Source organism: Photinus pyralis, unplaced genomic scaffold (genome assembly GCF_008802855.1).
Source record: "Photinus pyralis isolate 1611_PpyrPB1 unplaced genomic scaffold, Ppyr1.3 Ppyr1.4_LG2, whole genome shotgun sequence".
NCBI lineage: Eukaryota > Metazoa > Arthropoda > Insecta > Coleoptera > Lampyridae > Photinus > Photinus pyralis.
This window is the reverse complement of record NW_022170403.1, coordinates 39,381,752-39,453,840: the sequence shown is the minus strand read 5'-3', so window position 1 is coordinate 39,453,840 and position 72,089 is coordinate 39,381,752.

Below are 72,089 nucleotides of genomic sequence, written 5' to 3'. Positions count from 1 at the left end.
ACGCATGTCGTTCAATTTTTGGGAAAATAATAAACAAAACCAGACAAAACCATTTATAAATCATGCAAAAAATTCGACTAGATGTGTACGTATTACTTTTAGACCTTAGTTAAACTGAACGATTTACAAAAGCGATAAAATTAAAATTACACATCTACACAATTTTCTAAAAGGGAAAATAAATACTGAAATACATATTCAAACGAAACGAGCATTCTTTACGTTTATTCGTAAAAACCTCACCAGATTAACATTAAAAATTGGAATATCTCACATACAGGATGTTCCAACCTTAATGAAGGTGCTGAAACCACAATAGCTTCTGCGTGACACAGTTTACACAAAAGTATAATCACGTGGTAGTAAAAATGTCTTCAAGGTTCATACTTGACCATTAGAAGTCTAAGGGTTTACAAGGACTGGATAACTACTTCATTTATGTGATGCCTAAATCTAAGGTGTAGTAATAATACCGTAATCGAATTCAATATCTGTACGCTTACGAGTTGCATTTGGTTATGTTCAAGCGTAGTTTATTGTTTTCACACCAATGATGTAAACATCTAGATGAAGTCGACAACAGTCATTCAAATAGGATACCTTGGTGTTTTTTTAAGCTAGTCGTCAAGTAAAAGGTTATGTCATCAAGAAAGACACAGTTTTGAATCTTGTTTTGAAACCAAACGCTTTCGAAAAGTCAAACTCACCTATCAAAGTCACAAAAACAATCGCTGACAGTTTCAGGAAACTTCAATTCTTTTTTAACTCAAATGACTCGAACTGGTTTGATAAATAAAATGAACAATCTTTGATGGTTAGTAGAAACGTGACGACTTGAGGACTCGATGACTTGATGACCATCTTTTATTAAGAATGCTTAACTTCTTCTGCACATCAAACAAATAAGGCAGACTACCCGCAATTTAGCGTAAACAAATTTATACGCTTTTGAACCGTCGCGAAAACTAACGAAAGTAACCGTTTACTTGTTGTCGCCCGTATTTAACGAAACGCCACTTCCACTATAAAATTCCTTTCTTCAGGATTTTCAAATCCAATCACAACGGAACGCCTCAAGCATTCGAACCTGTTCAATATCAAACGCGTCTATTCGAAACAACACACAATAAAATATGTGCGTTAATTAATTTTCGCCCGATAAAACTCCTTATCGCAACCGACCAGATGTGATTTACTCCTAACACATTATCTAAATTGAATAAATTACGAAATAGTTAAAATTTAAACGAACAATTACGCATCTAACAGATTTCTAAGAGAAAAACAAATACGGAAATACAAATTGAAGTACAATAAACCGACTTTGTGTATATTTCGTAAATAATTCACCAGATTTACTTAATAAATTGGAATATTCTTATAGACAAGGTGTCCCGTCATTATTTTTGTCCAAATGACGTTGTTAACACAATAGTGTGAAAGTGGGATGGAATAATGGGAACATAAAACAACGAATCCAGCGAAGACGATGACATGACCGAGACGGCCTCTTGTCACAACGCCAGTGAAGACGATTGCGCGTGAATAGATAAGCCTATAACGTGAAGAGGGAGGGGTAAAGTTTGAGTTGGTTAGATTTCGTTGAAACTAAATTGTACAAAGTTATTAACAAAAGCAACAGGGGTGAGAAGTAGGGATGACTTTAGTGGAAACAAAGATCACACTACACTGATCTTTGGTGGAACTACAGTGTGACATAAGATAAAGTGATAATTTATTACCAAAGTAATCACTTTTGTGGCATATGACATATTTTAAATTTTTTGATTGATTTTGTTATTTTTTGGTATTTTATGTTGCGTACCTTACCACTGTCATTCCCCTGTAAAACAATAAATCTAGTTCACATTATTTCGTTACTAGTACTACAATAGAAAACATAAAATCCTTCATAAGTAATATAAATTAAAAAAATAATAATGAATATGTAAAGTCACTGCTGACCCTGACTAGGGGTCGGGTAGATCTATAAGTGCTAGAAGTACCTACCTACTTTTTAATAGAACTGTGGTAATTTTTTTTAAATAAGTAAATTTATGTCAATCCTATTCTGCACTCTCAATAAAGAGAAAATGCTAAAAAAAGTAGATAGACAGACATTTCTAACTTCGCACTGTAAAAAAAAGGTATATTATTTTTAAAAGTGTTCATATTGAATCCACAAACTGATAATAGGTGTTTAGTCACATCGTAAAAACAATTCATTTTCAAAAGCTTTGTTTTAAAGGTACTCATTTTTGGAGACTATTGGGGTTTTGTTGTCTTGTTTTCTATGTTTTACAATCACCCTTCTTATTTCTTCTATGCTTTCGTAAATCGTATCAACTTTCACCGACGTAATATTACCATGTTAGCTTGCGAGGTCAGGTAAAAAGTCCAATACTTAGTAGAGAAATGTATAATTCGTTGAAATCATTTATTTAGTTTGAAACATTTACCAAGGAAATGCAATGCATAAAAATGAACCCACCACAATGGTAAATTACGAAAAAATTATTACCCAACGGGATACAATTCAATATATCAATTTTTAGTAGGTAGGTATACAACCATTTTGGCTACATAATTTATTACGTTAAAGGAAGAGAAAGAGAGTATGTCTTGATATAAAGCAGTTGTTCTAATTAAGCAGTTATTTTGAGGCTAAAATTCGTTTCATATAATTGATGATTAAAACAGTGACACGATTATGTTAAATAATTCTGGAAAAGTAAATCACACAGCATGTTTATGGCCCCCTGATATGCTTTGTCTCGTGCGTAATAGCCCTTACATAAAAAACACTGTGAAAGCAATTTTTTCAATAAAATTAATATATTGAGAACAATCTTTAGACTCATACCTTCAAAATATTCAAAGCAACCATTTTCGGATAAATTTACGCAACTTTATGTGACGAAGATTTAAACCACACCTAATCAGAAATATTTGCTTATACTGTTCTAATTGTATACACGAACGTTAAGTTAAATTAATCGTTGTTTAATAACTCATTGATCTTTAGTGTCTGTTTCCTACGCTTATTATATCCAGCATTGAATAAATGCGTGGTAAATCCGTTTTCTTCAAAATATTTCAGTTGCTGTTCGACATTTGGATGTTTTCTGTTTTTTACAAAAGGCACATTTCAGGGGATATTGTATGGACCTGAAAAGTTACTTTCTATAGCGTCGTTTCAGCTTTCTCAATATATAGGGTCATCCGGTTTCAACAAAGCGTACATTTACTTTACAACGGAGACTGGACTGAATTACATCGTTCTTTTATTTCTTTTCATTTCATTCTCTTTTTTTATTCTAAAAGAGTAGATTTTGTCGTACTTTATTTACTTATATGAGATCATAATGCTCGATGCAGAGTTCATAACAATTGGTTTCAGAAGCCAACCATTCAGGATTATACTAATGCATGACGTACAGTTGATTGTCTAATTCGATACTCTAGACCTAGAGGGAATGTGGAACAATTTGTCGATGCTTCGGGAGAGTGAAGAGGGGGGGGGGGGGCTCACTCAATCAGCTCCTCATTTCCAAATATAATATTGCAGTGATGTGTGCGACAGTTTCAAGACAAAATCTTATCACACATAGATATTTTTTAAACTAAAAAGGCGGAAAGTCCGGAGAATTTACATTTTATCCGAAATTAGAGAACATGCTGTTTGCCACACAAATCAGGCTGACGGCACAACCAACCTATAACATTTTTCCACTTTTTGAAAAATGAGAATGAGGTTTGTCCGTCCGCTCGTTTGTGTGAGGGGCGGTATCTCAGGGCTGTAAAGTCGTGGGTTTATACGTTTTTTTGTTCAGTGGGATTTTATATAAACAAGTGTTCCTGCGTAGAAAATTTAACGATTCTTTTTAAATACTTAAAACAAAACGTAATAGCAATTCAATAATAGGGTTAGGTGACAAGATATTGGTACCATCTAACAGCTAAAATAAAATATTATTATAATTATACAAAAATGATGATTTATTGCGACAAATCAACAATAAAAACAACTGAATTAATTAATCAACAAATACGTCAACACGGACTGACCGAATGCTGGCCAGCGGTGAGGAAGATCACTCTGGAAGGTAATGTTCACAAAGAAAAATGTCTGTAGCTCACAGAAAAAGATGAAATTATACATTACATTCATGAATCAATACTATTTTTTTAAATATAAAGGAAGGTGGGTTTAGAATGGTAACTAGCAGTGTTCGCTGAAAAATTAAATGGGCACGATTGAAAAGCTATTGAAATAGAGCCTGCTTTTTTAACCCTTTTTTCCTAAATTGTCAAAACAGGTGCTATTTTTGGTAACGTTGATGCTATTAATATTTTTTGAAAAAATGTAACATCCTAAAATGTTGCTAACGAGGCGGTAGTAGAAGAAGTGCGTGCTCGACTTGAACAAAGCCCGCAAAAGCCACTGCGAAAATAACTAGGAAAATGTTGCATTTCTGCCTGTACAAAGTAACCGTGCTACAGGAACTTCATCGAACCGATGCAATTGATTTAATGATGAGGATTGTCTTCGCAATAGTGGATAAGTTAATTCCCAAAACTATCTAACTTGGAGAGCTGAAAAACCGCACGTTTATCAGAAAGCTCTGCTTCATTCTTTGAAGGTAGGCATGTGGTTAGCAATGTCGAGAAGGAGAATTGTGGGGCCGATATTCTTTGACAATACTGTTAATGCCGAACGTTACTGGGCAATATTACAAGTTGTACATTTTTGGATTCTACACACAATTTTACGCTGTTAATCCAAGAAATCCAGTTGGATATTTTTGCATTTCTTTCCACCGTAGAACCAAATTTAATTTTTTTGTTTTCCATCGTAGCCACTTTATGTATTCACAATTTTGAGGTAGGGGTTTTCAACAAAAAGGGGGTGAAACACACAGGAGAAATCGTAACTTAAAATAGTTACAGCAGTCAATCAAATGCTGTAACACTTGGAGGTGTGGCTTTCACACACTGAACATTTGCAGTTATGTGTGTGTTCCTAAAAAATTGATTTATTATTTTATCCCCTTTATCAACCTATTTTTAATACAAAGTTACCTGTTGCACTCTGTGTACTTTATTTCAATTAACACGTCGACATCGTCGGTCGAATACTTTTGAATGTTTCGTATTTAGTTGGTAACATTGGTAACAATATACGAAGAACCGCGTACGAGGTGACCGGGCATTAGGCCGCTGTCATTGGGCCGCAAGACAATAGACTCCAAAGGAAGTAGGACGTGGACATAAGGACGCAGATATTAGGACGCAGACATTGGGACGCGGATATTAGGACGCAGAAGTTAGGATGGAGACATTATGACGGGGAAATTAGGAAGCGGACATTAGAAATCAAGTTAGAAATCGATTGGCATCTCTGCCTCTTTTCGTTCTCGAGTTAGACAAGGAACAGACGGACAAAACCATCACAAAAGGAAAATTTTTTTTCTTTGCAAAAATTCCCCTAAAAAGAAGGTTGTAATAGATCGTGGTAGGTTTGGAAAGTATCGAAATATGATTCATATGGTTGTACTATGCGATCAAAAATGAGTTGCCGTCGAGTTGCTTGTGAAATTTTTGTTTACATGGAAAATCGTATTTAACTTGTCGGCGCGGTTCCCACTGGAGCGATACGATAAGCGATGCAACATGAGCAATCTTTTATCGCCCGATGCAACTTTTATCCTCGCAACACTCCAGTGCACACTGGAGCGATACGATAGCCTCTAGGATATGCAACGGAGCAGTTGTTTTCATCAGTCGTCATGAGTTCCTCAGAGCGCTACTGCGAACTGTGGAATCTGCCCAATTGTATTGGATTCATCCATGAAAAACATATCCCTCCGTAAGGTGCTTTAAGTTTTTCAGATATTTGTTTCCACGCAACACCTGTCAAATCAGTCCTGCTATAACTTTTCAATGTATAATTCCATAAGCTCGCGTTCTGCTCCACCAATTTCACGAAGGAAATAGAGGATTGCACGTCTTCTTGCTGACCCGACATGATTAATCGGACGTGTTGAACGATACTGCGCTCAAAGCGACCCGGTAGCTATGTCAGGCGCGGTTCCCACTGGAGCGATGCGATAAGCGATGCAACATGAGCAATCTTTTATCGCCCGATGCAACTTTTATCCTCGCAACACTCCAGTGCACACTGGAGCGATAATATAGCCTCTAGGATAAGCAAAAGAGCAGTTGTTTTGATCAGTCGTCATGAGTTCCTCAGAGCGCTACTGCGAACTATGGAATCTGCCCAATTGTATTGGCCCCATCGATGGGAAGCATATTCGCGTAAGGTGCTTTAAGCTTTTCAGCTATTTGTTTCCACGTAAGACCTGTCAAATCAGTCCTGCTATAACTTTTCAATGCATAGTTCCATAAACACGCTTTCTGCTCCACCAATTTCACGAAGGAAATAGAGGATTGCACGTCTTCTTGCTGACCCGGCATGATTAATCGGACGTGTCGAACGATATGCGCTCAAAGCGACCCGGCAGCTATGTCTCTCGCCCCGACGCGACTCCGATAATTATCGGTGTAGTATCGCGATCGCTCCAGTGTGTACCAGATAAGTTGCTTCCATTACGTTTGCACGATTATGAGTGATCGGTGTCGAAGTAGGATCGGGTTGCTTATCGAATCGCCTGTTGCATCGCTTATCGTATCGCTCCAGTGGGAACCGCGCCGAACTTCCAAAGGCGATTCGACAGCAACTCATTTTTGATCGCCCGTTATTATACATATACTACTACTTTATTAGATTGAAAATGCGTTAAAAATATTATTGTATGGGCCTAATTCCTACGGATAATTTTTGTTGTTAAAATAGTCATATTTGAAAATAATTGACAAGCTTGTTGAATGTAGGTTCACATATTGAACAGAAAAATGTAGATATTGTATTAAAGACGTATGGTAAGACCATTTAATAATTAATTTTTCACTCAACGATAAGACATACACTCGAATCTGACTATTAAACGACTATTAAATCTGTACCATTTTCTATTTAAAGCATACACTCCGTATACTTTTCATCAGCATTTAGCATAATTGTTCTATAAATCTGGAAAATTAATCTTTGACATCAAATTATAGGAAAACTATCCGAAAGAATCGCCTTGCATCGTTCCTAATACGAGTATAACTTAAGTATAAAAGATAGTAATCAAAAGTGAATACTGTCAATGATCTTATTTATCTTCCACAGGAACTTTATGGGCCAATGGGAGTTTAACAGCAACCAATTTTTACAGATAAGGTTATTAATAGTTATGTTTGTATTTTCGTCTGATCATGAGAGATGAATGAATTATCGATGAATAGTGTTTATACGAGATATATCTAACTATACCAACCAGAACAAATTGCTGTAACATTTCAAATGGTAGAGAGGTATTAGTTACCAGACAACATGAGTAATTGCTACAACTCATTTATGATGTTTGCATTCATAACAATGCCAAGACGGATATGTAACTGAATACCACTAATTAATTATCTGATAGTAATATTACAATTTATTCGACGAACTAAAACGAAGCTATCTATTTTAAACTTAGTAGCGGAAATAATTTAATTATACTTCAGCTTTTATTGCTGTTTTACAAGTAAGCCGGGAAAACTTTTTTCTTATTGATTTCACAAAGCAATTTGTTCTCCTGAAAGTTTTTCCTTGAAAATTTTATTAACATAAACTGAACTAAATTATAGGATGTTTGAAACGTTTTTTAACAGTCGGCAGTGCTGGAAAGCGAAGGAGGTTATTTTTTCAACGATGCTTTTCATCGTAGCCGAATAACTAGTTTATTAAGTTTTTGTCGTTTCACAATTTTCGTCTGTGCTATTTTATTGCTTTAAAAATGGCACCAAGATTTCTAGCTTGAAATATTCATCTAAAGTTAAATAAATTTTCATCTTTCATTATTTCATTCGAGCCGTTAGCGTTTAAACGCCCAACATGATATAATTATGTCAGGAGTTCATTAAATTATTCACAATGCTTTTGTATTATCGACTTTACTACCACAATATCATTGTTACAACTGATCTAACTTTCTAGAAATGGCACCAATAACATACTTATAAGCGAGAGCACCCCAACTCCTTGGCAGATAAAGTTCGTGGTTAAAAGAGGCAATTAGTCAATGGATTCCTATTCCATTACTGAAACGACTGAAACTTCCCTTTATTTATAAATTTGAGTACCAAACTTGAAACTTTTCCAGGGCCTGTGAGTGAATATCTTTTGTATGCGAGTGGATTTTAAGAACTAGAATTTAAAAAAATAATTTTTTTATAAGACTGATCCTTTAGCACCATAAATACATGGTGAAAAACAATGCACAGTGCATACTTATAGCAGAGTAACTATGGGTGCTCTTTGCTTATAGCGCTTAAAAATTGACTCAAGAATATCGTTAGTGAAGGTATGTGCAATTGCGCACGTAAGGATTTTGTTGGAACACGTGCAATTTCTTAGACATGATTAAAAAACGTTGGGTGGGATTTTTGTGGGACCCAAGCCCATTTAGCCCCGGTAATAAACTATGGCAAGTAACAAGCACACTCGCTTCTCGCCTAGAGGTCTGTGACGACTTTCCAAGACAATACTGCGTACGTAACACAGAGGTTGATGTAGGAAAACGAAATTCTATTTCAATCTTAAAAAAAGCTGTAATGACCGATACTTCAAGCTAATGTTCAAGTTAATTTTATAGACAAAGTCAACTAACAAGTCAAACAACCCCTGGTCGTTACTTCTGAAAACGGTGACTATACAGGGTGTTAATTAATTGAGTGCCGATAATAAAGGCTGTGAATCCTCGGGTGGTTTTAAGGAGAAACATGTATATCAAAATATATTTTAAACCTTAAAATAAAATTGTCAGTTCAAACCCCGAACGGACATCACTGGTGGAAATGAAAACGCCAAAAAATGCTCTTTAATGATGAAAAGGTGTCTACAAAATTTCATAAAAATATCTAAGAGTGATAAAAAATTATGATAAAAGACTCACTTTTATCTTACAATTTTAACACCCTGTAGCTCAAAAACGGTTTAAGACATATGTTGGTGTAAACTTTTTTCCTTAAAATCACCCGAGCTGTATTATCGGCACTCAATTAATTAACACCCTGTATTTAATGGGAACACAATTCCCTTATAATTTGTGTGTATATGGGTTTTATTTAGGCGGCAGTTAAAAAAATGTGATGAACGTTTGCAACCGATTCACCGCAAGTTTGAGGACCAACACTTGAATCTTGGGGATATCTTCCGTGACCAAACTTGAATCTGGCTATTATGACCTAATATCTGCAAGTTACAATGCTGTTTGCATTACACCACGGACGAAATAACTTCCGGGATAATTATAGGTATTTTTTCAATGTAACGTCCATTGGATTTTTATAATATTGGGTTTTACCCCACCTATTAAGTCAGATTTAGCTTTTTTTTTCGAAATATATATGGGAATTGGCGGCTTTCTTTGTCATCATGTCTACCTAGGGGCGGTAAAAAAACTTCCGACTTTCTGACTGTATTTGCCTCTGATTCCTTTATTTTCAACCACACGCAAAAAGTGTTTGAGACTTTTGTACAGCTCGTCAAAGTACATCTTTTTGTATTTAACATTTTTCGCTATGGTGCTTACTTTTCGAGAAGTGCAAATTTAATGATAATCATTTCAACTTAAAATTTCGTAAAGACTATATGAAACTCGCCAAATAGTTAGTAATAACGGACGCGTTTGAATTTTGTAAACCGAGCCGTCGTAGTTTTTATAATACCTATACGAAAAGAACCCAACTTCAAATTTAGAAAATAAAATTCCAAATAAAAATGTACATGTAGATCAAATTGTTGTCGTTTCCCGTTACGATAGAAACATTGTTTATAAACGTTATTAAATTTAACAGGCCAAAGCTTTTTTTCAAGCCGTGGTAATGTTTTCGTATGATGAAATGAAATATGATTACCGTATATATCCAAAAATGTTTGTATATTATAAAGACACTTGTATACGACAACAATAATCTTGACAAAACGAAACATTTAAAATTAAAAAAAAATTGCACCCAAAATATGGTCAAGGACATCGGCTGGGGTATGAGTTTCAGGGTAAAACGAGTTTGACCGCAGTTGTCCGGTGAGACATGATTTGAGACTGTCAACTGAGCTGCCAATATTTAAGGCCAATTAATACTATAGCTCAGGTAACGCTCTGCTCACGCTCCGTTCAAAATGTTTTTTTTTTATTAAAGCATCCAGCCTAACTGGCCATACAGCTTGCTGTGGTTATTAGAACAATTTGAATTAAATTTTGAGATCACAACTTAACATGAATTTCAGGATGTATGACATTATTAAGACGTTCGGTTCAAGGTTGGTATATTACAGGTTGCCTCGTAACTATCGACCAATAGCAATCGAGGCGCGAATACGTCACTGGTATCCCACGATTTAAACGAAATAATAAATGCATGCAGCCATACAGCTGGAAAATTTGATGCGTAGCTATTGTTTACAGTTCTTTGATGATGTTTGAATCGTTTAACTACTGAAACACAAATATTCATTTTATATTTTAAAATTTAGTAATTATAAATCGTTATATAATACAGTCAATCTTCGTCTGATGTACCAGTGTTTACCGTGAAAGATAAACAGCTTCATCTAACAATCAATTGCGTAGTCACAGTTTATATTGTCTCTACACTTAAGTCTTCGATTTGTAGATGAGATAGGCGGTATCAACGAGACCATATGATCCTCCTGCTTCGGTCAGTTTTAAACACGTTCATCTTCTGCCGACCCGCTTTTCCCTAAAGCATCATTTTCTTTCATTTTCCGTAAATATCGTGACCGCCAATCAACAATGTTGCTACGTTCCATCAATAATTGAAATTGAAATTAACATTACCTAATTTAGTTATGAGTTTTATTGATTTGCCGTCACAGCAGCAGCTAGCTCTGTAGCCTTTTCCAAAGGAAATGCCCACATACGGCAGCTTTCTGTTTGTCAAAGAATTCCACGACCCTTTTAATAATATTTCTAGGTTCTGAATGCACAGGTTCAATATTTATAACCTTACGCGTATGTCACATGACAAGTAATGACAAGGTAACGAAATTTGAGTGGCTACCAGTGACGTCACGAGCAGACGACTTGATCCCCATTATTGCAGTTACGAGGCAACCTGTAATATACCAACCTTGCGTTCGGTTTACCTATAAATGAATTTATATGGAGGGGGAAGGTGATTTTTTTTATCATGTGCTCGAAGAAGTTTAATAAGTTGTTCTCGCTGTTCATCAAATCTAGGACATTGCCACAAGACATCGTACCCATCAGCATGGAAACAAATATATATTCACTTTGCTAGTAAACCGTACGGAGAGGGCGTAAGACCACTTGCTTTGACTTCTTGCTGCTCCAAGCTGTTTGAGCGTCCACAAATAAGAACAGGTTTACTTTTTTGTCATGCGATTAATTAATTGACGTTTCTTATTTAAAGGGCGACAGTTTCGAATCGTGTCTCATCGTACAACTTCGAACAGAACAGTTTACTCCCTGGTTTACTCTGAAACTCACGTATCCAGGCGATCTCCTTGACCATATTTTGAAATAAATCTACAATTCCTTAAACTGTGTTCGGCTATTTTTGAATTGAATAGGTGCCTTAGACTACAACAAACAATGTAACAAAACATAAGCAAGATAAAACTGCTATATCAAACAATATAAACAAAAAAGTTCAAGCTGGGGTGAGAATTCACCCCACCGGGAGCCAGGAAGGTTAATCATACATTGGTGAACTCCTTTTAGCATTTCATATGAGAACGGTACTTCATCGATAAGAGTGGTTAGTGCTCGTTACATACAAAAAATACAATGCCAAAGTCAGACCCAATTCCAATTAATTCAAACTTACGTACTCCATTAATAAATGGGTTTCGGATTGCGACATAGGTAATATAAAGAGGCAGTGAAATTAAAACACATGGCACAAAAAGAAACGTGGTAACAAATAAGAAATCCTATGAAAATAAATTTACCTCCAAAGGCTACAACCATGCCCTAGTAACGTATATTAGCGTAGTCGTTCAGCTGATTTGCTCCGTGATAAAGTTAGCTTACTTAGCCACTGCTGTCAACGGACCGTACCCATTTTCTCAATACCAATGGTACCAACTACTAACATACTAAGAGCGCATTCAGTAAATCACCCAGACCAAAGTACATTCAATGAAACGACAGGACGTTACATCCTAAAATACAATTTTTAATAATAAATATAAGGTACTATACCCGATTATATGGACAATAAAAGTCACCTGCTTCAAATAAAATTTACATTTCGTTTACGAATTATGCAAAAAAAATTTGGAAGACACTTTAACTTAATTGTTGGAATGAATTATATTCAATCTTATAAAAATACTTGTACGTATCCAACCCAATCAGAAAAGAGATGAAAAGTTAAAATACTTTGATCTTGATTCCGAAATGTCCACTGAGTCGTACGATCTTTACACCTCTCGAAAATCAATGGTGGATGTCTAGGACTCGGAGGCAAGAGATTAAATCATGCGATGGGACGCTTTCTAAATGTTCAATAATAATCAACTCCTTCAAATGCGACAATTTTTATCATGGAATTTCCGAAAATTGTTCGACATTGACAACAAACTGTATCACTCGAGTATTTTTAATTCTTTTGACCTGCGCGAAATAAGGCTAGTGTTTGTAAACGCGCTTTAAATTTTGCGTCCAGCGATTTACAATTTCCATTTTTCTTAAACAACACAGACTAACAGCTCCCTTATATAATTTTGCGACTAAAGATCGTCGAGAAAACTATACACTCGTATACTGATTTCGAATAGGTATTTTAGCGTTATTATGTAACCAATCTTAGAGTCGATTTTTCTGACTACCTTATTTCACACAGTAGCACATAAAGGCGTCCCAATGATTTACATCTTATTACAATTTTCTCACGGCTATTTAACCCAATTTAACGCCACCCCGCACTTAAATGAAAAAAAAAATCGACCTACTGCCGCGCGTTACAAGCGACATATTTGCTTGTTAAGAAATGCGTTAATAAAAGTTACAAAAGAGATTCCTAGACTAACCCTGTGGCACATAACAAATCAAGAAGAAGGAATTGATAGCAACGGGATTTCAAACAAGGGATATGTCGAACCATCTGAAATATACAGTGTGTCCCAGATCGGGTGGGATTGCATGGGTAACTTTCTTATTATTAAAGATAGAGAATTGGTTAAATGGACAATGTTTTGCAGTTTTAGATGCTTATTTAAAATTTCATTGTGGAAATTCAAAATGTCGAATAGGTGCGACGTAAATTCAAAAAATCTAAAATTGGTCAATTCCTTTAATGTCTTATATCATCGAAAGTACAAGAGATATAAAAAAAAGTTTTATATAAAAGTTACTGTCTTTAAAACGCCTAATTTAGAATTGATGTCAAAACAAAATTCAAGATGGCTACCTTTGAGGAACATTTACCAACTTCCTAAAGTTAAATAGGCGCCATATTGGATTTTTAGATTATTTGATACATTTTTTAATTCTCTTTTCAGCGAGCTATCATAGCATAAGATTGAAAATAAAATACCATAAAATACGGTTTTTATATTTTAATCAAGTTGGCTATGATGAATTAAAAAAAAACAAAACAAAATCTATTCGAGGCAACAAAACGATGAAAATAATTACATCAGATGTTTAAAATATCAGGGGCGCATTCATGGGAGGGGGGATTGGGCGTTAAAACTCCCTCTAAAATTTTGTATAAGTAGGCGTAGAAAAATTTCGACTTTTATGACGTCACTTATTGACTATCATATTATCCATACTTACATACCTACAAAATGCTGGTATAACTACAAACTATCCCCTCGATAAAATGCCATGCCAGTATCCAGTTAAACACATTTCAAGACTCTTCGATTTACTTTACACAAACCTTACCATTGATGCATTGTCCCAGGTTACATTTTGTAGGTGGTTTATCCGTAAGAATATCGAAACTAACAGTTTTACCAGTTCGAGTATATGGACAGATGAATCTGATTTTTCTGCGGAGTGTTCAAATCGACATAATGAACACTACTCGTCACAGGAAAGCCTAGATGAGTTTCACGCCGAAATCAATTAAGATTTTAAATTAATGTATTATGTTAATGGGAAGGTCATGTAATTGGACCGGTAATCTTGGATATAACTTTGATTGCTCACCATTATTTACAAATTCTCCAATAAACTTCCTTAAAGGACAACGTATGTTTCGCAGAACGGGTTGGTTTATGGTACCTACCAACAATTGAGCTGGCTACCCAGATCACATTTCACGAATTGTGTACATTGTACATTAAAGAATAAAGTACATGGAAGTAACTACTATACTAATAAGTTATACTAATAAATAATAACACAACTGTGCGAAGCCGTTCTAAAGGCGTGTTATAGTATCAATGGCAACACGTTGCCTAAAGTAAACTGTCTTGAAGTGTGTTCCACTAATAATGGCCAGTATTTTACACATGTGATGTAATTATTTTCATTGTTGTGTTGCCTCGAATAGATTTTGTTTTGTTTTTTTTAATTCATCATAGCCTACTTGATTAAAATATAAAAACCGTTGATATAACTGGTATCTTATTTTCAATCCTATGCTATGATAGCTCGTTGAAAAGAGAATCTATCAAATAATCCAAAAATTCAATATGGCGCCTATTTAACTTTAGGAAGTTGGTAAATGTTCCTCAAAGGTAGCCATCTTGAATTTTGTTTTGACATCAATTCTAAATTAGGCGTTAAAGACAGTAACTTTTATATAAAACTTTTTTTTATATCTCTTGTACTTTCGATGATATAAGACATTAAAGGAATTGACCAATTTTAGATTTTTTGAATTTACGTCGCACCTATTCGACATTTTGAATTTCCACAATGAAATTTTAAATAAGCATCTAAAACTGCAAAACATTGTCCATTTAACCAATTCTCTATCTTTAATAATAAGAAAGTTACCCATGCAATCCCACCCGATCTGGGACACACTGTGACTGTATATTCCAAGAATAATCGAAAAGTTACATGGAAATTCTCGTTACCAATCTCATGTTGTACGAACAAAAACGATATTTAAGCAGTATTTTTGAGAAACAAATGACGGATAACGTAGACCAGGTCACCATTAAATGAAAATAATTGTTAAATACGAATTATTAGGATTAGAAAAAACACGCAATAGAATATATGATTGCCAAAGGACAATAAACAAAAAAAAGCTTGGATGAACCCACATTTCAAGTCCATGATTTTTAGACCTGCCAAGATTACGTGCGATCAGGAACGAGAAATCTAAGATACCAGCATTTCTTGATACTATACCTACATCCAGTCAGTAGTCAGAAGCAATAGTTCATAAACAGAATCATGCAATCCTACAGATGTTGCAGCGACACTGTTATACATTATTTTTAATTCCCGCACCTACTCTTTGCAAGTTTACGTCTCCGAATTAGTCACGCATGCTTACCATTCTCATTTATTTGCGTGATCTAGCACTAGTGCCCAACATTCAAAATGGTTTTCTTTTATTTTAAAACTTCCTTCCAACTAAGATGACAAATATTCAGCTCAAAGCTACAACGTGTAGTTCGAGTACATTCATAGGTTCAGATAAACGCTTTCTAATTTCAAAATACGAAATTATATCTTCTCGACAGGAGACATAATACTTGAGAACAATACACCTGTCAACGAGATATTTAACGAAACGATATTGTCGTGTTTACTACTATAAATTAGGTACAGCCTGAAATTGAGAACGGCTGTACCTATTCGCGAATTAACAGCACAAGGTGATACCTAAGTTTGAGAAAGATATGTTTCATTTCCTTGAAAAGGTAAAGTTATGTAATTGTCCATACCTGATCCTCAACGCATGTATTTCTTTTTCGTATTCACAATTTGTGTAATTTTACGTTGCAGATCTGGGCGATAACTGTACAGTTCCGAGAATAGATCTAAATTGTAATGTTACAACCTAGTTATACACGTACGAGTACACGTACCAAAATGAAACCTTATATAATTCATTAATCTTCACCATACACAGCTATTTAAACTACCTGTAACATTTTCATTGTTGATGTAACAGTAAGTAGGGCACTGAAAACTTTCCCGGATCCTATTTTGGTTAACTCATTAAGATATACGAGTTCATTCTAGTAGCGGCTTTCTAAACTGTCATGCTAATTTTCAGTTTAAGAACTACTGTCAACATTATCAACTAGGAACTTGTATATTTCTTTTTAATATTATATATCCTGTTCTTCATACATCATAAGTTGTAGCTAAGAAAATCCATTATCATTTGGCTGGTGTCTGATTGTGTGGTGCAAAACGTGCAGAGCCAAAGGTGAAGATTCTGTTTCTGGCTTGGAAGGATGCGGTTCGTGTAAAAAGTATACGACACAACACAAATCATATAAAGCTAAGGGAAATAAGCCTAAATATTCTGCTAAGGGCGATAACTTGATAATAAATAGTTTTTGTCAGTCAAGTGTTCTTTCTTATACACCGGAAGCCGTAGTGGCAGTCGTTATATTTCATGTGCTTTGCATATTATTACATTTGACAAGCCACTTAAATTGATTTATTTGTGCTGTATTCCCTTGTGTTACACTTATTGAGGGCCCAGTTTGATAGCGTAGACGCTGAAAATTGCGTGCTTAATGATGACTCTCTGTCAGGTAGTTATTTCTAACTTATTTTATTTTAAATTTTTACTGTTCCAATGCTGCCTCTCGTGCAAGGTGTACTTCATGTATTGTTAACAGTTTCGGTAGATGGTAATCTTTCTAACTGCAGGGGCAACATATAGTAAATACGCACAGTAATTAAAACTTACAACCTTATATGCGATCGATACTGTTACGGATCTTATAACTTTAGAATCATGACTGAAACTCCTTTGTTTCAGAATCAACTAAACTAAACGACTATGTATACCTTTTGAATTAAGGACTGCAGTAATTCCGGAGTATCCGATAGTTTTACATCTTCAATTTCTAGTCTTAAGCCTTTTGTTCGAATCCACAAACCGGCGATATCCAACAGACTAAAGTAATTAGTGGGAGCTAGAGTTGCCAGTAAAAAACTAATAGAGGTTTGCAACAATGAAGTATACTTCAATCAATCGTTTTTGTCAAACACACAACAAAAAGTATCAGGTTATAAATTCCCCAACATAAATCTATACTTTTGTGCACAACTTTTGCTACTGATTACGGGCAAAAAATTAATAAGAATTAAATTAAAGAATTAAATGAGTTGGGGTTACGAACAAATAAATTTCCGGAAAATTGTATGTCAAATAAAAATGCCTATATGGCATGTTTACATTGAGGTACATACATAACTTGTACCTATATTTGCACACTATTCCTAATACGACACGGGGAACTAAGGAATGCGTCCCTGCTCCTGGTCAAGGTCGGCGATAGGAATGGTTGCCGCGGATACATCCACGCAGAGAAAAGGAAAGCCCCAGAATTCGGCCGGTGGTTACGTCCAGGGAAGCAAGTAAAACAGAATTACGGTACATAGACTCGGTAGTGATTGCCCTAACGGGAACGCGGGTAGCTACGGGAAATCAAATGAAGGAAAAAGCAAAGCAATACCTCCCTTAGAATTAATGGGAGAAAGATAACAAATGCATACCTTTAACGTTAGCGACCGGCAAAATAGCGATGATTGAAGATCATAATTTTCAAAGATGCAAAAGGTAAAAAAAGATCCCCACTAAACAACGGCGTTACCTTTTTACAAAATTCTCATGGAATGTTCGGCGGTTTTTCCAGCAGACTGAGCGTAGGTTTCGGTTGTTTCCATAAAAAAATTAAAACCTCTTTAATTAATTGTGCGGCCTGCTGACGTCCTAAAAATTTATAATTAGTCTTAAAATTCAAATTAATTAAGACCGCTTCTTTTGAGACCAGTCACGACTTAATTGGATGCTGTTCTGCAGCTCAGTTCATTAGCAACTGTTAATTATACTCACTTAAATGGCCGAAATGAATAGCCTTTCAGCTTTCATGCTCGTTCTTATATACCATTGGAAACTAAAACCTGCTAATAATTACTTAACGGAGCTTCTAAGTCTAAAATATTAATTCGCCATTATCTTCAACATGCCAGAAGCTTTCGTACACTACAAACTACCATGGGAACAGTGAGAAACGGAACAATTAAATACGGCGGCTCTAAAAATTGAACCACTAGTTTCTACCTTCTATTTCTAACTCCTAAATATTTGTGGAGCGACAGTCTTCGTAACGAAGCGCTTCCAACTTTAATCGCATCCTAGATCGCATCCAGATACCGGGTGTTCAATAAAGCTGATAGCGGTTATCTATGTACTGTATGTCCCGTCGGTAATATTCTTTTAATCCAAGGAATATATTACATCCCTCTGTACGATCATGACGTCTATGAAAAGGTATTTCACATTCGTTGTCGAAAGAGAGCAAGAGTGAAATTTCGCATAATTATTAGGTAATTAAGGGATTATAAAGAATTTTCAGTAGTGTTCCAATAAAGGAAGGGGAGGAGGGTAGTATATCAAACAAATAGGATAGATTTCCAATTAGGAAAGTAGAAAAACTGTCAGTCATGGTTTACAAAAAAGTTGGGCTAGCTCGGTATATTTATTTTTGTTTTCTTGGAGTTAAAATAATTTAATGTACCAATGGTGTAACATAAAACATATCAGCCGAATCCTAAAGAAAGGTACACCTCAATACAAGAAATGCAAACGATACTTTCGATAAGAAAGGAAGAACGAAAATTAGATCCTTACTATAGGAGTTATATAGGTGAAAGCCGTCCAACAATACTTCTGAAACCCCAAAATATGAATCAAATCAATCAATCAAAGAGATCAATATATAGTGTGTCCCAGATCGCGTGGGATTGCATGGGTAAGTTTCTTATTATTAAAGATAGAGAATTGGTTAAATGGACAATGTTTTGCAGTTTTAGATGCTTATTTAAAATTTGTTTGTGGGATTTCAAAATATCGAATAGGTTCGACGTAAATTCAAAAACTAAAGTTGGTCATTTCCTTAAATGTCAATTCATCGAAAGTATAAAAGATATAAAAAAAGTTTTATACAAAAGTTACTCTCTTTGATACGCTTAATTTAGAATGAATAAAAATTCAAGATGGCTACTTTTGAGGAACATTTTCCAACTTCCTAAAGTTAAATAGGCGCCATATTGGATTTTTAGATTACTTAATAGATTTTTTAATTCTCTTTTCAACGAGCTATCACAGCATAAGATTGAAAATAAGATACCAGCTATATCAACGGTTTTTATATTTTAATCAAGTAGTCCAGGATAAATTAAAAAAAAAACAAAACAAAATCTATTCGAGGCAAAAAACCGATGACAAAAATCCGATACAACTGAATATCGAACGATCCTCGAGAGTTCACACATACATCATTTTTACAATATACCTTAAGAGGTTGATTCTATCCCACCAGAGCAGCTTAGCTTATAAAACCGGCTTTATGGTTCAGTGGTAGAGCGTTGGACTATAAACCCGGAGGTCGGGTGTTCGAACTTGGGTTGAGGTGAATTTTTCATCTGTGGCAGAGATGCGGATTACCTTAGATCAGTTTTGAGCATTCTGCCGGCTACTCCGAATTAGGTTTTCCTGCAGTTTTCCTAATTCGCAAGGTAAAATACCGGAGTAGTATAAAATAACTTAAGACCGTCTGCAGGGACACCTCTAGAAAAGCGTTATGCGAATCACTCTGTAATTGGGCGCAAGCCTGTTAAGGGCCCAGAACAAGAGAGAGATAATAAATAAATAAATAAATATATAAATCAATAAATAAAACAAATTTTTTGAATCGGCATTAGTTTTAGCTTTATTTGAGGTGCCTACATACAAAATTTCATTTAAATAGTTTAACAAATAAAATAATTAGAAAACCGGACATTCATATGTTCTTTGTAACAAGAAACCCTTTTTGGAGGTTTGGGCAGTTTGTGGGCTGTCACTTTTTGACCCGTTGGCCTACGTAGCCAAAAAACAATAGCGAGCTTTTTATATCTAGAAGCACATTGTTACGTTGCTTCTTGTGGATTCCGAATTAGATGACGAAATAAACTGCGCTTTTTGTGATAAATTTAATATTGAAAAAACCTAAAATGTATTGGGATAACGGAAAGTAACAAAAACTACTCTCTCACCTAACACCAGCTTATCTACTTCAAATTAACAACTTAATTCTTATTGACAATGCCTATTGGCTGTTAAGCTTTCAACGTTAAACTTAACCTAAACCTTTAACGCAAGGACACTATTCGCAAAGTCGAACAATCTAACAACAATAATATTAAATGTCCCAACTGGAGTACTTACTCTCAAACTAAAATTTAATTCTTTATTTTTAAATTCATCGTTCTGTCACAACATGTGTATCAATTTTCAAAGCGATCGGACGATTCTACACAAAGTTATTGTGCACACGGACAGACGGACAGACAGACAGCAAATCAAAATTATAAACGATCTCGAGGATCGTTAATAATTATATCAGATGTTTTAAATACTGGTCATTATTTGTGAAACACACTTCAAGACAGTTTACTTTAGGCAACGCGTTGTGTATGGTATTATTACTATTATAGTTGTAGCTACTTCCATATATTTTATTCTTTAATGTACAATGTACACAATTCGTGAATTGTGACCTGGGTAGCCAGCTTGTTGGTAGCTAAGTTACCATAAACCAACCCTTTCTGCGAAACATACGTTGTCTAGCTAGAAAATCCTCTAAAGAAGTTTATTGGAGAAGTTATAAATAATAGTGAGCAGTCCAGAGACTTGTTATAACTAGACCGCGCGTAACGTAGATTTTACTATAAACGCCTGTTGTCAAGATAGGATAGGCAACCAACTGTTCATCGCGGGGCAGACGTACGTTCTGCAGCTTGCTTTAGCCATGTTTATTCTAAATTTTAGTACCAAAAAAAGATAACATATAGCTGTTAACTGTTTTAATCGAATTTACTGGTATTTTATTTGAACTAAATGGGTATATAACTGCCTTACTCTAGTCCTAATTTGATTTATATGTGTATTTTGGTGGTGAACATGTATGGGAAAATATACTCTTAAAACTAAAGATGTAAGTAGTAAGATATGATTATTTAGCGGATTTTGATTCAATATATGCCTATCCAAAAACCCAAATGGGCTGTAGCTGTTATTTATTTTTCTTAGACTGCTGATAACCATTTTGTTTACAACGCGTTGTGGTGTGGATTAAATGAAAAACCTAAACACACTTTCAGCAATTTGGCAAATTTTTAATGCATCGCTTGATACGAGCAACAATCCTCCACGATTTTTTCTAGTTAAAAGCTTTGAATGACTCTCTGATGCGAATATCGCATCTGCACATATGGAACATTTAACAGACTTGGCTATTTTTCTTGTAACAAAACCTGAAATATACTTAGTACCAGTAAGTACTTAGTTACGTCTATACCTAATAGGCAAATAGGTATTGCCGTTGTCTTGCTGGTAAAGGATGTGGAATAATAGTTCTACGGTATTTTAAGTGGATGGGAAAGTCGAAAACGCTCGGTATTGCAATATTGTTTAACACCTTCGTAGGTACCTTTCTAAAATCGGCTTCATTCCCCGCAAATGCACTATGGTGAGAGTAAATTTTTCTCTTCGAATGGCTCTGATCCATTGGCCCTTTAAACTTTTATCCGTTGAAAATCAGCATATTATTTCAAAATTTATCGACAGAGTACATGTTGATAGGCACAAGCTAACTTAAGTTTATTGGTTTATTCTCAACAGAAATTTATCTGTTCACTAATTCGAGCTAATCACGAGAATGATTAATGAACGGAACATCTAAAATAACAGCTTATTTCATTATATTGCATATCATCTCAGCGATTTTTGCCCCGCGGTGCATTGTGTGTTGCATACTGTGTCGACAACACCTTAGATACGTTAGGCGCAGTCTAGTTATAGCAAGTCTCTGGAGCAGTCAAAGTTCCATCTGGTCTAATTACATGACTTACATTAATTTAAAATCTTCCTTGATTTGGGCGTGAAACTACAACATGTAGGTTTTCCTGTGACGCGCAGTGTTCATTATGTCGATTTGAACACTCCTAGTACGTCGGGTACATGGCTAGAATGGGGAAAATACTGCACTTTTTGATTGGAATATGCCACTTTCTGTGGTAATAGTTAATACCAAAAGGCAACTTTTGAGATAGGGAGCCACTCGAAAATCCGTGCAGGAAACCAAAATGGTGGCCGTCAAAATGGCGCCATTAGCCGCAATATATTTTTCTGTATCTCTGCTCCTAATAGTCCGATCTTAATTTTCTTTTTTTTTTATTGAAAGCTCTTGTGACGAGGAAACTTTTTTGCTATATAACATTTATCTCTAAAACTTAAGGATTTAGCACAATTTTAAAAAAGTGTTTTTTTACGAATTTGAATCACAAGTAAGCTTTTAATTGTGCAATATCCCGGTCTTTTCGACAAAAAAGGCCATCGTTTAGAAATTCAATCGATACAACCCCAAAACTCCTTGTATCTACCCTGCAAGTTCGGAAAATTTCAATCCGCCATGTTTTTTTTTGAAAAAATGCGCAATATTTGTTTCATCAGGCACGAAATCAAGCATTATGAAAATTGAAAGGAAAAGCCTCGTCAATTTTTTTCTCTGAAAAACAGAAAATACACTCTGCTTTTAAAGAAACAGTCAGTATAGCTGGCAGTATAACAACTTTAACTCTTACTCTCGCTCTTATTTTACTTAACTAGTTGGTTTAAGCTACAACGAATGTGAAAATTGGAGTGCTTATTTATCAGATCATGGGTTTTTTCGATGGTTTTCTCTCGGGTTTTCTTTAAGAATATTAACGGAATATTATGATTTCCAAGTTTTAGATACCTATTCATATAAGTTGAATCATTTTTATTATACAGGGAATCCACCTTCTGTAAGCGGACGATAGAGCCTCAATCTCGGCCTCAATGGTTGAGATTAATGGTAACGGTTTGTTGGTACGAGAAGCCTGAGGGGAAGCCTAAAACGTATTTTTAGGTATATAGGGTGTTCTCGAGGGCAGCCTATACATTTTGATATTTTTTATAGGTATCCCCGGGTATCCCTTAACAAAAGAATTATTTTTGTAGGTCTTATCGGTTTTTTTTTCGTAATGCTAACCGCGAGGCTAACCGTTTTCCGGATATGCTTTTTATACAGGGTGAAAATTTTATCTTCAAATCATTTTTTAAAGAAGCTTTTTATGACATCCATAATTATAAAAAGTTTGCTACCAATCCACGTACATTCAATTTGGGGTCAGTAGCATACTTCTACACAGTCAAAGGGGACATACTGTTTTTAAATAGCAACCACTATTTTCTTGACGTAGTGAATTATTTGTCGATACAAATTGATACAATAAAATTTATACAGATTTTAGGAAGGCATTTGATAAAGTACATCACGATTTGTTGTTAAGAAAGCTTTATCAGTATGGCCTATCAATCAATTTGTTACACTTTTTTGCTTCTTATTTACGCAGTCGCAAACTTGCAGTGAAATTTAATGGTAACACATCAGGCAAATTTGAAGCTAATTCTGGAGTACCGCAAGGCTCTATTTTGGGACCTTTGCTGTTTCTGATTTTTATAAATGATCTGCCTTCTCAGTTTAGTAACTGTCAATCTTTACTTTTCGCGGATGACCAAAAAATATTTATGCCTATAACCAGTATTTCTGATTGTTTAAATCTTCAAAATGATCTTAATAAATTGTATCAGTGGCGCCGTTTGAATAAATTACCTCTAAACATAAAAAAGTGCAATGTATTATCGTTTTAGCGCAAGAAGAGTACACTCTTTTTTAATTATGAAATTAACGGGTTAAGTTTGGAACGTGTAACTTCCATAAAGGATCTTGGAGTAACTTACGATGATAAAATGAACTTTAATAAACACATAAATATTACAGTGGCTGGTGCATACAAAACTTTGGGTTTTATTGTGAGGCAAACCAAGAATTTCAAAAACATAAGTACAGTTAAACGACTTTATTTTACATTAGTTAGACCAAAGCTTGAATATGCTAGCACAGTTTGGCATCCAAACACGTGTAATTCAATAAAAGCAATTGAAAAAGTCCAAAATAAGTTTTTACGATTTCTCTATTATAAAAAATTTGGCACTTATCCTAACTATAACAGTGTTAGATCGGTTGATCTAAGGAATGTTTTTGAAATCCAAAGCTTAGTGAATAGGAGAAATATACTGTAATATTTAACATTTTTTCCAAACAATTAATAAAACATTATGATTTCAATTAAGGATAAAAGAAAAAAATTAGTAGGGCTTCTTACACCCCAACAGTATCATATTTTTTTAATTTTTTGTATGCGAAAGTTTGTATCATCTTTAGTTGAATGTCATTATTAGATTATATACTTATTATTCAGCAACCCTTCATTAATAGATAATAGATACCTGCTACGTAATTAGGGCTGTGCCCTGTGTAGTTTGTAACAATAAATAAATAAATAAATAAAACTCGTTTTTCAAATAATTGAATTTTAATATTTCTTTAGCTAATCGACTTCGAATCGTATAGACCGATTCATCATCAGACCTTAAGAGTCAGAATATTGTGCTGAATAATACAAATCCTTACATATTAACATTTGACGTGGACAAGTTACACATAAAAATCGGGTTGAGCTTACTTGTGATTCAAATTCGTAAAAAAAACACTTTTTTAAAATTGTGCTAAATCCTTAGTTTTAGAGATAAATGTTATATAGCAAAAAAGTTTCCTCGTCACAAGAGCTTTCAATAAAAAAAAAGAAAATTAAAATCGGACTATTAGGAGCAGAGATACAAAAAAATATATTGCGGCTAATGGCGCTATTTTGACGGCCACCATTTTGGTTTCCTGCACGGATTTTCGAGTGGCTCCCTATCTCAAAAGTTGCCTTTTGGTATTAACTATTACCACAGAAAGTGGCATATTCCAATCAAAAAGTGCAGTTTTTTTTGGCGTACCCAACGTACTATCCGTATAGTTAGAAAAATAAATCTATCCATAATACTCGGACTGGTAAAACTGTTAGTTTCGATATTCTTACGGATAAACCACCTACAAAATACCCGGGACAATCCATCAATGGTAATAGGTTGTGTAAAGTAACGGTAAGTGTGTGGAAATGTGTTTAACTGGATCATTCCATCATTTTTTCGGGGGGATAATTTTTAGTTATACCCTCGCTTATACCACCATTTTGTAGGTATGTAAGTGTGGATCGTCAATAAGTGATATCATAAAAGTCAAAATCTTTCTGGATGTACTGTTTGTTTTTTTTAATTCATCACAGACTACTTGATTAAAATATAGAAACTGTTGATGTAACTGGTATCTTATTTTCAATCTCATGCTATCATAGCTCGTTGAAAAGAAGAGTAAAAATTCCATCAAGGAATATAAAAATCAAATATGGCGCCTATTTAACTTTAGGAAATTGGTCAATTTTCCTCATTTATATCTCGTGATGATATAAGACATTCAAGGAAATGACCAATTTCAGTTTTATTGGATTTACGTCCAACCTATTCGACATTTTGAACTTCCACAAGCAAATTTTAAATGATCATCTAAAACTGCAAAACATTGTCCATTTAACAATTCTCTATCTTTAATAATAAGAAAGTTATCCATGCAATCTCACGCGATTGGGACAGACTGTATATGGATGATGGCAATTAAAAATCCATGCGTTCTAACTAACGCTTCAGCTGTTTGTTTAAACTAAGTGCCCCTTCACACCGGGCGGCGTAAATACATTGTTTACCACGGTACAGACAGCTTGGTTTCTGTACCATAGTAAACAATGTTCCTGAAATTACGCACAAATCTCATCTACATTGTTTACTGTGCTGCAGACGATGACACTCTCTGTATCGTAGTAAATATAATGTAATCAGAATATCGGCGATTTCTTATCCCTTTCTTACTACAGCCACTGAATATAAACAGTATTTTCATTCAATGCTACAGCATAACATATAAAATTGCTATTATTGGTACCTAGAAATACTTTATAACTGCGGTAGGCACATTGCAAAATTATGTGATAAATCCAAATCGGGCCATATGATTTCGAGGGTAAGAAATTCGATTATTGTACTGTTTTCTGTGATAGAGAATTGGGATGATTGATTTTTTCAGTAAAACAGGTTGCTAAAGTGTGGATGCCATTGGGAGTGGCGTTTTTAGTACCTCCCTCCTTTAATGTTATATCACTGACAGTTAAAACTTTGGGAAACCTAGTGCAGTAGTGCATATCCATTGCAAAAACAAGCACTTCTTCTTGTCAGAAGGGTATGTGTATCTTAGAATCCAGTTAGCAGCAGTAGACGCGTAGGTACTAAACTTCTCTATCCATTCGGCACACCACTGACTATTCGTCTGCAGCACAGTAAACAATGTAGATGAGATTTGTGCGTAATTTCAGGAACATTCTATGCTGCGGTACAGAGGCCAAGATTTTTTATAAATTATAAAAAGGGAAGGTGTATAATTGAATAATCTAATTTATAGGCGCACTCTCCATGTGATAGAAGCAGACAGAAATATTAATTACATCTATTTAAGTTAAGGATACTCTTGACTAAATTTTTTCAGGCAACAATTGCCAATGTGTTTATTTACACATTAAGATTGCTAAAAAATGCATTTCACTCAATAAACAGATGGGCAAATGTTGACCTTATGTGGGATCTTATCTAGCATGTGCAATTGTAAACCCAAAAGTAGTAGATATAGTTATAGTTACCTACTGCGGTATGAATGAATGGATATGCTTCCGGGGAGAAGTTCCAAATATTTTTGCGATCGTTATTATATACTACGAAAACGTGATGTCAGATTTAGGTCATATTTAAGTAATAATTTCTTATATAATGTGGAAGAACGTGCCTTATGTTATCGTCTTGCCCGAGATAGGATTGAAAATGGTTAGTTAAGCAATGCACGTCACATACAAACGGCGTCTCAATGGCTCATTCTCTGTCTACTGCAGCCTGGCTGAGGACCCCAAAATTGCACCGATTGCTTCCAACGGACTCTGGATATTTACGTTGTGCCAAGAATTTCCCGAGTATGCTACAGACGGTAGAGCACTCAGTTAGATTCGGCGATAAAGCATAAGAGTATTTTACTCTAGTTGATGATGCACTCTAATACGGTTAGTTACGTACTTGTTGACTTTGGAACCAGCTCAGATCAAAATAGAAGGAAAACTCAATTTAATCACTTTAAAAAGTTCTTCAAAATTCTGTTTGAAGTGCACCTGTATCCCCCAATTTCTCAACAGATTGTTGCTCATTAGTATACGGTGAATATGAAAATTTACTCTTTACAGCACTTCGGGCGCTGAATAATTTCGCTTAGTTATTCCTGAGAGAATAACCAATGAATGTAAATGAAAGAAACGTATAAAAGTTGAGAAACACGTTAATAATGCAACGGTCGTAGAACAATTTCGACGACAGCGTCAATTCCATTAGAATGCAATACGTTGTGTAGCGGAAACTGTCAAAAGAAAGTAATTCGCTAACGTAATATAATATTTTAACCCTCCGGTGTTAATTTAATACGGCATATATATTTTTATTATTTCTTTAGTTTACGAACTCAACGCTGTTTACCGTACGGAACACAAAACTTAATGAATATTTATGGCGCACTTCTAAGCTTTAATTTACTTTTACTCCCGCACTAATCAAAATTTGCTGAAATAAAAATGGAAATTTCCAAATGAACATCTACCTTTAAAATGTTAACATATTAGACAATTTCATTTACAGGGTCGTAGTAAGGTTGACTAAAACCAGTTTCCATTTTTGCGAAGTTAGGTTTTAATTTAATTCACAATAAATGCAGTTTCTTTTCTTCCTCGGTTTCTTCGACCATTTTCTAACATTTAAATTGATGAGGATTTCACGAATTCGGCAATGGGCGCAAGACAATAACAGCGACAATCATAAAAATAGGGACGCAAAAGAAATGTGAAACGTCTGGAAGTATAAAATTAACTATTATTCGATGAGACTCGGAAATTAGTGACATTAATATATTGAATGATCGTTTTTTCCGTATAAAGAAACATTCATTCAAGGATAAACATAAATTTCAAGGAAAGTTCTGGAAGTCAAATTAAAGCGATTCAGTGAAATTTATGGCTTTCCAAAAATTACTGTGTATAAAGGTTTTGGTGCTAAAATGCATGAACTCCGATAGTAAAATTTTTGATCACCTCAGCATGCAATGCAACATGCCGCAATTACTTGTGCTTCCGATTTTCTAGAATGGAAACCCTCTGTATTTCAACAATACCCTTGCATGGACTTCTCGACGTATTTAAGAATATAAAGGGGCGCAATTTATTTTCTTTTACTTATTGGCTTTATTTTATGTGGGAGTGGTTTCGGTCAAAGACGCTCAACGAAGCTAACCTATACCTTTTCACTTTCACAACACGCTAATATAAGAGTACCTATTGTTTATAGGTATAGCGTTTCGAAAAAAAGATTGAACTTAGTGTAATGAATTGTTTTGAATTTTTCATTTGTTACATTCCTACCAGATTCAGCAGAACACAATCGGAACGTCTTCGCTGGTAAATAAGAACTTTCATTAAACAAAAATGGTATTTACGGACTGCGTAGTTTCTAACCTTTGTACTGTATCGTCTGCAACATTTGCATTCGATTAAATTCCAATTTGTTCATCAAAACATTGATGTGTGCTCAAGTTTATGTTTGAAATGGTAGTTTCCTGGGTAGTTTGTTTAAAAGAAAATTCTTAAACCTAAAATTATTGCTCTTTACCTACGTACTATCGAAATGTTAAATTAAATCAGTTTATCGTATTCATCCGTAAGTTTAGTGTTTCGTAGATGTCAACAAAATGAAAAAGAATTTTACAGATTTCAATTTATACTTTTTTTAACATGAAGGTCATTCAATAACAATGAGAGAAATACTACTGCTGAAAAACGGATCAATTGGCCCACATGAAACTTTGAGGACATACAGTTGGCAGCGTTGCGATGACATCTGATCAGTTGTTCAATCATATTAGTCCAGTCAATGAAGGTTAAATATTCTCAGCAACAGCTCCGATTTTGGTAATTTTTTTAAAAGCGTGTTTTTGAGTACCTACTATGCAATATCAGAAACATCCCAATTTTAGGAAATAATTTTGTATATTGTTTAAAATAAACAACAATAACTGAATTTACTGGAAAATTAGTTTTAAAATTATTTTTCACCATATTTATGAAAATATCAATTGTTTTTATTGAAAATTTAGTGTCAATAATGTCTACCGCAGTCGGGGTTAATAATTAGTTATATAGTTTAAACAACAATAGGAAATTTTAATACCTAGGTACGTATAATAATTTATTCTTAATGTTTCTTACTTATTTGTATTATGTATTTAAAAAACCCGATTATTTAAAAATATTTACATAAAAAACCTTATTATGAACAAAATAAAGTCGAATATAATACAGACGAATAAAAATTTGGGAAATAAAGAGAGCATCTTGTGAGATTATTATTGACTACTCGTGGTTGCGCTTGTAGCGTCGGCTCTGCTTGGCCTAATGGCGGGTCAGAGTCGAAAGTCAAAAAGTTAGGCTCCTCAAGGGGCAAAATCGAATTGTACTCCCAATGCTGAGAATTAAAAAGTTTAGCTTTATTGACTTAACTATATTTTGAAATTATCTTATGGGTTTTTTTGTATCAGTGGAATTTTGTAGTTTCGGCTATCCAGGGCTATAATTTCTTTAGACGGGTGTCATTTGAAAATTAAAAAATATCTTTATAATTAATTTTTTCGCGTACAAGAAGAGATCGAATAATCGTTTCACATGATTTAGATGCAGAATTTATATCTCTATAACTTTTATTTGAAGTATTTTTGCGTAAAATAATTAGGAAACGTTTGCGCAAAGAAAAAGTAATTTCCCATGTTAAACGCCTATGTTCCACTTTTCGATTTACACCCTGTACAAGAATTATGATCCGAGGGGATTAGAGAATGCAATACCGGGATCGCGGGATCCCGAAATACCGGGATCCCGCAGTCTTCTTGCGAGATTAATCCCGTACGTAAATGGAGCGGGATCCCGCAGGATTGCAGAAATTATCGACCAAGCTTACCCCCATACATTAGCAACTCTGCGAATTTGATTATTTCGCACATTTTTGTTGTTGCAGTTCATGCAGTAATGAGGCGCAAACCCGTATCTGTTATTAACTTATTTTACTACTGTTTTAAAACGCATGAACCGTTATTCTTGTAGACAATATGTCGGACTCGTCGATTGTTTATAAAAGACTTTAGTAGTAAAGTGGCTGTATGGAAATTTTGCAGCGAATATTCTAGAAATCCAGATAGACATGGAGGGGCCATAAAAGATTACTCACCGGCGACAAGAAAAGACGGCGAATGTGATGCATGCTTTCCCCGAAATACAATGTGTTTTCTGGAGAATATTCCGTTAACTGCACAAAATTGCTTATTTCCGATTTAAAATTTTGCGGGATCCCGCAAATACTGGGATCCAGCGGGATTACTATCTAATGATCCCGCAAATACCGGGATTGAAATTTTGCTACGGGATTGCATTCCCTAGAGGGGATCCTTAGAGGCTACCAAGGACATTCTCCCCGCCACTTTTTGTGACGTCACAAGGTCATGATCTTGGGTTTTCCCAAGATCATGTGACGTCGAATCGTCTTTGGATTTCGGGATTTCTCAAGGTCATGGACCTGGGAGTTCCCAAGGTCGTGAACTTTGGACTATGATGTTGGATGTTGGACCACAGAAAAAAGACTAAATAAAATCTTTCTATCTATTTCTTCGTTTCGAAGTTTTGGAAGATATTTGAAATACGTTTTAGAACTTGCAAACATTTTCGAGTTCAACTTTATAGGTTGACCAAATTGAACAAATTTTTGAAAAAAATTCTTTTTTCTGTACATCTTTTGCTACAAAACCAGCGGATCCTTTTTATAAAGGAAATAAACTACTCAATTCCTCAAAACCTTCCCCATGGATATTTAATTGTTGACAGACAGATATAATTGTGAAATGTTACATGTTTCGATTGTTAATCATCTTCAGGTAACAAATTATAAGTACGGTGTGTGAGAAAAATTACATTATTGAAAAGTCACTGTAGTTTTTCAGATTACAAACAATGTTCTTAATATTTGTATAGGCGGTTTCCGCTTGGCCCTTCGTTGGCCGTGTGTTTGTATATCCACTATGTTATTGTCCGTTTAAATCTATCCTCTTCACCATGGCCCGTTAACTCAAAATTTTGAAAATTTAATTTAAATAACTTTATTTTTTATTGATAATTTACATGGTGGTTAAAATACTAGTCTATAGCCACATAAACAGACCCATAATTCCCGCTGTCATAACAACGGGAATTATAAAATCTAATTCCCTGTCAGAACAATAGGACTACTTTGACAATTAATTGACATTTACGGTAAAGTCAAACACAGGGGTTAGCTGTCAATCGTGTAATATAAGTCAAAACCTACAGAAGGAACGAGAATGACATTTCATAGGTGGTAACCATGTTATATTTCTTAAAATGGTCTTCTTTTACGATACTTAACTTCATTCATTTGGTAGGTTGTGATACAGATCCATTGTCGTAGCAATTGTGTGTAAAACAATATTTTGAAATACACCTTGGTACTTTTCAGATTTCCCTCAGACAGTGAATGGCGAATCTTAGACTTCTTGGCCTAAAATTCCTGATTCTTATTTTTAAAAACGTTTTCAATTGCCCATAACTGTAATCCAAAAAAACGTCTTAGTATTGTCCAAATTCGATTAATAATGTGTATAAATAATACCTTGAAATATCTAGGTTCTCTCGCACACGCAGCATGGATCTAAGCATGGAGTAGTAGGTCCACAAACAAGACGGTTTTCCCTGCTTAGATCGTTCACTAAAATACGCCAAAAGAATTTTTTGTGCAATTGGACGAGAAACAACAACTTCGCGTTCGCCATGGCGGCCGCGAAATTCATTTTCGCGGCCGCTGTCATAGTGACGGCCGTTAAAGTAAAACAATGTCACATATATTTTGACAATCAGCATGTAGGTAATTACAAATCTTTTGGATAAATGTTAATATTAATCGTACAGTTCGTATTGTTACTTATACTTACTCCTGAAAGAAAGTCTAAAGTGTTAGAAGCGTTATACTTTGAAACTGTAACATTTTGATTTTCATTAGAACTCAAACTGACAGGTACACTTTTTTATACACTCGTTTATATTAAGCATTCACTTTAGCATCGAATACACACTCCATAAGCTTGAACTTTTTAAGGTCTTCGATTTTTCCATAAGGTACGCTAATAGTACATTTTCAGACAAGGTTCCGGATATCGAAGAATCACTTTCGGAGGCACACATTTTGACTTTTCTTTCACGAAAAATTATTCATTGTTTATCTCATTTCCATGGTAAAATGAAAACTGGCCGTCTTTCTATTTGCGACGAAAATTATTATTTTTGAAATCTCATTTTTATGTATTGACGATTCTACACAATTGCACAAAAAATGTTGTGTATACGACGGCCGCGTCATTCCTTAACGTCCTCAAAGTTGCCTTGCCTCGGCCGCAAGCGGCCTCGGCGCCAATCTTCTTTTCGGTACGTTAAAGAATGACTTCGCGGCCTAAGTATACAAATAACTATTTTCGTTCACAATCTTCAAGGATTTTTCCGATCGCAATTTACAAAACTTGGAGTATTCTTTTCATATAATGTTTTTGAAGTCACCGGCACTAACTCCTTAAGAGCGTCTTCAGCTTCTTTTATTCCCCCCATGGGAACATCATCATCTTCATTCCCTTCCAACATTTTCCGTTCTTGAACAAAGCCAAACGACACAAAAATTGCTTTCAAAATGACGGACGCAGCATTTTTTGTTGTTTATATACGTAACTAGGTAACCATGGCAGTAGTCGCAGCCAACCCCATATGCAACAACGCGAATCAGATGTGAAATTTTTATTTGCAAATTAATTTACTTTTCAACAGTAATTCTACTATTATCAATAAAAAATAAAACGTAGAATGTACCACGGGATAAAACGGAGTATAATTCCCCTCGGGGAACGCAATACCCTCGCGACTACGTCGCTCGGAGTATTACTGTTCCCTCGGGGAATTATACTCTTGTTTTATCCCTTAATACATTATCTACTATAATTTTACTTATAATATTTCAAATTTCAATGTATCGTCAAAACTTCAATATGTATCGTCAAGGCTTCAACAACTTTTCAACTTTTCAATAATGTAATTTTTCTCACACACCGTACTTATAATTTGTTACCTGAAGATGATTAACAATCGAAACATGTCGTAACATTTCACAATTATATCTGTCTGTCAACAATGAAATATCCATAGGGAAGGTTTTAAGGAATTGAGTCGTTTCCTCTATAGTTCATCACCCCCATTTAGAGCATGGGTCAACCACAACCACGAGTTTTTTCGGATCCTTTTTATGCCCAGGAGGCATTTTTAGATATGAAACATTAATTTATACGCGCGGACTGTCTATACCCTGACGATTAAAATCTTTATTTTTCACTTTCCTGTAATTCAATGGTAACTCCTTGGATACGGGATACGTAAACAAGTCCATAACAACCAGGGCGTAATGAGAGGGCGTAATGAATTCATTACGCCCTCAAAATAGGTAATTATATTCGTTCAATTTTTTTTATTAAGTCAAACTAAATACTTGTAATACAAAAGAAAGCACAATTACCCGCCAATATGAAAATTACAATTTTCAAACTTTCCCGAAAACGTAATATTTTTGTTAGAAAGGCCAGAGACGTTTATATTTTTATAAGTTTATTTTTTCCCCCCGTTCTTTTGAAATGTGTTAATCCAACTTTCAACCTTTAATGTAAAAATTCAACCCTCCGGTTGGTTGTCTTAACAAGGCTTGATAATAATTCGTCTTGAAACTTAGGACAACCTTTCCGTTTTAACCACCCTTCAGGTTTTTTCACTTGGCTTCGGCCAGTTAATAATTAAAAAAAAACAACATGTTCGTCTTATTCGTCTTCAACGTTTGTAATTTACCGTTTTCCTGTTAACTTTCACATCGCCTGATGATGGCAGTACGCCGAAACTATAGTCGCTGTTATTTTTAAAAAACTTCAACGAATAAAACTATATGGGGAAGGTTTAGAGATTTTTGATAACATAATATAGTTCAACCCCCATTTCGAGGAACGATGGATCCAACTCAAAAAAAAATCATTTATTCTTAATGACAAAACAAACAAATATTTGCAAGTCATTGAAAATTAGAAACGTCAACTATTAATTGTCAATACCTACTAAATCACAAGATTGGCCTTATTTCGAATAGTTTCTGGAACTTCTTGCTCATTCACGATGAATTGAATTATTTAAAATTACGTTTGACGTTTGGATGGTTTCAATCACATTAACAAATTCGAACCACGCATACTCGATGAAACATAATGAATTATTTTGTAAACGAATTTTGACGAAGAAAACTATTTGTAAAACATAAAATTGTGTATGTACCACGGGCATAAACTGATGTTTATACTCTCGGGCGACTAAAAAGCTCTCGGGCCATAGGCCCTCGAGCTTTTTAACTTGTCGCCCTCGAGAATATAAACATCACTATTATGCCCTTAATACATAAATAACTATTAACTGATATGGATGACGACAGTTCCAAGTGATCATCTGAATATGATGTAAGGTTAACATTATTCGAGGTTTCGCCTCTAGATGAACCCACCGCGCTTGCAATAATGCTAGATATCCGATTGTTGGAAATTACGCTATCTTCTACGTAACTCTGCGCAACCGTGTTACTCTTCCACTTGCCGTGCATTTTCAGGGTTTCAAAACTTGCTCCTGCTTCAACCAAGAGAGTGGCTGACGTTCGTCTCAATCAGTGACCGGTAAATTGATGAGGGTTATCTAACTTTAAGTATTTGGCAATTATATTTGGGACACTTCCTATGGTGTTTTTTCCGACAGTTGCACTGTGCAACAACCTTTCCTATATGTGAGGAAAAATCGGCGTTCTTTCGTATGCTTTGGTCTTAGTGCTAGGTATTGTCGAACTAACTTAAGAGCATTTATTTCTTCTTCCTCCACGATTGTAAAACCTTTAGACGTACCTGTTTTAATCTCTGGCACGTTTACAATTACAACAGATCCTTTATCGGTGATATCGTCAATACACATTTTGACCATTTCATCTCTTCGTAATCCACCAAAAACACCCATCACCAAAACTACTTTATGCAAAAGATAAATATCGTTAGGGGCACGTTTGATAAACTCAAAAACTTGATCTCCTGTTAAAACCTGTGATTTTTTTGGTATATATCCCTTCGATTTGACGTCGGATTTGACTTTTAAAAAGTAAATTAGTTGATTATAATTTGAAATGTCAGTTTTCTTTTTAACTATGAAAGTTGATTTCAAAAGAGAGTATTTGGTCCATAGCGACGTAGGAGTGTATTTCTCAGACTAAAACAAAATGTATTATCAATAATTTTGCATATTTAGGTAGGTATATGTAAAACTTACCAGTTCCTGAAAGTACGACAATAGCACGGTCTCATTTATAGTAAATATTTTATGTTTTGATTGCCAAGCTGTAAATGTTTCGAATTCTTTTTCGTACTTCTCCTTTGATTTAAGGGGTAGCAAAGTTTCTGTTGCCTTTTGCGCATTTTCTTGAACAAATTTTGGTAGCGTATTCATCTTTATTGCAATTGGAAAGCAAACTTGACGTTTCTAAGTAAACAGTTTATTTTGTTTCATAGACTACCATATTATTGTATTGTATTTACGGAAAGAACGCGTTTGCCTCAGCGAAAGCAAGTAACTAATTCTGGCTTGTTTTTTAAGAATAAAGTGAAAAATAAAATCTTGTATGCACCACGGCGACGTTACCAGATGATTACGCCCATCGAACGATATCCAGCTCTCGGGCTAAAGCCCTCGAGCTGGATTCCATCGTTCTCCGGGCGTAATCATCCTAGTAACGCCCTTGGTGCATAAATAGCTATTGTGTCTCCACTTGGATTTTCAGATCGTTTCGCTTTACAATTCGAATGTAGCGCCGAGCGTTGCCCCGAGCAAAATACTAATACACTTCAGAACAGAACGGAACAGAATTTCATTAATACAAAAAATTGGCAAATGAAATTCACTTAATATTAAGTCATAATTGTTTAGAGCGAGACATGTTGCGCACCCCCCACAAATGGGGCTTTTTGGATATGTTCAAGAGCAAGGTTCAAAGAATATGTTGGTCAAATTTGAAAACTATAAGTTTTTTTATTTAACCTACATTGACGAAGCGATAAACCAGAATTCACAACTCGAAATAAATTGACAGATCCGCTGACAAGTGTATTGGCGTTCGTTCACGATGAACGCTGAATTTTTACAATCGCTCTTTATACCGATAAAAGCAGTCATGAGGACACAACTTGATAGTATTGCTTCTAGTACCTAATAGAAAAATATACATATATTATGGAGAACGACATGCAAGTTAATTTAAAGACCTTCACTCAATAGCACCTCTTTACAGTCGTGTAAAGGCAATAAATAAGCCCTTTTTAGTTCACTTCAAATAACGAATGGGTTTTTAAAGGTATATTTTTTAAAGAGTAATGTGCTAATGGAAAGGTGAACAAATTTAGCAACCGCGTATCGAAATAAATTGAATAGCTTCCAGCATAAATAATGGCGCAAGTTTAATCCATCGTTGTAAATGGGGTGACACTCACAAGGGGCGGTAAAAAAACGCAACACACATGGTGTAGCATGGAAATGAATTTCAATTGTATCATCATTATTAGATCGCGAGATATATTAAATACTATATACGTAAACGTAATGCATGTTATACACGTATTTTGCACCCAGGGGTAGGACGTCCTGCAGTTTTGCTCGTCATTAAGATCGTTCGTCTTTACAAGGGCAGAGCAATAAAGTTTGTTATATCTAACCGAAAATGTTTGTCCCCTTACTGATCTCTAATCACTAATGCAATAAATGTTCTGACGATGTTATTTAAGTTAAGAGTTCATTAAAGCTGGGTGGAAAATGACATTTGCAATTAACCAGCTTAATTTTCCAGTCAACATTCTTTTTTACATCGGCCGGAAAACGAGAGAATTTACAATTAAACCTGACGCAATTAGTTCGAATCAGATTGGTTATTGATTTCCATAATATCTACGTGAGGTACCTACGCCAAAATGAACATTGCTTAAAGCCATGAGTGGATTTAATAAAATAAAAACTAAATGTAAAAATGTCACAGGAATTTAGATTTTCGCTTTGAATATTTCGTATACAAGTAAATTGAAAACGAATGAATAAAAAATGTTCAATCTGGCTAATAAATTGGGTGTAAATATAAACTTAGGTATAAGATACATCCACTTTCATTGAAATTTAAGTGGATTTCCTTGACGTTAAATCAATTTAGTATGCCATAAAGAAGAATTGGGATTATCCCTCGGTGAGGTTTAAACATTTTATGTTTTGAATAAATAATTAATTCTGCGATAGTTTTCTGGAAGATTATGATTGCTTTCGCAATTAACTTTTATAACTGAAACTCATTTCCTGGCGTTTTTAAAACTGATGATTGAACTCAATAGTCTAATGTAGTCCAATAAGTATGTATGTTTGTCTTAATAATTAGAACGCGAAGGATGGCTATTAGGATGTTTGTTTGAACTATTTAACGGCTTTATGTACACTGCTACGTACTTAATCGATTCGAGATGCCGAGCCTGCTAAATTACAAGCGTATGCTTTAAAAAATTTGTATGCCGAAAAGTTTGAAGTAAGCTGAACTGCTTCCATGTTTACTACAGTAATTTCACTTAACCTTCTTGATTAAGCAAAGGATTCCACTTCGTGTGTAGAAAATTTTAGGTGTTACATAAAGGTCGCCTCGTACAATTTCCATGCATGGTTGGTATAACATGGGTATTTCGGTGCCAACCTCCTTTTGTAACTTTACGTTAGAACACGTGACTGGACTATTAACTAACTTTTCATTGCTGAAATTGTAATACCAACTTTATAACTGGGATTTTGTTTATAGCATAATCTAACGTTAATGTAACGAAATCATAATCCGTTCTACGTATTAACTATTGCTGAAGTTTGTTTAGAATTTTAGATTACCCATGAATTAAACAAAACACTTTCTTGTGGGGATAAAGTAACTAATTACGAATTATTAGATCCATTCTGCAACCATCGACTGCATTTGTTCTCAAGATTCACTCGGGGAAGAATATACGTTTATTTTATTTGTACAGTGGTCAATATAAGAATTATTTACTAACGCTGTCGATGGTATCCGTCTGCCAGTCTGTCCGTCTGCCAGCCTATTCGTCGGTCCGTGAACAAGATAACTCTTAAACGCTTTGCCCGATTTGGATCCACAGTTGACCTATATACCACAAGTAATAAGCCTATTGATCAAAGTGGATCAAAGTCAATGATCCCTTGGGGTCACGCCTCTCTGTCTCTGCCAAACGCTTGAAATTATTCGGTTCAAAGACAAATGACATGTGGCATATTTAATATGCCTTCTGAAAATTGGTCAAGTCCATTGACCCCGTAGGTTCACGCCTCCCTGTCTATGGCAAACGCATGCACAGTTGACATTATATACCACATGTAACAATAAGCCATTTGAAAATGGGTCAAATCCATGGTGTAATAAATACACCTTGGATTTGATCCATAAATCCCTAAAGCGGATCTAAAAAAGCGGCCAAACATCGCGGTGTGACCCTCCGGGGTCATAGGATTTGACCGTGGTGTAATAAATATGAAACATTACAACGCATATAGATTTTCTGAAAATTAGTTTACTTCCCTGTAAATTTGTATTTTAAAGCAATATTTTGGGTATTTATATTCAGCGCACGGAAAGAATCAAAGGGACCGGGAAAAGTTTTTCCATTTTTAATAAGCTGATTTTTGTTTTAAATCCTTCATTTGGATGTAAATAATATATGGTTCAAAAATAATCCCCCGACTACGACCGGAACTTTTGTTTAAACAAAAGGACAGGTGACTTTTTATGGTTTGTTACAATTAACTCTGGAACCACGAGTTTGAGGAAAAAAAATGGATCAATATGATTTTGTTCCTCATTAAATTTCCTACAAAAAACTTCTCCATCTTTTTTTCGTTAGGCCACTAGTTTTCTAGATATTGCTTTGAAATGGAAGTTCTCCTTGCTTACTGCAGCGCACGATATACGACTGTGCGTCATATCTGTATGACAAAATATACGTGTCAATGTTTCATAAAACGTTTTTTTCTACTTCCCGGAGTGGATTTAGTCCGTGTCAATATCCCGAATAGTGTGGACATCAACAAAAAAGTATGGCAATGCATTCTCATTGAGTTAATTAATTGAAAAACACGAAAAACGTGTGAAAAGTAGTGTCAATTTGAATTTTGTGTAGGTTGCGAACTTCCCAATATATTCTCCTCCGTTTTGATGGGACCGAAACCCGTTTTGAGACAAAAACCGAAAATAGGAGAGGGGACAGCATGTCATCAGTGTTGCCACCTCTAGGGATTTTTGATAGGGGAGTTGGCATATTTCAGGGACAATATCTCAGAAACTATCGTGAGGGAAAAAAATGTCGAATTACTTTTTGTAGACAATTTAACAATGAACAAAAAAGAACTGAATTATTCTTATCGCTTGACTCGTATTTATCGAGATAACTCCAAAAAATCATCTTTATTGTCTGTCTTGAAACAATATTATCGAATCACGTCCTTTCAATCTATTAAGAATTGCTACCTTCTATACGTATTCAGCAACTTTGCTGCGTTTCCATCCTCCAAATCGTTTAAAACCCAAACAGTCAACAATGTAGCTGATCATATACGCATGCTGTGCGCGGGATATGCCCGGCCAGATTTGGGTAGTTTCAGACATTTTGAAATCTTTTGCGCTCAATAAATACATATAAATTTTGTTGTTTGTTAATTCCCAAAATTGAACTTTTTTTGTTTAGCGTGAAATTCAAACGATCATTACTTCCAAAGTATAAACAGATCTAGATTTGCGCTTTCTCTTTTAGTTGTCCGCTGATGATGACAACTTTGCTGTTGAAACCCGCACGATTTATTAACTTATGATCGTGAGTTTTTGGTGTTTTGTTTTACGAAATATCCCATCCATGGTAGAAATTTGATGCTTTGAACCCAAAGAGCACAATTATGGAGTGCAGGACCTCTACCTTCTCGTCGTGTTTGTAAACATTGCAGGAAGCGAACCAAATGAGAGGATTTGTGTTTATTTCTACAAAAAGTAATTTCTGCATTTTTAGCTCATTTTATAGATTAAAACTTATTCCATTGTGTTTAATAATTTATCAGCACCCTTTGACATGGGTGTTTGTGGAAGTAGTGCAGTTTACTTTTCGTCCTCTCAACTGTGGGTTATGTTGATCCTCGTAGGTTGGATCAAAACAAGCGTTCGTGGTAATATAGCGTATGCGTCCTCTATCTTTATTTTAAGGTCTAAGCGATGAGCTAGGATTAAACACGACATGATATTACGAGTATGTATTTTACATAATGGTCAAGTGTGATGCTATCGATTTGAAAACTTGTTGAGCACGACGCCATTAGTCGGAACTAAAATGTAAACAATTTAATTACTTATATTAACGTTTTTAAATGCGACTTGATTCTATACCCGAACAAGAAAAAATTCGGAGGCATAAGACTACAAATCACTATATCGCCAATTAAGACTGTTGGCTAAGGCTGGGCAAAAATATTATCCTTTAACCACAGTATCTCTTCCCCTGAAAATCGGATATAAACATAATTTCTAAACTTATTAGTTATAATTAAAACATAAATCCTTGTTATATTGTAATATGTTAATTGAGGAAAATTTTACGAATCTTTGGGGTCATAAGCTTTAATTTATTGCTCAATTCTGTACACATTAAGGCTTTCACGCTTTTATGATAAGCGAAAGAGATAAGAAAGAAACCGGAGAATTCAGCTTATTTTCTCTCATAAATTGGTGTGGTGGAGGGTATAAATATCTGTATATACTTGCTTTGCAATTTATTTTCTGAGGAACATAAGTTTTTCCCTCATAAGAAAGCTTAAGACGTGTGCTGTAAGAAAATTTCATGTTACCCAGATAAACCAGTATAGTAATTTCGGAAATGATTTATCGCACACGTTTATAGCTGATAAACAAAGTTTCATACACTTTTGTGGAATAGTTTTAATTTGCCGAGTAGTGGTGCTTTCGTGTTAACTTTGCTTTGTCTTTGCACGTGAGTGAGCGTAATTCCTATTCTATTCCAGTTTATGCATATTTAATCTGGTAGATTGCAGGTAAATGACGTACTGCCACAATTTCAATATAATGTTTCCATTCAAAGCTCGCTTCAGTGGGTATGTCGGTCAGCAACGAAATAATCTTGAATATGATTTGTTAACAGAACAATCATTATCACATTACCTTCTTTACTACTTCCAACTCCCACTATTATCTATAATTGTTGTGTTCCCGTTGCACCTCTACAATGAAGTTGTTTCTGCATGCGAGTTTTCTATTCAATAAAATCTAATCTGATTCAGAAAGTACAATTTGCATAATTTACATTTTACAGATACTACGAAGCCGTACACGGGCCATACACACACACTTGGTGTTCTTATTCCAAAAATAAGTGGAAATTTCGACAAAAAAAGTGGAAACTTCGACAAAAAAGTGGAAATTTTCACAAGAAAGTGAAAAGTTCTACAAAAAAGTGGAAATTCCCACAAAAAAGTAGAAATTTCAACAAAAAAGTGGAAATTTCGACAAAAAAGTGAAAATTTCGAAAAAAAGTGAAAGCGGCGACAACAAAGCAGAAATTTGACCTTCCCCCGCCGCCCTATCGAGTGACCCATCATTTTAAAGGCCATCAAATATTTTTGTCGAAATTTCCACTTTTTTATGGGAATTTCCACTTTTTTGTAGAAATTTCCACTTTTTTGTAGAAATGTTCACTTTTTTGGCGAAATTTTCACTTTTTTGTAGAAGAAGAACACCAAGTGTATATGTGGCCCGTGTACGGCTTCGTAAGATACTGATTTTGCCGACAAAAAAGTCATTGCAATTAGGAACATTTTTTCGTCTTGCGATAAGTCGTGAAATAAAAACTACAAAGAACAATTATCTACAAATAATAAAAATAAAAAAAAACTTGGTAGTTCCATTTAAAAAAATCTAAGTTACCTACTCTACTTTTTGAAAACACGACGAATTGCGACTAAACGAAAACACGACGAATTGCGACTAAACGACTTATTTTAGATATCATGTGTCACAATCACACTAGATTGACCAAGCTCACCAAGCAATCGAAATATGTAATAATATACAATCAATTCAATCAATCATATTTATTGTTACCTTTTGACAATGGATTAACATTGTGTAAAGGCTAGTCACTACAGTAAAAGAACAAGATTACATAGTTGCAATTTACAAGGTTTAAATTAAAAAGTAAATAAATTTATTTGCAGATGTTTACGAATTCATCGATTTTATAGATTGCATTTTGTACTAATAACTTGTTTTAATTTCAACCTGAATTCCCTGAGTTTTTATATTTTTCATGGTGCTGGGGAGGTTGTTAAAGAGCTTAATGCCAATGGCTTTGGGTAACTGGGGATACTTTGAGTTTAGATACCTGCACAGAGAAATCTCGTTGCCTTCTTGTGTTGTAATTGTGTAAGTCCCCATTGCGCACAAACGTATGCTGATTATTTTTAATAGTAAAAATCATTTTTTGCAAAGTGCTTGTTTTTTTTGTTTTACGTTTCCATCTCGTAAATTTGCATGCAATAATTTAGACGGCTTTGCAAGTCTGGACGATGAGTTTTTGTAACAGGGTTACTAGTACAATTTTCTCCAGACGATAGTGTCACACATTTCGTATGAGATGCCCGTTTGTTGGGCAAATTGTCACAGCGGCTTTTTCGGACTTTGCTCAAGACGAGCAAGAACATCTTTTACAACCTCCTTATTAGCAACCACTAAGCGGTCAGGTGACTTCCCAGAAGCATGTATGGTGTCTGGTTAAACGAATAATAAAATAAGAATAAAATAAAAGACTTCATGTATGTTAAACCGCTCAAGTAAACGATGAGCATCGGTGTATATTGTTGTAATCCTCATCATGGTTGAGAATCGTTTATCGAAACTTCTGTATACACAAACGTATCGAGTACTCCCAAACTACACTCTCGTCTTTAGTCCCATTACGAAAACTGCACACAGCAAATGCATCTTATGCCCTTCTAAAGTAAGAGGATTGTCGGAGTAAACCTATTACCAAGTACACACTACAATTAAAATAACGTTTGTTTATAATTTATAAGTAATTTACCCACCTCGTAAATATTCGAAAGAAACTGGTGGTCTTGAAAAAAGCCGTTTTGAAAAGGACGAAAGTAATAAGAATCACAATTTGTGGAATTATAGGTTATGTTTTGTAGTGGTACACATATACCTTATTGCGGTAAATGATTACTAATGTGATGTTTTATAAGAGCGGCACAGCATATGATTATTGATCTCCCTGTATTATAATATAAGCATAAGCGACGAAGTGTTCAGTGTAGAACTTTGTCGGTGGAAACGCACTACTCAGAGAGTGAATTTTATACATTTTTATCGGCATTATAGATTTTGTGATATAAATCTATAATACCAAATAATTTTGGCCTAATAAAGTTTTATAAATTTCATAGGAAAGGTGAACGATCGATGAATTAATTATAATTCTCAATTACTAAGGGGGACGTATAAAATATTGAACAACAGATCTAAACGGTAACACATCACTGGATACAATAACAATATATATTAGTATTAACTATTAAGTACACAAAGCAATAATAATTCCATTGAGGATTTTTTTTACTTCCTAACCTATCGCACACCTAGAGCGCATTAATTCAAGCATCAACACGAATATGTCTAATTAATTCATATTTGCTGTATTTTTGCAGGCATGCTATTATAGGGTGTGGCAATTGAGGTAAAAAACGATTTTTATTTCCTGAAATTTGATCCATATAAATTAGACTTTAGGAGGCTTCTTTGTATCGGAAGTTGTGAATGTAAACGAACATAATCTATACCTATCGTTAAATTTATGTGGGTGAACTTTGCAGCGTTAACCGATAAATTATGTAAAAGATCATGTAAGAGGTATGAACAGCAGCAGGACACAGTAGAATTCATATAGATTAATCCTTAGGCTATTCCTCGGGGTGCGTTAAACATAAAATAACTGTTGGCGTAGGTCATGGGTTGCATGATAAATGTCCTCTGTACATGTCAACCGCACATTTCGCGTTATGTACGCACTTATATACACTCTAAAATATTGTACTGTTTTCATTACAAGGGTAATTTCTATTTTGCACGAGTGTGCATTTGGTCATTTATGCTAAAGGACTTTGTGTGTTAGACACAGAGTTGTCGATTCGTAAGTACTAAAATCCTAAATCCTATATGCCTTTGCTTTGTTGATGTGAGATAATTCGGTTAGCTTAGGGCTTAAAACTTAAATCAGAAGTGCACTCATTTGATATTGCTGACAAGCGGCACTCGAAATAAATTTTTTATTATACCTGAATTACAATCTCCGTTTTAAACACTCAAATGCGTGCGAAAAAAGGCCTTTAAAACACACGTGCTTTAAAGTTGCTAAGTAATGATACTTCAAGTATGACTTCTTTTGAAACTGTCACATGGGTGAAATAAAAAATCCCCTTAGGCCGCTTTCTGTAAATGCAGAACATTTCTTTGGCTTTTGTACCTATCCTTTGGTTGAAGCTTACACAAACGCGCGTAATTTAGGGTATGCTTCCAAATCTGTTCCACATTTTAATCGCAGCATTGTTTAAAGTTTTGAATGAATGCACCAAAAGATAGAAGATTTAAATATCTTTGACATTTCCTCCATATATGCCAGCATTATCGATGCATTTAAGACTTTATTCGTAAGTAACTTGCTATTCATCCATGGAAACAACTTTTCATATTTTTTATAGTAGGCTTTACTGGATTTGGATTTTACACCTACCAACGTTTGTTTAGATTCTACAACAAGCGATTTAATGGACGGTGTATTATCTTTTTCAACGGAAATCGTTTTATTCACGAAGGCGATGATTTTTATAAGCAAACGTCAAGTGACATTTCCATAACAATCGTGAAATTACGAACACCCAGCCTATTTAATTAGACATGTATTCGAGTATAACGTCAATATGATTTCATTGTATTTCTTATTTTTAAATTATACTGCAGGTATAATAAAAAATACTGTAAGATACACTTGCAACGTTAAAGGCACTCCGCTTCGCGTCGTGCAATTAAACTTGTTGCGCGTGTTTTAAAGACTCGATTATACACTTGTATCTTAATATACTATTATAGAGGTTTGTGCGATTGATTTAGGTCAATGGTAATTAGATTAGAAGGGCGAAGGGAGGGGAGGGATGTTTTTCTTTTGTTTTTAATCAATGACTAAGGAAGTCAGTCCTGGTTACACAACAAATCATACATATTTATAATTCTATATTTTGCAAAAAATGTCCAAGTCTCGATGCCTCTCACACCCTCAAAGAGTTAGGCCTGGTTTTTCCACTACTCAATAACCCCATTCAACCTGCCATGCCGCACCGACGGGCCCGGATAGCCGCCATACCGGCGCAAAGATACAATTTTTGTTAATAATGTTGGGTGATTTGCTACAGTATGGCATTTGGATTTTCCGAAAGTTCATGCTCCACTTTGATCCATGATATATGTGCCATACTCGTCATGAAGGCTAAAGATAACGTTCAGATACTTATGGCGGATAGTATAAACGGCAGCTGCTACCTACTACCTGCGATCCATTGAATGTAATGCAGAACACAACGACCCAAACCGACACAACGACCCAAACCGGGACCTCTACAACTTAACTAAGAGGTTCCAGTGAGGCTGAGAATATTAAGCGACATAACATCTCGTGATAAAACAAGATTGGCCCGGGATTCATGTTTGAAACTTGATATTTACTTTTATTACACCTCAAACTGTCACGAAAAATTGGTGCCATACTGTAGCAAATCGCCCAAATTTTCCGAAAATTCTTACATTTTTAAAAAAATATTATACATGATTGACCCATGCCACAGGTATGGCGTATCGAAATTTCTATTTCTGACTATAAAAATAACTGGTGAAAGAGTTAATAGGGTGTAGCAAATCGCCCAAAATGAACAAAAATGACATCTTTGTTTCGGTATGACGACTATGCGGGCCCGTCGGTACGGTATGGCAGGTTGATTTTCGTGAATGATTGATTCAGGACTTGATGCTCATAAAAAAAAGAGCTTGTAGCAAATCACCCAAAAAAACAACAAACAATCGACACGTTCAAAACCGGAAAAGTATGGCATTTAGTTTCCGTCATTTGTTTTGTCACCGACTACCAGAAAATCCAAAGAATTTTGTGTAGCAAATTGTCCAAAATCATTAAATTTTCCGACATGTTTAAACAATCGTCACGCAATAACGGCCCCACTCCCAGAGAGTTAGCACCATACTTATAGCAAATCACACCACAAAAAGTGTCAGCATCTCCCGGTGTATTACCCATATTACGTTTAATGAGACGTTCTCGTATCCACTACCGCTGAACGACTTTGTTCGTTCGTCTTTTTGGCAGAAGTCTCTCCGTCTTGCCGTCAGTCTGTCGGTCCATCTGTACAGATTCGTTATACCCGATTTGACGTACAATGATGCGGTTTTTGTAAAATATTCCTCGAGACACTAGTACTGGGCTACTAATATGGTAGATCTGGACTCTGGAGGTTAAATGTCAAGGTCAAAATTTAAAAAAAGAACCAATTCCTTTTGCACAGTTTCACATAAAAATAGGCAGTTTTTAGTCCATTATTCAATGAAATACAACTACGCCTAAATAAAATCGGGCGAGGTGCGACAGGTAGTGTGGTGGTTGGAGAAGAGAATGATCTGCGGCCTTCATTATCATCTCATGAAAGTGATGGTCTTCCATTGACTTCCATCACCTCTGACTCACTCACTGAAAGACCGTTCATTATTGATAATATTAATATGTACACAGAACAACAGTATGGTACTGGACCACACAAGCCAGTGTGGTGAATATTTTAAGTGCGAATGTCTCAAGAAATGAGTGTCGAAAAAGGATACTCACAAAGGGCGCTTGAAACGTATCTATTGGCGGTACAAAAACGAATACAGCGAGAACAAAGTGTCGGAAGGGCGTACCCACAAAGAGAAAACAAAGCTAACAAATCATATCTCCCAAAAGTGCCAATTCGGTTTTCAGAGCAGCAACTATTTGCGAGAGTGCGCTTTGCAACCCATTGTTATTCATGCTCGGCACATATACTCATGATCTGTGTATGTACACGGAATTTAGAGTCGGCAAGCTTGTTTTTATCGCGCTTCTGAGCAAATGAGACAGTAAAGCTCTGAAGCTGCCTACCCGTTGTTTTCGACAGTAACCATCAGATAGAATTTCATAATTACTGCGACGGTAACAGACATACTCATATAGAGAATCTTGTAGAATAATTTGTGTGGAGGGCGTCCATAATTATTATCATTTCTTATAAATAAGAGTCTCGCCGCTCATGTAACACTGAGTTGGATGACTGTCACTGCTCAAAAATGATGTTAATTAACAGGGGATAAATTTGAGTAGATGCTAATGCTTTCATAAAATTTAACAATTACGTATTAAGGCTTCGTTCTATTGTCAATTTCCCTACAATAAAAACTAAACGAGGATGCGTGCTATCTGTTTTGTTTAATTATTTTTTTGCTAATAGCGTGTTAACTCAAAGAGAGAAGATAATGATATCGTTCATCTTTAATGTTATCCCATATTATTTATACTTAAATAGGGCATCAGCAGTCACGCAAACTTATAAACTTAACGCGTTTTTACTACCACAGGAGGGATAGTCTTTGCTACCACTCAAGATTATCGGATTCCCGCTGTTTAAAGATTATCACGCGTTGGTGAGCAGAAACTACAATTGTGGCTTCCGAAGGTATGGCTTTGTGGCGGATGGTGTCTAAGAAAATCGATGCGAATAGGGGTCAGTTAATTCTCATACAATATCACAAAAGTGATAAATTTAAAAGAGCACGATGATAATTAATTTCCATTTTCTGCCTGCTCTGTAATTTGAGGCAAGAAATCTTGATATTTGCAGTCTCGAAGATTTAAGGATATAGTTTCGATTACAGACTAATGCTTGCTGTAGTCATAAATTAAGATCCTCGCCTTGGGCGCAGGTGGGTTTATTTCGTAAGCATTAGCAAATTAATGCGACGTGGCCCGATAAGGAATACATCGTCCCGGCGTGTCTTATCTTACCTATTATCAGTTTACCTAGAGATGTTGTACTCGGAAGGATATCGTTATTAAGACCGCAAACTGCTGTATTGATGTATTATAAGTAAAAGTTAATTTTCTATTGACGGATTGGGGTACCAATATCACCATTTTAAGAATTCATTTGTCCCTCACCTTTTATATCTTGTTATTCTCGCAATGCTTGCAATACGCACTCGAATACGCCTGAAAATTCTGTGTGCAAACTTCATACTCAGACGCACGGGTAATTTTTGAGAATCTATAGAGATGAAAACGTAAATATAGAGCAAAAACGTAAGGTATCAAAGAAGAGTAAATTATACAGAAGTAAGGTTGGGTTGTAAATTAATTAATCAAGAACTCATTCTCGGGCATAGGCATTATTTATTCAAATGCGACCCACCCCTCGCCTATTCTCTTACTGCAGCGACCCAGGACTCCCTTATTGTTACACGAAGTTATAGTCAATCTGTGATGAGCATATATTAAAAGTAAAGAATTTGAAACAGAAAATTACAATGTAGTGGGACTTGGGGGCTGTGCACATAAGTTTAATGCATGGTGTAGGTATATTTGGGATACAAACTCTCGAATGGCATATATCCTCCATTTACATCGCGGCTTCTCATCAATCAGAATGCCACACGCTGATCTTCCCAACTCGCTTGAAGTGTAAATCCGTTATAGTTTGAGGATTTCCGAATATGAGTATAGCGTTACTGTTATAGTGTTATAAGCTCTCAACAGTTAGTTGAGGCTATATAATATTTTTTTACAAAAAAAATTAGCTACCGGGCGAAACCGGGGTTTTCAGGCAGGTGTAGAAATTGGGAAAAAATAATTAAAAAGCTGAATTTTTCCGCGGGTGAAATCACGGGGGCTGAAAGGGGTGGAAACCGGTGTTTTGCAAATTGTGGCAAAACTAGTAATTTTAGAAGAAAATATTCAATGTATAAGTTATAGAGATTAAAAAAATGAGCAACTTTTGTATCTGCACTATTTTCCACCAATTTTTCTAGAAAAACCGGAAAAACTGTTTTTTCGTTTTTTATTCTTATTTTTGCGAAAAAAAGTCGTAAGGGTTTGAAATTTTGAGAAAACATAGCTTGTTTTATGATAAAAAAGAAGATAATTTTTTGGGCCCGTAAAGTTGAACCGTTTCCAAGATCTCACGATTTCTGAAAAAAACCACCTCTTTTTCAAGGGGATGTAAAATCTATTTTTATCCATCGTACAGAGGTGCGCGGGATTGCAAAATTTTCGGGAAGACTTATATTTTAATAAACAAAAATAAACAAATATTATTCCTAGGTATAGCAAAAATTCGAGACAATCGTCAAAAACGGAAAAAAACGGTTTCAAGATATACAAAGTTTTTGACATGATAATTGATAAATCAACATGTTGGATGTTAAAAAAGATTTTTTCGAAATCTGTCTTCTTGCTTCTCTTTAATGTTTGCTTAAATATTCTCTTTTGTTATCTAATGCTCAACTGTTTTAGTTAAAACATATTTATTATTTCTTTTTTCTGCATTTTCACCGCAAAAAAGCAATTCGAAATAAAATCGGATTATCTTGCTTCCTGATTTTTGAACAATTTCTTTTTGTTCACTGACTCTTCTTCCTACCTGTTTTATAGCTGATGCAATTGCGTTGGACCTGTTGATAAACTTGCAAATTCTGCAATAAGGACGTTAGTTTTACAGGTCAAAGCAAATGATTTGAGATGTAAAACCTCGAATAAACTTTATGAGGATTTTATTCATAATTCCTGTAAATTAACAATCAACAGGTCCAGTTTAATCCCATCAGCTGTAAAACAGGCAGGAAGAAGAGTTAGTGAACAAAAACAAATAATTGTTTAGGAAAAAAAATCGATTTTACTACGACTTGCTTTTATTGCGATAAAAATGCAGAAAAAAGAAATAATAAAGATGTTTTAATTAAGGCAGTTGGGCACTGGGAAACAAAAGAAAATATTTTAGCAACATTAAAGAGGAGAGAGAAGACAGATTTTAAATTTTATTAGCGCGGATCCGATATGTTAATTTAGTTGCAAAATAAGCTATTTACCTACTGTCAAAAACGGTACATCTTAAAACTGTTCACCCAGTTTTTGCCGCTTTTCTTAAAATTTTTCTATTGGAATAATATTTTTTATTTTTGATTATTAAAATGTAAGTCATTACGAAAATTATGCTACTCCGCGCACCTCTATATGATGAAAAAAAATAGATTTTTCATCACCTTGAAAAAGAGGTTTTTTTTCAGAAATCGTGAGATCTTGGAAACGGTTCAACTTTACGGATCCAAAAAATTATCTTCTTTTCTATCATAAAACAAGCTATGTTTCCTCAAAATTTCAAACCCCTACGACTTTTTTTCGCAAAAATAAGAATAAAAAACAGTTTTTCCGGTTTTTCTAGGAAAATTTGAGGTTATGTGAAAATAGTGCAGATACAAAAGGTGCTCATTTTATTAATATCTATAACTTTTACATTTAACATTTTCGTCTAAAATTAATAGTTTTGCCACAATTTGCAAAACACCACATTCCACCCCTTTCAACACCCGGGATTTCACCCGCGGAAAAATTCAGCTGTTTTAATTATTTTTTCCCAATTTCTATTCATTTCACCTGCCTGAAAAATTGGGTTTCACCCGGTAACTAATTTTTTTTTTTATAAATTATTTTAAAGCTATTTAAGTGTTTATAATACAACAAAAGCAAGCGCCATTGATTAAAAATTTGTTGTACTCCGTGGACCTAAATCAACGTGTTTTGTCATTCATTTTAAGGGAAAACTGCGCGGGATAAAAAGTGACAGTAAGTATTTATATACATATTGAAATGTCAAACAAACTTTAATAATTTACGGGAACATTTTATACGTACCTACATTTAGTTTCGTGCGCCAAAATTTTATACTTAATACCTCGCTTAATACCGTTTTCCATATATCTTTTTGAATTTACTATTTATACGGTCAGAATTTGACGTGACGAGGTAAGTATATTGATTACAATCAAACAAATTTTCTTATTTCAAATTTGAACTTAATCATTGAAACTGCTGCATCTGATTACCGGAGTACAAAAAATAGCGTCTATATCACAGGGCTAAAGTGCGGCCTAATAATTTAAAAAAATACAAAAACGGAATTCAACCTGGCCTTTTAGGTTATATTAAAAACCTTTACAAAAGGGAATTTAGTAATTTCATTCCTGTGTCCATGTTGGGTAGCAAATCCCTCGCCACACTCGTTGCAAGCGCTTATATGAGATCGGGTTTTATCCATTCGGCACTTATCGTGTTAATTGTAGAAATCAAAAGGCTATGTAAGAACCCAAACTTACACAGGTCCGTGAAGTTAGAGGTACCACATAAAGATATTGAATCCATCAACACGCTATAATTGTGTGCCAATTTTTGCCATATAATGCAAATTTTGTGTTCAAGCCCTAAGGGAGATTTTCAAAATTTTCCATTGGTACCTCGAACTTCTTGTGTTAATTAATTAAATAATTAATAAATAATCTAAAAATCCAATATGGCGCCTATTTATAACTTTAGGAAGTTGGTAAATGTTCTTCAAAAGTAGCCATCTTGAATATTTTTACATCATTGTAAATTAAGCGTATCAACGACAGTAACTTTTATATAAAACTTTTTTTTATCTCGTATACTTTCGATGATATAAGACATTTAAGGAAAAGACCGATTTTATTTTTTTTTAAATTACGTCATTCGACACTTTCACAAGCAAATTTTAAATAAGCATCTAAAACTGCAAAACATTGACCGACCTGCGTATAGCTCAGATGAGCTTACGTAAGGTAGCTCTAACTTTTGCTACAAGGGTCCTGGGTTCGAATCCCAGGTAAGGCATGGCTGTTTGTGATTGTATAGTGGGTTGAGTGGGAAGAGTAGCAAATTGCTAACACTCCGCCCACTATAAAATAAAGGCAATAAAAAAAATTGTCCATTTAACCAATTCCCTATCTTTAATAATAAGAAAGGTACCCATGCAATACCACGTGATCTGGGACACACTGTAGATTTAATAAAATAAGGTAATTATGACCATAGTGGGCGATGCCTCAAGAGGGGTTTTAGTGGGTATACCCGGTATTTGGGGGAGCCCCACACTCAGGGTGTATGTAATTGCATTTCCCCTCCTGAAAAAAAGGAAAATAATAATTATAATAAAATAATACCTTCTCATAACAACATAACGATTAGTGTTCACGATTTTAAGGTCGTAATCTTGGCTTGATATTATAGCTATGACAGACTATTTGGATGGTAACTAAACTGTTAATTAGTTATTGACATTTCATCCGCAATTCCGCACTTGGATATTGTTGATTTTCACATTGTTCAAAAAAAGTTAATGGCATACAAACGGATTAGTATATGAAGTAGGAAGTAAAATTGGGATTGTGTATTTACAAATAAACTATAAGATGTCGACTTACAGACTAAATCGTTTCCGCTGAACAATTTACAAACATGGGTTATGCGAAACGAATGATAATGAGAATCTGAACTGAAATAAAAATAACATTATAGAGTGGAAGCAAAAACGTATCTAACCCAAACGCAGTGATTATACAAAAATCTTTTTCAGACTGTATGTATAATTCCAATGTAGCAAACGTCAGAAATGTAAAATAAGTAGTCTCCAAATTTTATAAGGCAAATGAAACAAATTAATGAAGTGCAAACGAAAGTGGGCACATAAAATAATCTTAATTTTCATTCAATATACCGCGCGCATTTGGATAAAATAGAAATAATTCTACTATTATTGAAGAAACAAACAACGATAATTTGTATAAGTACTCACGTGCTCATTTTGTCTTTACCTTCCGCTCGCCCAAATTAAAAATTCCCACTAATTTCATCACAGCATTTTTATGTTGCTTTTAAAAGAGCTATTTCATTTTTAGAAAATATTTTTAAAGATGAATTTTTTGCATATACCGAAGTGTACCAGCAGAGAACAAAAGGAATAGACGTTTATAAAAACATTTCTACCCTTTTGAAACGATGTTTTAAAAGGGTACATTTTTAAGAGTAGCCAATTAAATTAAATTATTCTGTTGGGACTGTTTAAATTAAATTTTATTCTTGGTCCGGAATTTGAATTACATTGTTTATATTATTAGCACCCTGTGCGTGTAGTAAATGTGAGAGGTCTGTTCTGATTACAGGTTGCGCATTCCTAACGTACTTCAGTCCAGAGAGCGCGCTTAACGCCCAGAACGCCCTGCATGAGAAGCACACGTTGCCAGGGGTAAGTGTAATCCATATTCCTTAAATGTAGTAACTTTTGGATAATTGCCGCTTTCGACGACACGTTCTCATTGTCCCGGAAGACTAATTTAGTCACGTCAAATTAAGGTTCGTTAGTATTTCTCAGATCTCAGATTTGAATGAAAGCCATTCAACTAAATAATGACAACCTTATCACATTTAACTCTTCGACAGTAGTTCAAGATGTCCATTGCGATTGCGTTCCTAGCATTAACTTAATGCGCAATACTGTCGTTCGCAGAAACATAAATTTTTGTCTCAAATCAATAAAGTGGCACTAAAAACCATAGAATTTTATTTCAATGCGTATAATACTTTTAGAGTTTTTTGTGAAAGCTATTAACCGCATCCCGGTTTTAATGTATTGGTTTTTGTTTTACACTCTCTCAAGACCATCCATTCGTGCTTCTATAAAACTATAAATTTCCCTGCAATCTTTTTATTTGATTTATTTCCCTTAAATGCTCGGGATGTTGGAAGTTGAATTGCTGGCTAATTACCGAATACAGAATTTATATGCAAGAAACAAACATGTATTCAAGCTTTCATAGTCTAATGCTGCAGGATGCTCTTATAACCAAAGCCAATGGCTATCTGCTACTGTACGAGTTATAATTAATGTTCGTGTCTGTGATAGTTTGTTAGTCTCATTTTGCGTATGTTTTACAACACGAGCAAAATCAGAACGAAATTTCCTTTTTTCGTATGACTTGCGCTTCGGTTTATTTCACTATATTGTTCAACTGTCTATTACGATAAAATCTTGGCGGATAATCTTTTTTGTTCAGTTACACACATCGCATATTACCTTAAGACAAATAACAGTAAATAAACTAATATCTCCTTTCATTTTTTGTACTTTTTTGGTTTTTTGCTTACAGAATGAAACAATAGTTATACCGGGTGAATATTCCAAAACCGAACATGATGGGGAATTACAGTATTTATCGGAATACATACGGTCCTCCTTGAGCGGGGCTCATTTCATTCAAACTCAGCAACCTATTTTTAATAGTGACGTATGTCCGGTATGTCAACAAACAAATCTAATCTAATTAATATTTTCTCAAAAAACAACCATTAAAGAATTGGTATCGCAAGAAGTACCGCAGCGCCTTAAGTTATATGACCTGAGGCGACAGACGATCGATTTTAGCATACTTGGATAGGCCAAAGTGGAACTCCGTCGGTTAAAATTTTGATCACTATCGTTCAGTGGATTTCGAGCTAGCTCCCATACTATTAAAGGGGTAGTATACCCAAAATCAAAAAATTGTAGAAGAAAATCTAAGAACAAAATTTCAAACCGGAGTTTTCTACGATGAGTAGTTTTCAAATTATTAACGATGAAAGTTTGAAAGACAGAACATGTGACGTCATCCCGACATCGTGGGTGCGGCGGCACGGATCCAAGCTGTCCGAACGCGTCAGTTCTTTCATATTCTATTTCGCTTTCCTTTCAAAAAAACAAGAAAATCCTCCTGAAGTATCATCCGAACATATATCCTCATATAAATTTGAATATTTGTAATAAATTTCTGTACTCAGCTCAGATTGGATACCTAAGCTTTCAGTAAGCGGTATTGGTTCCATTTGATTCAGTTCTTCTGTTTGATTGTAGCATATGTTTGATGTTGAACTGGTTTCTCCACTACGAAATTGATCGTTTACCCACAATCAGACACAATCTTACTTTCTTAGATAAGTTGACTGACGTTTTATAGCTTTATTAGGACCTTTGTTTCCTGCCAGATGTAAAGAAGGGATTGCAGTATTGTTACCCTTCTCAAAACTTTATGCTGAGGCACAGGGTCCTTTCCTTCTTGTATCTTCAAAAAAAAATTATCATCTTGAAAGTGGACACTGCAAACCACGTGACTATACTATGATTCAGCGGTTTTTTCTACTTTTCCAGACTTTATTTCGACACGGCTTCTTCTTTTCTCCGGGAAAATTTGCAATGTAACATTGGCATTTTTCAAATTATGGTTGCATCTTTGAAAATAATGCAGATCGCTGACTACCAGTCTCAAATTAACACGTCAAACGTCATCGAATCCATATATTGCTATAGCGCGCCACCGACCCATTTGTCGGGATGACGTCACAACGACCGTTTTTTACATTCGACACCTGGCCATTTAATAACGAAACGGCGTAGCGACTTGCGGTTTTCACCGTTACTCTTAGATATTTTTAATCTATCTTTAGACGAGAACATGAAATTTGGGTATACTGCCCCTTTAAGTGTGTCAAAGGTTTTAGCGTAATTCAAAAGCACTAACGGCAAAATCTCCTTTATCTAAGCTCTGAGTATGTTGCCAATGACCATGTCCAAAAAAGCTGTCGTGCAACTGTAGCATTTTGTAAATCCGGATTGTGTCCCTGGTAGAATATTAAAATCATCTAGGTGCAGCAAAATGGTATATTACGTCATAATGCTGTAATAAAAAAGTTGAATTGCAATTCTGCGAACCTGTAATATGCAAATTACAACCGAATTACTTACAATACTTTTTCTACGACATCCGTGATTTTCGAAATGAGAATAAGGTAAAACCCAGAACGTCTGTTCACAGCCTGGTTCACAGTTTTGACATTTGTAGATATGTAATTATCACTTTCAAACGTACATGATCTATTCTAATTACGCACGGATGTAGGTAACGCTTCTAAATGATACGGTATGACCTCATTGTCAGGGAGGTCATAGAACTCCAACCACCTGAATAAGATGATATTTTGTCTTTTTGGTACAAAAAATGGGCGATTTCAGGAGTCGTCGGTATCGCCATGGTAACTGTCCAAAAAATAGGTACTTTTCGGACTAGTCCAAAAAGTAACTTGATCTTGAAGACGAATGTTAACCGCAATCAAAAAATTTATATGATTGTATGTCGTATTTGATTAAGTAAAAACGCGAGTAAAAATTACATGTTTTGTGTTTTAATTGAATTGTTCTAAGATACACACTTCCTCGTCCCGAAAACGCATTTTTCGTACTTATGAAACAAATAACAGCTATTTTCTACAAGTTTTGAGATGACGAGCAAAATACTAATGGGGCTCGCGCTCGAGTGGCTTTTAGGATTATGTAATTTGCTTAGAGGTGTAACGATGACAATTTCCGATGGATGGAAATGCGTTAGTGGTCAGGCAAGCATTTATGATGTGGCATAGATGATGTAGTATGAAGGGCAGTAAAAAAGTTGTAATTGGGGTTTGGCACCCTTAATCGTGCTAATTGAAACGGACTTTCTAGTTGTTATTTTACCCACGGCTAGCTCTCGTTAGTAATTTAGCTTGCTAGACTTTGCTCAGTAAAATATCTGGATTTATTTGTTTTACAACCTGAAAATTTAGACTGGCCCGTTGTATGAAGTACTCCATTAAGTTTGTGATTACGTTGAACATTAACAGAGGTAGGTACCTTAGATGGACTAAGTAACCAGAAAGTTTGATTACCATTTGAAGCTATCAAGTACAAAAGGGCACCGAATCCTACTAAATATTAATCCCTCGGTTTCTCAAAGAAGTATTTTTCCTACATTATCGAGTTATGTACCTCACTGTACCGTATGTTATTTGCTTAATCCGAAGTATGCTGGGGAGTTAGGGTGATCAAATTCTTCATCGTGCATTCTGGTATTCCATTCCTAGCAAAAATTTCATAGATTACCTATACGAAATTTTAATTAAAAATTACGGTAGTGTATAATGTTTAATCGAGCGGTTATTTATTGGCGTCTGTATTTTTCCGTATAAATTCGAGAGCAGCACTTGAATCATATGCATATGCCAAGCATCCGTATAAAATGTTTAAAATACCGCGCAACGAAATTCAATTGAACACCAGAACAGATATTCGATAAAACACAAAACAGAACCGATCGCGATTGGCACACATTAGTTCTATTTCTTAAACTTCCTTTACACCCGCCCGCCTACTGGCATGCCCATAATGATTTGACTTAATAAAGGTCAGCGCACATTCCCCTTTGCTTATTGCAACTTACTTGTTGTTTATTAATAGCAAATAATAACCCTAAACCGAACGTGAACGGAATTATTTTTAGTTTCCGAGTTTGTTCAAGTTTCTTTCATATAACTCTGTAATAGCCTGTCGATGGTTATACTTCATTATGTAGATTTTTGATCTGCGCACATTGAAATTGCGGCGGGTGTAAAGTTTGGTTTATGCTTTCTTTAGACGCGGTAACATAAACAAACATGCCCGTTACAACCCAAAAAATCGTATACGTTTAGTTCATGTGTGCTATCTTTACAGATTTGTTCGAACAGTTCCTTTTACGATTACAATTTCGGTGCACAGAATTTTCGGTTTCTGACAAAATGGATTACGATATGTTTGTTGTTCCTGAGCTTTTAGGATACTACGATAGTTTATTGGTGCGTACTATTCTTAATTTTAAGACTAATACTTCGGCTGTCAATTGAAATAGGTGCGCAATTAATCAATTTATAGTAATGGGGGCTTTACGCTGCCATAAATTTATATTAGTAGTGCAGAGTCCTTTATTTATGCATGTCATGCAAAGTGTACTTTATAACCGGATTACCCATCTTTGGAGTTTGAGAACAGAGCTCTTAGTCCTGTGCCTCTTAAATATTATAAATAATGGTGTAATATAGTTATTACGCCACTGAGTAATAACCTACTTTTAAAACATTCCTTTAATATTAATTCTCTTTTCCATAAAGCACAAGAATTTCGTACATATTATGCTAACAAGGAAGTATTTCTCCCACTAAAGTGTTGACGTATTTTCGGTATATAAAGGAATGCAGATAACGAATGAACAGCATTTTGAGAAAAACAACGAAAATTATGTTTATAGCATAAATCGCAGGAAGATATTATAAAAAATATTTGAAAACTAAAGAGCCATATATGAAATTTATTTAAGAGATTTTTGAATAATAAAACAGAAATAATCAAGATTCATTGCTCGGAGGGAAGATATTCTGGAGTTTAAATAAAAAAGAAAAATGATTCGAGTATGTAAATCAAATTGCTACGCTGTGATGTTCTTCATTTTGAAACTAAGTGATACAATAAATTTAAGATAAGTACTACGGTTTATTGCATAATCAAACCACATATTATTTTTATAGATATTAGTTTATCCATTTCGCTCTTGTACTAACTGTGGAAAAGTAAACGTTCCGAAATTGAGTTCAATTCAATGAAAAACCTGATTGTGTTATGCACTTTTTGATGTTGTGGCGGAGATATACTTTTATTTCACTGATGAAGGGAAGTGGTTTTTAGTTGTAGTTTTTAATTTGACGGCATAATCGACTTTTCTTGTGGACTTTGTTTGATTTTTGAGAGTGTATCTTGATACCAAAAAACAATAATTACCATGGAAGATTGATTATTTTAATTGGTAAGATGCACTCGTGAAATGCAACAAACGTTACTTGCTTTAGAGATGTTCATTTAATTTTTATTTTGTTTTTTTTTTCATTTTAATTAATACATTTCTTTCATGTTTAAACAGATTGTAGACGGCATATGTTATAAAATAAAATAAAAAATCTCAAAAGACATCTGTCATCTCACTAATGAAACATACGAGCAGACAAACTGCAGATATGGGCAAACGCGTTTTTAAGTATCGAAAGAAGTCATGATTTGGGTTAGCACGAGGTCGCATGTGATTTTCGTTCACAGTTGTTTCCCAATATTTCTGTGTACAATTCCGAGGTGGTGACAGCTCTGATAAGTCCCAATTTCAAATTACTTTCATCCTCGATTGGTATAACTTTCAAGGCGAACATTTTCAAATATTTTGGTCGTCCGATGAGTTAACGTGTTTCACTTGTAGGGTAGTAGGCCACGTTGCAGGAAAATGTCCAAAAAATACCCTCAATCTACTAAACATTCAATAAGTTTACTGTTAGGGTCAAACTTAGATTAAACCGAGCCTAACCCTGCAAATACGGAGGTTAGTGCAAGGAAACAGCACAATTTTCCTATTGAACAAAATGAAAACAAAAATCCAATGCGGTGTTATGGAAGGTCGCATAAGGGTGGGCTCTCACTGCGTTAAAAAACAGAACTGCCGCTACTGAAACAACGAAAATCCAAAAGAGAAACACGAACGACCACTACATAGTCCAAAAGTTATTGTATGGGCATGTCTGGTGAAGGTACCATTAGGCCTAATGGCCTAAGGTCATCATTTGGACAACATAATGTCTCCCATCTAATTTTCCTAAACGTTATTTACAAATTAATCGAGAAATACAAACATTCTAACTTCTACTTTTTTTAAATTGAATTTACAAATACCTCCTGCCCTTTCTGGACACCTGTTATTTTATAACTCTTTTGTAATATTTTAAACTTAGCATAGCTCACAAAAATTAAATGTTGTGGAATGGAACGTGCAGACTTTAGTTTCTAAAAGAGCGCACTTTGAAGCAATGGTAGCTCATTATAATATTGACATAGCGATAGTATCAGAAACATGGTTCAAACCTTCATGAGTACTTCATTCATATTTTAAAGACTTTAAGATCACTAGACATGACCGCGGCGATGGATATACAGATGTGGCAATATTTACCAAGAAGCATATTCAGTTTACTTCATTGCTCTTTAATAATCGGCTGGAAGAGAAGTTTATGATTACACTGACTTCCATGAACATTAGTATATCTATGTGTAGAACACTGCGGGATGCGATAAGTGTTGAACATTATGACCAAATGTTTTCTCAAATACCGTCAGACTTGCGTGAAGATTTAAACGCTCACAATAAATCTTTTAGGTTTGATAAACACGAGACAGCTGGTAACATATCATTGAATAATAATAATTGTGTATCTCTAAATGATGATTCTCAAACGCGAATATCTCGGGCAAATTTATGGCAATAGATATCACCATAACATCTACCGCTATGGGCCACAGATCCCAATGGAGTACACTAGTACTTTTACTTCAGATCATTTTCCGATCCTTATAAAAGTAGAGAACCACACGCTACCCTAATTTATCCAACCAGAAAATGGAAAATTGGTCCAGAGACGCTCATAGAAGAACGCATGAAGTGTATCGAAATTTTTAAGAAAGATATTATGTACTTTGGAAAATTATATATGCCAAAAAAAGTTTGCCCGTTCCAAAAGATTTCTGAAAACACAAAAAGAAAGTCTGCAACGAAATAAATACGAATACTCCTATTAGTGACGTGTTGAACAAAATTAGGAAAGTTAAAAGAATCTTTGTTCCTAGCTTCAGTAAACCAGATGACATACTAATAACAAAGTTTCTTTCACATATCACGCCACCATTGGTTTGCGAAGAGAAAAGAAGGAGACACGACGAATCTTCTATTTCAGATCATTGCCTATTACACCTATTTACTCAAATAGAATTAGAAGCTTATCTCAATTCAGACCCAGATTCACACAATAATACTGATCCCGTGAAAACAAACCATATACACTGCTATACAATCTTCCAGCAAGTTACAAGATGCTTCTCTTAGAGGCATTTAAAGTAGGTATACAGGGCCGATCCTGGACCAGTTCAAGGTGGCTCGTCCCCTGGTAGGTCAAGGTCACGCGCCACGTGGCATTTGATCCAAGGGCATTAACTTAATTGTTAGGTGTCATATTGCATTCTCAAGGTCATCTGAGGGCATTGACCCCATACATTTTTAAGGTCATCCGAGGTCATTGTCCCATAAATTTCTAAGGTCTCCCGGGCTCATTGACCCTATGTTTTGTGGTGTCAAATTACATTTTCAAGGTCATCCGAGGTCGGCGACCCCATAAATTTTCAAGCGCATCAGATGTCATTGGCCCCATAAATTTTTAAGGACATCCGTGGTCATTGATCCCATAACATTTTAAGGTCATTCGAGGTCATTGACCCCATACATTTTTGTCTCCGAGATCATTGGGCCCAATTTTTGAGGTGTAAAATTACATGTTCAAGGTCATCCGAGGTCATTGACCTCATAAATTTTTGTCATTCGAGTTCATTGAGCCCATTTTTTGTGGTGTCAAATTAAATTTTCGTCATCCTTGGTCATTGTATTTTTTCGATAATTCAAGTTCACTAGGATTTTTAAACGGTTTGCACAACGTATTACGCTTAAATCGGAGAAATCCATCTTCAATTCAAGGTGCCGACTGACTGAATTATCATGTACACCGACGCGCTTTATATCGTAATAATGTGTCCTTGAACTCACCTCTAGTTTGTAAAAAGGTCATTTGGAAACGTGAAGTGACCTTTGATCGATACATTGAAGGTTACCATCACAGGAGAGCAGAGAGCGAGTGCTCTTTGGACTTTACATTGTCCTACTTTCCAAGGTCACCGCAGGGTTAATGACAGAGATGGGGTCAATGACCTAGGAAGACCTTAAAAATGTCAATGCCCTCGGATGACCTTGAGAATGTAATTTGACACTCTCAAAATTAGGTCAATGCCATTGGATCAATCGCCACGTGGCGTGTGACCTTGATCTAAGGTCACCACCAGGGGGGCGAGCGACCTTGAATTGATTCAGGATCGGTCCTGTATACCTACTACTTAACAACTTTTGTTGGAATGGCGAAGAAGTGCAGTAGTAATTAAAGAAGATTGTAATAGTGCCGATACTAAAAGCACACAAAGATGCGTTTCAGTTAACCTAGCGTTCAGACCCATTTCACCACTTTCTTGTATAACTAAAACGTATGAACGACGCAGGACGCATATTGAAGAATAAACTGATAACGTTAGGTTCACCAGCAAGTCTCCCAAATATCGTGTCACATTATGAAGATAGATATGGGTATACTATAACGTGCAACAATGATAAAATTGGGGCAAGAACGGTATCAAGAGGACTGGTACAAGGATTTATACTCAGTCCAATTTTCTTTTCAAAACATATACGGTAGACAGTCATTCAATTTTTAATAGGGGTACAGCAATAGTACAATAATTCTCGGATGATTTCTGTGTATATAGCGGTAAAGGGAACCTAGATATGTTGAAATGCAAATTGGATAGCATTCAGCCCTGTGATGTCTGAGAAACGACAAACCTAACGTGCAAGTTATCTGCCAAAAAAACGTTATTTTGCCTAGGTTTCGATTGTTCACAAATATGTAAATAAGTATACGATTTGAGCATGGGAGTCTCTCAACTGTTTATAATATCTGTATAGGGGAACTATTAATTAGTACACTGATAGTACAAAATTTGACAATCCTTCCAATAATAACTGTTCTTCTTCAAATCTTGTTATAGAAACGAATGACAAAAAAATAACGCCCTTGGGATTATGATAATCCCCTTGGGCGTTATAGGTATTATAATACACCTAAAAACTAGTCAATTATGATACCATAATAACATAGTAGGACATAAAAGTATATATTTAGTACGATTACCTAAATGTATTAGGTACCTATACTTGTAGTATACCTACCTATAAATGTTTAAATGTTACGGTGAGTTGTAGCTCAAATCAAACATTGGTATTTCATATAACAAAAGCGAAGTTTTTTTCTCTTTTACTGAACCCACACATAATGAGTTGGATTGTTGAATTGTTAAGTACCTATAAAATTGGCTTATTTGACATTTGTCTTCGTTCATTGATTGATTACAAAAGGCTTCTTGTTACTAGTTAACCAGATTGATGCTATAACATTTTACTTTTAATTTACTTCAGATAATGTAAACGTTTTAGCAAGCGATCTATGATGAATGAGGACCAATTACTTTTAGTCAACATTTTGGGGTTTTAAATGTTAGTTCAGCAATCTCTGAGCGAAGTGGACTGACATGAATCTTAATTGTTCACTTTAGCACTACTCTAAGTAGATTATAGGGTAAAAGATATCCATATCGCAATAGTAGTTTCCCAAGGATTAAATTTCGTATAAAATTAGATATTTACGTTTTAACCTTTGACCCAACCTTTTAACTCTTCTCTTTCGTGATAATTCGCATTTGAAATTTCTTCCACACTGAACAGAATAAAATTATCTCTTTGGTGGTTCAACATAAAAACCTAAACCTGTACACAGATGCAATGCGTTGTAACTTATACAAGGTGTTATAAATTCGAGGCATTTATGCTATCTTGGTAATTAAAAATAGAGAGTTTCAATGAAACAAAAGCACATTTTAAGGCACTTTCTTCCTGTAATTCTCAATACAAATCATTTGGAAGCGCATACAGTCTAAACTTGAATGCTTTAGGAAAGAAGAATATCGTAGAGAAGATTTTGCATCTGGCAAAAGTACAACTTTTCCGTATTGACCACCGAGAAGGTAAACCCGGGCATCTCCAGAATGTTCAATATACCAATTCTTTCGTATCGACCGCCGATTAACTTCGCACGCTTTTTTTGCGTACCAACTGCTAACATGACCAATCTGACTACAACATGACACCCTCGTGCTACTCCAATACTTGCAAGGGATACCATATTCGATAAAGTAAATCGTTAACGAGCACCGTCGTTTTGAACGGTCTGAAAAAACGAATTCGACAGATCAACCGTACCCTATACGGGATTTACAGGATTGAAAAAATTAAGTGCAATCAAGTTGTAGTAGAAAATCTTCAGAAATACGTATAATTTGTTAATATTGCAAGCTCGAAAATTGCCGCCCATCTGTAAATAATGTACACGTAAATTCTGTAAAACATGTACAGAAGTACTTACTGCTATTATGGTATATGGTTAGAAATGCATATAGTTGTACATACTTTTTTAACGTTGAAGTTAGAATGTTACGCACACTCCCTAACTTAAAAGTAATATGAAATTTGGAGTAATATAACCTCACATTTCGAGTTTCGACGAAATGAAGTGCACTTTTAATTAAGATTGTGGAAAATTTAGGGCTTCTCCCGCAAATGTTTTTTGTTAAAAAAAGCTTAATTAAGGTGCCCTCTAGCCATTTTTGTGAATTTTCTGATCGTACCCGGGGGTTTGATAATGCCACGTAATCAAAATAAGGTTGATGGATACTAAAATCCGCAACCTCGCATCGCAAAAGTAATATAATTTAATAAATAAATAAACGTGCCTGAAAAAGGACTCACTCTGGGAAAGGTTCAACGGCCGATGTCTTTTCTCTATAAGACATAAACAATGCCCAAAACGGATAGGATGGAATCGAGGGGGAACCAACATGATCATAAGGTACAATCTTCAATCCCGATCCCCTCCCCACATCTATTCACCCAATAGTTTTAGATCCCAGCACTGAGACTTAGAGGTTTACAAATGCAAATAACATTGACGTGGCGTGGCGTTCACGGACCAACAAATAAAAATTAATCAGATATGTTTAGAAACAGTCCTAACACAACTACAACTACAAATTGCTCGAAGATCACATGTGAAAAGTAGGCGAATGCAACGGCATATTGACGATTAACCCTGCTGATGCTATTATTATTCACACGTAATGAAAAAAGTAATTTGGCTGTTCGTAATTTTCATAAGTTCCCTATTTGGCAAGAGGTGTAGTCGGTTCAACGTAAACCGTGCAATATAGCGTACATCACATACAGAGGCGCCAAATCTTATGATTTTTTCCACTTCAGCATATGGCAGAAAACGAATGTCATACACCGTAAGTGAATTAAGCAAGTTGTTTTATCCACTACAATTTGTTGCTTGATTGCATCAACGCTATGTAAAGTGGGATGTAATGGATGAACTTTTTGCTTGTTGGCATTATGATTTGCCTATTAAAATAGAAAGCATTGTAATAAACCAACTCTATAACTGCACTACCACTTTTCTATGTAACATTTTCAAATGAATATTCAATATCAGGATCTAAAACGGGGAACATTTACCCGTTAATCTACCGAGCTTTAGGATGCCAAAAGCAATTATTACTTCAAGACACATGGCTGGCTATTAACCTGATAGTAATTATTATGTATTTATAAATTTGCGCAGATTAACTATTCACGACTAGCATGGTCGTATACTAAGATTACAAAAGCCCCCGAATAATTTAATATATATTTAACAAATTATAAATAAATTTCGGCAGTTACCGTTTACTTGTTAGGTATTCACAGTTTGAATTTTAACTACATAACAATTACGGAAGTTAGTTTCTGGCGTTGAAGTTTACTGTAAGAACCGACGTTATAGAACTGTAAACATCAAGTTCTAAGAACACATAAGTGTATTTCCACGTGTGTTGAAACTTTACTAAACTACTTATTTCAGCATAAGTGATAATTACAGTTTAAGTTTTAGCTTCCATTCTCAAACGAAATGTACATATAATTATTAACTGCATCTATTTCAGCACACTGCTGCAGCTTCATATATGTTTAACGTAGTTGGATTCCGGATCATTTGTGTATAGGTAATGAATGGGATTCCTGTTCTAAAAAGAAAAACACTTCAAAGAGCATATTCTGCTAACAGCGGCCTATAACTAGATTCACCTTGGTAATTTGGTGCAACGAGTTACCACGATATATTAGCGAAACAACTAAATTTAGTCGTACAACTGGTTGATCACGGATGCATGACGGTACACAGATGCGATCACTTTCGGCAGCTATAGTGATTACAACAATAAGGTCGCCATACACGGGTCTTTCGGTTTGCAAACCCGAGGGCAAACCGTAGCGTTAGTGGTTATATTGGCCGGAAGGCCCGGCCTGAACTCTCGGCCTTCCAAAAAACTGCTGGTTCTTGAAAATTTACCTTCCGGCTATAGTTTCCTCTGTTTGTCAGGCAACAAACAAACTGGGAGTCCTACTAACATAAGATCATGTTCAGAGATCATGGCTATAGCCCTGTTTTGTTCACACTACACTAAAACCTGACAAAAACAAAAACTCTGTAATTAGGGGAGTTCCCCAGGGGTCCAATCTCGGACCACTTTTGTTTTTGATTTATTTTAATGACTTCCCTAATTACATAAACATCTATGCGGATTGTATTTGCGGACGACACAACGCTCGCTATAAAACGCAAAAGGTTAAATTACATTTTATCTGTTCACAAAGAAGTTAAAACGCTGTCGTTAGAATAGTTTATACCAAACCAATTAAAGCTTAATGAAACCAAATCGGAAAACCTGATGCTAACTCTAAGACATCATGCATTTCAAAACAATGCTTCTGTAAAATTTTTAGGTGTACATATTGATCCTGTCTTAAACTTTGGAGTACATGTCGATTTTATTTCTAAAAAAATTAGCAAACGCATATTTGTGTTACGTCGTTTATCCGATAATGTCTCAAGGAACATTTTAAGGAGTGGTTATTATTTGCTATGGTATCTTAGTATGGGGAAATAGTCCTGCAGCGCGAAGAGTTTTTGGTCTGCATCGACGTGCAGTACGAATAATATCTGGTCTTGGATATAGGGATGATTGCCGAATGACTTTTATTGACCTAAAAATATTAACCTGACCATCACAATATTTGTTAGATAGTATACGATAGATAATCTTCATCAATTTAAATTGCAAAGTGATATACACAGGGATATAAAGGGTGTTTTTTAAGCCCGATAGAATTTTAAACTTGAATAAATAATACAAAAAACAGCTTTTGATAAAAAATCTATGTTTATTGGAAAGATCAAAATATGACATTAATATTAAAAATTATTTGAGGCATATGGCCACCGCGGCTGTCTCTGACGAAGCGAATTCTGTCAGTCCAATTTCGGGTCACTTTTTCGAGCATTGGTGCCATTATGTTATTAATCATACGGACAGTGTTGGCTTCCTAGACGTGCAGGGTTGCTGGTTTAGTAGCAAAAACCAATGATTTTACGTAGCCCCATAGGAAATAATCAAGAGGCGTCAAATCGCAGAACCTGAGTGGCCACTTGACAGGTCCATTGCTTGAAATCAACTTGCAACTGCTCTAAAACCCAGAACGCCGCAATCGATGGTCTAGTGGCTTTAATTCCTGCCCCAACTGTATCTTATATGGATATAGCCCAAGATCTTTGTGCAAAATTTTCCATGTAGTGGACGGACAAAGCCCTATCTACTGAGACAGTTTTGGATTTTCTTGCACACTTTCATTTACAGCGGCAATATTCTCTTCAGTGCGCACATTTCTTCGACATATTGGTGTTACTGCATCCATTAGAGGAAGGGTGGTACGTAAGTAAAAACTTTTCAATCATCTTCCAACGCATAAAAGAGTTGACTAGACTACAACTAAAAAAGAAATTAAAAGAAATACTATTAAAAAAAGCATATTACGCTATTGAAGAATTTAACTGAGATAATATATCTACTCTTATATGAAACCTGTCAATTTATTTTTTATTTTTTGATTTTATTTTATATACACTTTATTTATTCCACTAAATGGTAACTCGTGCCTTGATGCTTATCAGTTTTGTATGTTCGTCCCATCATATGTCGTTTGTTTTTTATTACACCCTTGTGTCACATATATAATAAGTGTAAATTTTTTAAATTTTTATTTTTGTTTTGTCTAAATCAATATTTTAATGTGTAGTGTACAATGAATATTTCCTCACACATGAAAGTTGAAGGGGAAAGGTGACTTTACGCAAACTCTTCAGTTACCTATCTCGTATGAAATTGCACGAAGAGCATTTTCAGCTAAAAATATTTCATGTAGCCCTAAAGGTCGCGATATATTTGCAAAAAGCCACGAAATTAATTGGTAGCTATCCATCTTATAACGACTCAAAACGGGGCGATATTGACTAAGTGGATTGATAAAGACACTAAACCTTCCCCATACTTCTTTTAATTATGTAAAATAATTAAACCTTACTTCTTTTAATTATTTAAAATAATTAAAAGAAGTATGGGGAAGGTTTAGTGTCTTTATCAATCCACTAAGCCACAAAAATTGATGATTTTCGCCTCTTTTATGAATTTCCTAGGCTAAGAGATACACCTTGGCTAACTTCTGAGTATGTACCTTGTATGAAATTTCCCGAGAAATATTTTCAGCTAAAAATATTTCATATAGACCTAATAGATCGCGAGATATCAGCCAAAAAGAGCGAAAACAGGGTTTTTGGGGGATGGTGGGGTGGCTGGAGCCTTTAGCACAGGGTTTGGAGGGTGGGATTTTTAATATGTTGTTTCTGATACCTAACTGAACATATTCCACCATTTTTTTCTTTTCCACCTCAAAATGTCCAGTTTGCCAATTTTACAGTCAATTTTACAGTCTCTATCGCCTAGACTATTAACGACAATTGAGAAAAATTATAGTGGTCTGAATTTTGATCCCTCGGGAACACCGGTGATACGTATGCAAAAGAGGTGTACCCATTTACTACCACACTGTTCTCTATAAATATGATTATTATTATTAGATACATATTGAATAAAATTCACCAAATTCGTACAAGTAGATCGCCTTGGAATGAACGCGTGTTGATCCTTAGATAAGAAATTCATATCAAAATTGAAGATTTTTTCATGTAATACGCATTCACACTTTCGAAAAATGATGAGCAGAGATATTTGTATGTAGTTTGAAATGTCCGTTTGATCTCTCGATTTCAGGATTGGTATCACTTTAGTGCACCTCCACGTTACTGGAAATTCCGACGCCCAAATAATAAGATTAAAAAAATGGTTTAAAGGTTTCACTAAGACCGGCCAACAATCCCTTATAACGATCGATGGAAATCCATCCAATCCAGTTGTGGTTTTCTGCTTAAGGTTCTTAATGACATCTTCCTCACTAACTAAAGGAGAGCACATTAATGGCCGGTTTCACCAACGGTTATTAAGGTTAATCACTGATTAAAAGGAATACATAAATACACCTGACATTTTCTTTACAGGTTAACAGTGCTAAGTCATTCTTTATGTGTATTATATATCACTTCTATCACTAATAATTAATATTTAATTGCACAGTGTGACGGGATCGTGTTTACGAATTAACGCGCCGATGCCGACCTGTGACCATACATACTATATTTCTATATTTGAGAGTAGAATGCGATAACGTATCTCATGATGGGAAGACACCCCATAGCATATTTAAAATGCGAAACAGAGCGTAATGCGTTCGCTACGAATACGGGAATTCTGTGAACATTATTTTAAAAAATTTCAAACTGTGACTCTTATTTTTTATTATTCATTATGCATATGTATCAAGATGTTTATATTTTATATTCAAAAACAAAAAAAAATATTTTTCATTCTCTCTCTCTTTCTCTCTCTCTCTTTCTTTCTGTCTAACAAAAAATTTACAATCCCTCCACCGTTTAACCGTCTCGATACCTTTAGTAGTATAGAAAAAAAATACCCTACGATTTCTACAAGGTTCACAGACATCTTTATAGATTCCAAATCAAATCACGCCGGTGATCTGTAGGTAATCCGCGTATTAATTAACTTACTTAAATAGCATATAGTTTCATAGCCATCACGATAGAGTGGGGTGTACTCCATTTGGGATTAGCAAAGACCTTAAAACTATCGATTGTAAATAATTTTGGATAAATGATGTTTAACCATAATTCTCAAAGATAGATTGACGTGTTACTTTAGACTAGGTATAAATCATTTAATTCATTTTGTTAAAGGCTGCGTTCGTGCTATCATGCCATTTACCTTATCGTTATGTGCCCCTTCACACATTAGTATCGTTTTGTAAGTAATTACTACTTTAATCGATTGCTACCCCGTTCTCTTTAATTTATACGGTTTTCTTCTAATTGCCGTGAAGCCTGCACAACAATTTTAATTATTATGAGAGACGCAGAAGGTTCTGTACTACGTGACGACACAACACCTTGCAGCTGTGAGATGGTGCTAGGTAGAATGATAATTAATAAAGGTAATAACATGAATTCATTTCAAAACTTAAAATTCGTTACGGGATAACTTTGTAGGACAAAAAGTGTCATCCACACGTGCCTTTTAGTTTTCCGATTGAATTTTGTCTCAAAGAAAGGAGATCAAAGCAGGAAGTTAAATCGAATTTTGTTCACTGTAGATTGACTTTTGTTTGTACGGATTTCAAATTTACAAATTACTACAATTCGTATAAAAATCCCGCCATCAATTTTTCGCCCTAGTTCGTGACGCCAGCACATTTCACTTATCGTGTTGCCCAATCAACGTTTTTAAATTTATGCCAATAAATTAAAAACTATCTATCTTCTATTTTGGGATTTTGCTTATTTGCGTTGCAGCCTATACTAAGTTTAGAGATTTGAAATTTACAACTACTACTCTCTGTTACCGTTCAATCATTATACTCATTATTTATTATTTTAAAAATCGCCGGAGTTAAAACCGTATTGCAAACTATTTCGTCTAAATTTAGCAACGATTGCTGACTGGTACATGTTCCGTTGGATAAACTATTTGACGTTAAAATAACTCTTTCTCTTTTACGATAAAATTAAATCTTATTATTATAACTAACGATCAATGAACTGCCAATATATTGTTTTAACACCAATTTTTATTTTCACTGTCAAACTTTTATTATTACCTTTACGATACTCATGGCATTTATTATTGTTCGAACCTTGATAGTGCTGAATTATATATCTGAGTTTTCATAACAGTTTCGTAAAGACTCTTATTATCAAAAATTTACCTTAAAAGAATGTACCTATACAGTATATAACCAACATATTAAGTAAACTGTTTATTTGGGTTCCATTGAACCGCAATCAGAACACTATTCTTATACAAATTTCCTTAATTTCATGTATAGTAATCCGTCCGACATGACATTATTCAGTTAGACCCTCGGTTCGACCCCGTATACTAACGAAATTATATTTTCGTGTTCCTCAATTGTCAAATGACGCAATATCGTCGATGGTGCTGGAATGTTAAAAAAAATGATTTATAGTGGCAAAGCCTGAATGGGGCCCATAATATTGTGAAATAGTGTTTATGAATTCCATTCTATAAATAGAAACC